At 39.0% G+C, this 70,692-nt stretch overlaps 4 protein-coding genes across 6 annotated transcripts; all 4 read left to right on the top strand.

The window, feature by feature from the left end:
- Nucleotides 1–17,281: 17,281 nt before the first annotated feature.
- LOC108678017 (E3 ubiquitin-protein ligase SH3RF3) lies at nucleotides 17,282–31,626 on the top strand. The gene is made up of 12 exons (XM_018166347.2): nucleotides 17,282–17,526; nucleotides 19,897–21,240; nucleotides 22,234–22,310; nucleotides 22,702–22,918; nucleotides 23,346–23,515; nucleotides 24,324–24,650; nucleotides 24,804–24,971; nucleotides 25,548–25,608; nucleotides 27,554–27,636; nucleotides 29,272–29,323; nucleotides 29,520–29,638; nucleotides 30,232–31,626. Exons 1-12 carry the CDS (start codon nucleotides 17,395–17,397, stop codon nucleotides 30,458–30,460), a joined length of 2,979 nt encoding a protein of 992 aa, XP_018021836.1. The 5' UTR covers nucleotides 17,282–17,394; the 3' UTR covers nucleotides 30,461–31,626.
- Nucleotides 31,627–41,311: 9,685 nt separating this feature from the next.
- Nucleotides 41,312–52,996, top strand: LOC108678023 (transmembrane protease serine 9). 3 transcript variants are annotated; one of them, XM_018166354.2, is made up of 9 exons: nucleotides 41,312–42,160; nucleotides 44,112–44,247; nucleotides 45,429–45,742; nucleotides 46,152–46,202; nucleotides 46,810–47,047; nucleotides 48,046–48,203; nucleotides 49,701–49,799; nucleotides 50,477–50,628; nucleotides 51,102–52,996. In XM_018166354.2, the coding sequence occupies exons 1-9, from the start codon at nucleotides 42,079–42,081 to the stop codon at nucleotides 51,270–51,272; spliced, it is 1,401 nt and encodes a 466-aa protein (XP_018021843.1). In that variant the 5' UTR covers nucleotides 41,312–42,078; the 3' UTR covers nucleotides 51,273–52,996. The 3 variants fall into 3 exon arrangements, with proteins under 3 accessions (XP_018021843.1, XP_018021841.1, XP_018021844.1); XM_018166352.2 differs by having other exon boundaries at nucleotides 41,313–42,160; nucleotides 44,100–44,247; XM_018166355.2 differs by having other exon boundaries at nucleotides 41,316–42,160; nucleotides 44,100–44,247; nucleotides 45,429–45,718.
- Nucleotides 52,997–53,238: 242 nt separating this feature from the next.
- LOC108678016 (2-oxoglutarate-dependent dioxygenase htyE-like) lies at nucleotides 53,239–59,630 on the top strand. Its single transcript, XM_047881568.1, has 6 exons — nucleotides 53,239–53,361; nucleotides 54,315–54,424; nucleotides 54,618–54,790; nucleotides 56,080–56,270; nucleotides 56,506–56,616; nucleotides 58,940–59,630. Exons 1-6 carry the CDS (start codon nucleotides 53,239–53,241, stop codon nucleotides 59,120–59,122), a joined length of 891 nt encoding a protein of 296 aa, XP_047737524.1. The 3' UTR covers nucleotides 59,123–59,630.
- Nucleotides 59,631–62,960: 3,330 nt separating this feature from the next.
- On the top strand, nucleotides 62,961–70,469 carry LOC125178250 (2-oxoglutarate-dependent dioxygenase htyE-like). The gene is made up of 7 exons (XM_047881567.1): nucleotides 62,961–63,193; nucleotides 64,038–64,159; nucleotides 65,704–65,813; nucleotides 66,005–66,192; nucleotides 66,390–66,580; nucleotides 66,887–66,997; nucleotides 69,754–70,469. Exons 1-7 carry the CDS (start codon nucleotides 63,142–63,144, stop codon nucleotides 69,934–69,936), a joined length of 957 nt encoding a protein of 318 aa, XP_047737523.1. The 5' UTR covers nucleotides 62,961–63,141; the 3' UTR covers nucleotides 69,937–70,469.
- Nucleotides 70,470–70,692: the final 223 nt, after the last annotated feature.

Here is a 70,692-nt window from a genome sequence, read left to right as displayed (position 1 = left end):
ACTCCCATGTGCCTGCACTGTGGGGTTGAAGAGTCAATTGAACACTTCCTCCTTTCATGTACACTATACGATCATGAGAGGCAGGTGATGATATCAAATATACATGCCCTGGGAGTCCCTCACATATCTGTGCGTGGGCTCCTTGGTGGAGGAAATTATCCCAGGAGAGTTCAGCACCACATAGTGAGAGCAACCACCACATATCTCATGCAAACTGGATGATTATCTACCATGTAGTTGGTGAGATGCACTGGATCAAACTGTGATTTGCCCTAAACAAGAGAATTGTTGATAACAAAGAGAGCTCATGCCAGCAAAGAGGGAAATGAAATTGAGAGAAACATGATGAAGACTTCAACTAGATAACTATTGCTGAGTCCAGGTGTTACAAGCGGTCAACGTGCAATTTCTTCTTCACCTACAACCCGCAACCACCACCTATTCCCTACAGGCTACAGCCGTCGTGTGCCTGTGCCAGTCGCGGATTATGTTCCGCCATGGATAGACATTGGCCAGTATGTCAATACAAACTTGGATATTGCATCAGGAGTAGCGTACTCGGCACAATTTTTGGCCATTATGGGGGAAAACTACAGAGGATCTCTAGTTATCTTCTGCGATGGTTCTTGTCACTTCTTGCCTTAGAGTAACACAGTAACTTAGTCCTTACTGCCCCAGAGTCTGCTGCCTGCAGTGCGTATATTCCCTCTCAGAATAGTGCTACATCTTGGCGCCTACATCCTGACTGCAGTGTGCTGATAAGTGAGTGCTGAGTGACAACAGAACTTACGGCAATCTATCACTCATCGGTTATTGTACAGCAATCTGACCACCCTCACAGTCTCACTGACTCACTGTCACTGGGTTGTATGTATGCTCTGACTCTCGTTCAACACTACTTCTCTTGAGTTCACCACAACTCCACAAGGCATGTCAATCAGATGGCAGATGCTTCCTGCTCCTGCTGGTCCTAAAAATTTGTAGGCTGCTCAGAAGGCTTAATCTTCAACGACTGAACGACATGTAATCTTGCAGAGTTTCAGTGGGTTAAACTTAAAGCCTATGCGTGCACGGTGCATACTTGGAATTTTGGAAATGAGCTAGCTGATCGTGCAGCCAAACTGGGTCATGGATTAGATCATAGCACCTACCATACCATAGAATATGAATATTCTGATGCCCTCTACTGACCACACTCAGGAAGATGTATATAAACGACTAAATTTCCCTCGCATTTTTAGTTTTTTATATTTTGTTCGCGCAAATCACGGTCATCGATTCCACAGTGCGCAGCACATGGCGCGGGCCGCGGAGCCGTCCGACACAGTCAGGATGGAATTCTAATATTGACGGTTCATATATTATTCCCGATACACCTACAACAGTTTTTCGATTCAACATTATTTGAGGCAAAAAAATGAACTTAATAGGCTTAAAACACGTATGGGTATGCTAAGTTTCTATAAGGTAATTCACTTGGAAATGTTGCGTGCCAGCAAGGCTGCAGGCGCAGCTTTCACTCAACAATTAAAATTATACAAAGTATTAGTTCGTTAAAGATTTGTCTCTTAATATGACTGCAAAGAAGTAAACTTAATAAAGTAATTACAGCTACCATGACTACTTTTCCATGATGCACACACGATGACATGAAACGCGCAATTCATGGGAGCGAGACTAAATAGAACAACAAAAGCAAGCGCCCGGCATGCAACTGCAAAAATGAATGACGATCGCGGCAGTGGCGGCATGGTTCACAACGTTAATATACTCAATGCAAGAGAATGATTAATTATGATATTTCTGATAGAGATTTGAAATATTTATGGAAGCCTAAAACTATAACAAATTATTTCGTTACTTTGACATGGTTGATTTCAAAATAAATATTTTAATGCGAATTCATGAAAAACGTTTAAAATGAATTGAATAATGTTCATTTATATCTATAGGTGGGAGTAATTCGAGTAAACAACTACGAATCGATTTATTATCCTTTAAATAAGAATCTTTGCATTGAAATTTCTGGAAGATGTGTCCACCGCAATATTTGTACAGTGGTATCACGAGTTAAAGCCGTCAACCGATCGTTGGATGGCCGCAAATATGTCGCATTGTTCTACCTATTACAGTCAATAGAACCTAAATAAACTCTGTTCATCAAAAGGACAAGAAGCTTATGTATCAAACATACATGGTAGTACAATAAATTTTGAGATCTCCAGTCATGAGACTTAAATTCATACTCATAGGTGATCTTGAATTTCTGCACTGCATTCAATTAAGCAATTTGTAAAATCATAAATTTCAAATAGGTACCAACTTTTTCAATTTAATTCTGAATGAGTTGCATCTGTTGAATTCTAATGGGGATCATTAATTTTTGCATCGTATTTCTGAAAATCAAGTATTGCATTTATTTTAAATTAAAAACATTCTTTTACATCAAAAACAATGATTTTTTTCTTACAGCTTCTTTGATAATTGATGATCTCACTCATATAACTTTTTCCATCATTTAAATGTCACTGTGAAATGTGGATCAAATCTATTTATTATGAAATTGAACTTTACAAGACCAAAACAAGGTGTCTGACACCGTCTTGTCTAATGTCAACAGTCAACACAATGTTGCCATACGCCGTGAAAGATTAACAGTTTATCCCATCATTCTGTGTGGATTCGAGAACTTTGTTGGTATTGGTGAAATCGTGAGAATTTTATGCGAAAGTTTACGTAATTTTTATTTTTATTTTGAAACATATTCTTCTACAAAATTTGTCGATACGGATACACGACTAGTGTATGTATTGGAGGGAAGAGTCGCCGATTTTTATTGGTTTTCAAACCACACGCAAGCGAGTTAAAGGAAGTGCAGCTGTCCGGGTGTCCGTAGTTTCTGACGAGCTCATTGTAAGAGTATCAATTGTCACTTCGGTGGAAGGTGTAAGGTGGTAAATTTTTCGATACATTTTCTTTTGTTAACATGATAATATATTACCTATACAGAATTCCATACTGTACACAGTTCTGATTTAGACACAGTTTTCATCTGAATGGAATGGCAACATTGTAGATTTCAAGTAACGCTGAACGATCTTCGACTTCGAGTGTGATGTGTCCCTCTGAAGCTATTCTCATTTTTATTAATGTTTGTCGTTTGCCTCTATAATTAACCTTCATCGTTGCAATAAAAATGAAAATTCATAATTAAGATAGACTTCTTCCGATGCCTGTTTTTTTATGCAATTAGCACTTATTAGTGAATGAATGATTTGCGGTGTGGTTCTTTAATCTTGACTTCTGCAGTTCGCGCAATCCCGGCCATCAATTCTACGCCGCACAAGAGCAGTTTGTGGAGGAACAGATGCAATACTCAGTACAGTATGCCTTTAATTATCCTTCAATAATATATGATTTTTCTTGATACGGAAATTTGGTGAATTAGAAATCTAGAACTTTATTTTGGAAGAAATTATCTCCAAAGTCATATGGCAACACTGAACACCGCATTTTTACATTTTGTATGTTTAATAGCCGCAGTTTACGATTACCGTATGTTCCGTATCCAACAAGCGGAAGAGTCAGAAGTATTCCGGAGTCCCGGACCAGGGTTGGCGATTTTTTTGATTTTTTTTAAAAAAATCAAAAAAATAAAAAATCAATGATTTATTTGATATTTTCATGATTTTTTTGATTTATTTGATTTTTTTGATTTTTTCAACTTTTTTGTTTATTTGAAGTGTTATTTTTTTATGTTGCAGTTAGCCTACTAACAATAACAGTATATGGATCATAATGGATGGCTAAAAAGGGCACTTATTGCCTTCAATAATGGCCAACAGGCCATGGTGGTGTTTACCACTTAGGGATTTTTGGGTAAACAATTATTGGTAAGTCTATTCATTAGCTTTGTAAAGTTTGTATGGAGCAAAGTAATGAGTTAAATATTGACCAATTAACTGGCTTCAATATACAAAAACCCTTCAGGAATGCAGATCTTCTAAACATTGAAGAGTCACATAACAGATAGGTAGCTGATAGCACAGTGCACAGCACTATCAATAGATCTACTAGTTTTATGTCCTATAAATCTACCAGACTCTGAACTTGAAATACACACCGACTTTGCAGTGGCCTGCAAGGTCACCTGATTTGAGCATTTGCAATTTCTTTCTTTGGGGACATCTAAAAGAAAGGGTGTTCAGAAGTCACCCTCACACCCTACCACAGCTAAGGGAACAGATTATTGCAGCATAGGTTATGGCCATACCTCGCCATATGTGTGAACGCGCTGTAGAAAACTCCCGAGAACGACTCCAACAATGTGATGCAGCTAACAAACGCCATTTTCCTTATATTGTTTTCAAAACATAAGTATTTTGAATGGTATGTTATGCTAATGTTGAGGAAAATAAACTTTTTTCTTTATGTATCTCCATTACTCTTTTATTTTGCACCCCAAAACTGTGTTCAATCAGTTCTGCCCCACCCTGTATAAGCTAGCTAACACATTTAAATTGTATATTGTAATCAATATATAACAAATAGTCAAATAGTTAAAGACTACTTATAGCCTTATAAGAATTAGCTAAGCTGCTAGCTACGTACAATGTACTGCACACTTGATGGCTCTGTACCAAAAACATTCAATTTATTGGAACCTAATACACACTAAAGGCAACAAGTTTATATACCAATTTGTCATTCATAGTACATTTATGCTAAACCATAAATAACAATACCTCAATATAAATTAAAGACTGCCACTCAATATATTTAAATATATGAAAAAATCAAATAAATCAAAAAAATCGAAAAAATAAAAAAAATCATGATTTTTTTATAAAAAAATCAAGTGATTTAATCACATGATTTAATCATTTTGATTTAATCATTGCCAACCCTGTCCCGGACATTTCTTACATTTTATTATTGTTTTTTCGACTCGCGTAGTTGATATAAACTTTGATTGATGACCAAAAAATTTTACTTTTTAATAGGGAAACTTCATGTTTATTATACTACAAGTAATGATCTTTATTTTATTATAGTCATGTTGAATTTTTTTTTTTTGTGAAGCCCGCTCCTAGATCATTAATGTTTTTATATACATCCTCATATTGTTAGGGATGCTCGCCACTTCCATCAGATCTTAAAATGTAAAAGTTTAATAGATACAGATTTGTATGAATAATGCTATTCAATATTGTTGGCTACATTAAATTGAGGGTGGAACATGGGAATGGCAATGATTAATTTGTCTGAAGCAACCTTTACAAAATTAGTGTCAAACAAGCAAACGGATGTCATGTCAACCGGAACTCGAACACCACAGCAGGGAGTATTTTATGCAGCTAATGAATTTCACAAACTTTGCTGGAAGAGAGATTATTGAATTTTAGAAAAAAGGTGGGATAATTAAATGAAGGGTGGTGGCAGAACTGCAATCTTGATACTCGATTGCGATTCATGCTATGATAACCTACATAACAATTTTCACACGATAGTTATAATTTTTGCACATTCAAAGTACGCATGACATAATATAACGCAACCAGATTTGGAAACCATAATTGCTCAAATGAATAAAAAATAAACGACAGACCATTGACTTATCTTGCAAATATATATATTCAGATTTTGTATCACATAGCATAATTGCGCTCTGTAATTATGCCATATTGACTCAATTTGTATAGTCTATTTACGCGTATTGTTATTAGGTATTGATCATGTTGATTTTGCCGGCCGGGCAGATGTCGGTAATGTAGTCCGGTAGTAGTCCCATTATTGGCATGCAGGATCGTACTGTTGACGTACAGGTTCATACCCTACTCGCCACAACCAGTCCAGTCATTCATTAGAAGGCACCGATGGCACATCTGAAGCCATGTTGCCTTCTTTAGTTCTGTAATTCATGTCCGATTTAATTGTGATCTATGAATGAATATTCATTACTGTGCTGACTCTTAGAACCTGAGTCCTGAGTTGACACGTTAGCAATCTAGGCAACTCATATCCAACCAAAACACAATGTGGATACACGTTTGTGTGTACAGTCAGTGTGATTACGTAATTTGCATTGCCGCACATCCATATTTAAACTATTTTAGCTTTCTAAAAGTACGGCGCACGGCGCATTTTTTTAACGGCATAGTACGGCGCACCGCGCAGGTCGTTAAAATGACAATATAAATTCCCGCGCACCTGGCACATCTTCCTGACCATGGCCTCTACAGTCTACAGTCTATGTCGTAAATTTCTGTTGTATTGGGAAGAAGATTCAAGATTGGTCCTGAACTGTTGCTGAGACTGGCAAAGGCAGACATCTTGCATCAATTAGAGGAAATCTGCTGCCAGTCCCCTGGGTGCATGCAAAGTCCTGTCAAGTAGCTGTTGTAGGTACTCCATGGTGCAGAGGGTGGATGCAGCGTAGCCAATATATGGGTTTAAGCCCTAAGCGTCACCGGGTAATTTTAAGATGCGTTGCCTGGTAATTTTTAATGAAAAGCCATTTACGCTGAGTAATGAAAAACTATTTACAAGCCATGAACTTATTTACAAGGTTGCATGCATGTGTTATTCCAAATAACTAATTTTACCCTAAAAACAGTCCGATTGTACAGCAAGTGTCAACTGAACATGTGATAATGCAGTCTGACCACTCTAATGTGACCGCAACTACATAATCGTAAACTTGATGTTTACATTTTTTTGGTGGGAACTCATCGCAACTGATTTTCGGACAAGCTTCACTGCATACTGATCAATCCAACATACCGGTGTAGCGGTTCCCGGTAAGCCCGCACAAATATGCGAGACTGTATCTCTTGAGTCCTTGGTTGTGGAACAAATACTGAATGTGGTCAGAAGGAGTCACATTCAGGAAGGCATGAAACATTTAAAACACTAAACAATTTACTACTAACAAAACACAAAATACAAAATGGCAGATACAACAATAACTGGATGGTACCTAGTCTAACTGAAACACTAGTAGTGGTGTCGGTTCAGCCCACTTGGTCTCGGTAAAGTGCTCTAATGAGTGGACCACTGAGGCCTCTCAGCGTTGTAGTTTCGAGTAACTATGAAATAATAGTAAAGTCAAAATAGAAAATAGTTATTAACAGCTTCTGCTGCCGGATAATAACAATGTCTTACTCAACATTAGCCAAGGCCAACTATGGTTTTAACAACCATAAATCAAGTATTACCCATCCCTAGTAGTAGTGGTAATCAAGTAGTAATCATAAATCAAGTAGTAACCATCCCAGGCTTCAGGTACAAGCCAAGGAGTGATAGTTAGCAAGGCAGAACTTGACCACCGGTGGAAGGATGGAGATCAAGGCTGAGTGGCTTGTGGACCAAGTCACACACTCTCACATACCACACCCAGGCACACCACACTCACTTCACACTGCACTCAGCACCATCACTCTTACCTTATGGCAGGAAGTATACCCACAGGGTTGTAGCCATATTACCATTTCCTGGGCTGTTGGGAGAGCTAATGATTATCTAGGGCCTAGAGCACACTTTGATAACAAATGGTATGCGGCTAGCAAATAGAAACAAAGAGGTGCCAAGCACAGGAATGCATAAGCGGACTAGGTCACACAATACTTAAATGTTGAACATCAATGAAAGTAAAGCAAGAAAAAAGCAACAGTTATGCAGTTCAAGAATTAAATCTGCAAATTCGCACTTCTGGTATATAGCTAGTCAGACTAAATCCTACTTTCGCACTTCTGGTTTATTAGCTAATCAGACTAACGTTTCAACTACTCTTGACACAACAACATAATTCCCTCACTGATGTATGGGGCATTCATGAGTGGATTATGAAAGACAGCTGGTCCTACTAAGTTGCATGAGTCATTAAGGGGACCGTCTAACCTAAATTGGAGATAGCCTATAACTCCTAAAGTTATTATCCGATCATCATGAAACTTCACATTCAAACGTAAAATGTAAAAATAAAAACATTTTACTTCTATGAATTTTTCGAAAAAATTGATAGAAAACGTGATATTTCAATCATGCATTAAGGCGTCTTAAACAGGCTTTTGAAGGTCAAAAAAGAATCAGGTGCAACCAGTGAATTTCCAATTCAGCAATCAGGGGTGCAGATTAATCAAAAGTGCATATCATATGGACTTGGAAGAATCTTGTCTCATTATCTTTTACTCTGCTTAAATATTACACCAAGGGGAACAATACACAATTAATAAGATGCACATGACACTCAAAAGATAATGAAATAAAACATGACATACATTAAGGTACAATTGTAAATGAATGATTCTACTATATATATAATATAGCTAATGTTCTGCGGCCCTCTTCACCGGAAACCTTACTTTTTTAAATAGTTGGCCAAAGACTGACAAATATATTGAATGAAAGAATTTCAATCTGAATATGTCAGCAAGATCTTCTGAAGGCATAAATTTTGCTACTGAAGCATCGTCAAAGATCTTGCAATATTCATCCACTATCTGCACAGTGGGTTGTACTGGCCCGCCTTTGTCTGGGACAAGTGGGAGTAAAAGCTTACCTGCATTGCTTCAAAATGTCAGACTCACCACTGTGCAGGAATTGCAGAGTGGAAGAAACCATTGATCATTTCTTGCCAAGTTGCTAGAATGTAGCAGCTACAGGGATGCTCGTCAACTAATGAGGCAGACCTTGGAAAACATTGGCATTGGGGTGCTAACAGTGTGCTGTGCGCGCACAGCTTGGAAGTTGGAGGTGAAGACATCGCAAAATGGGAGCAGCACCTCATCATTGGGGCATTATCTGCATTCCTTGCAAGCACCAGAAGATTGGAAACCCTGTGATTTCACAATAGTCAAAGCAAACAAAGTGGCTCTTAACTGATAATGCAACTACAAACCTGAAATAAATTGTCATGTCCAGGTGTGACAACCAACCTGTGTGAGGTCATTTACTACACCTCAAAGAAGTTAAGAAGACATCGTCCTCATCATCATCTATTCCCTACATGGGCTCTCTCGTCCAACGGCCAGCCCTGCGCGGTGCGCCTGCAGTTGTGCTGTGGCTTTAAGTCTAACCAGCATGGAACCGTGGACTCCAGAAAAGAAGAAGACGTGTATGTCTATCTCTTGCAAGCCTCTTTCAGTCTTTACAAATTGCTGTTCACCTTGAATTTATTTTTCGCCTCGCTCGTCAATTCTTCATTCCACGCTGGATGCTCTTGTTTGTCTGGAGTTGACCTGGAGACAGTCGAGTCATAAATAAGACTGGGACTTATCCAGGACAATTCAATCATTGCAGTATTTCAAGATTTATCTAAAGCATTTTAATCAGTTCTCCATATGACATGATTCATGAATCATGAAGGACTCTTAAGACTTGAGTCTTGGTCTCTTACTTGGGAGTTACAAGTTAGGACTGCTCCTGGTGCTGCAGGTGCTCCACAAACTAGCAGCTTTGGGACAAACAAAGTAAGCAAACTAACAGGTAGAATGATGATCAGAAGATGTTTATCCATGCATTCAATGGCTTCTTGCAGCACAGAGCGCCGACTCCAGTCTTCCAGAGGTAAACATTACTAAACAAGAGAGGTATAATTACAGAATCCTTATCTGCATCCCACAGAGTCTGAGTCACTGACACTGACACCAGTAAGTTGGTAGCCAGAGGGGTCCCACCGTCCCAGTCTGGCAGTCCCCAGTCTGTAGAGTGTAGAGTTTGGTGCCACAACATAGGTCAACCTTCAAGGATGCCCTTATTCTGCTCAAAAGACACCAAGGAACCATCTAAATGGACAGTGGAATGTGGATCATAATGGATGCCAGTCATCTGATGTTTTCAGAGAATGGATGCTGGATGCGAATGGCAATTGGAAAGGACACCAAAATTCATTGCCATGGTCTGTAAGAAGCAGCATGCTGCATGTGTGCTGGAGGTTTATTTTGGGATTTAATCCAGTGAGTATGCTAGGGAAACAAGTTGCCAGTACTGTCAACTGGGGTGACTTCAGCAGCCGGGGTGACTTCGGCCGCGTTTTTTATTTTGTTTTGCAAACAAAAACGGGGTCGTAAATGCCGGGGTCATAAATGCCAGGGTCGTAAAACAAAGTCATAAATGCCAGAGTGACTTCGGCCATCATTTATGACCCCACTTTTGTTTGCAAAACAAAATAAAAAAACGCGGCCAAAGTCACCCCGGCGGCCAAAGTCACCCCAGTTGACGGTAGTAAGCTTGTTAAAAAATAAAAGTGCAACTCTGAGTGCACTGCACTGAATACAGAATACAGTGCTCCAGCACCCAAATCACTGCCATTTCCTTTAGAATTAGCACACTTGTAGTGCCCTCATAATGCACCCCCCTTCAAGGCTCTTCAAGTGTGAAGCGCTCTGGCTGTACTGCTGGACGTGGACCTTAATGACCAACCGCCTTCTGGAATTCCACCATGCACAGACATACATGCTTTACAATCAATTTGGCTGATGACCATTGACCGATGATCAACACTGATGCACACACTCTCCAATTAATGTAGTTGTAAAGTTGTTGCCTGATAATCGACATGGCACTGGATCTGGAAGCACACATTTATGATTGATGTGGCCATTGCGCAATGATTAATTCTGTATTCTGATGCTCAGGTTTTGTGATCAATGCGGCTGATGCCTGATGATCAACACAAATGCATGCGCTTTACAATTGGTTTGGATGATGCCTAATGATCAACATTGATGCACATAATTTACATTTGATTTGGCCAATGCCTGATGATCAATACAGACTGCAACAATCTGCAATGGCATCATCCCCTTGGACAAAACCCCCAAAATCTTAGGGGTCACTTGGGACACCCATTTTACGTTGTCTCCTCATGTCAGAGCCATAGCCACTCAAGCAACAGGCTCTTTACGCATCTTAAAAGCCCTGGCCGGCACCAACTGGGGCTTCTCCAAGGAAGATATCATTGCCACATATCGAACAATTACCCGCCCAATCTTAAATTATGCTGCCTCCATTTGGTACCGCAATGGAGGTCTCACAAACCGCAATGGCAAGTCTCCAGATCATTCAAAACTCAGCCTTGAGACTAGCCACTGGCTGCCTCAAGATGGCCCCAATCGCCCATCTCCACCATGAGACCGGCGTCCTACCCCTGTCCGCCCACCTGGACCTGGCCTGTGCGCAATTTCTTGCCAGCGCCCTCCAGCCTGCTCATGCTTCTTTCAACATCGTCTCCGCTCCCCCCGGAGACCGCCCCATGAAAGCCTCAATCAAGACAAGATTCGGCCACCTTGTGGCACCTTTCCTGGCCGACGGCAGGATGCACGACGGTGCCTATGGAGAGGCAAAACACTCCCTCCGTAGGGAGATAGCCACCCGTGGTGCGGCGACGGCCGGTAACAACGCGGTCCTCTCAACCTTGCCACCACCGATTGCAGTAGAAGAGGCCTCGCTCCCTCGTCCTTACCGCTCAGCGCTATCCCAGCTACGCTCTGGATACTGCAGCTCCCTGGCGTCCTACACCCACAGGGTCGGTCGCTCCCTTAGCGCCGCTTGCCCGGAGTGCGGGGATCCCCTCCAATCCGTCCAGCACCTGTTTGCCTGCCCTGCCTTCCCCACATCCCTCAGCGTCTCATCATTGTGGGACAACCCCGTGGAGGCGTCGACGTTCTTGGCCACCCTCCCTGCTTCTGCCCATCTCCCTCCTCTTCCGGTGCCGCCCCTCCGACCACCACCAGAGCCTCCACCCACGCGAGCGTGACGTTTGGCGCAAGAAACAACAACAACATCAATACAGACACTTGAAAATCTATTTGGCCGATTCCTGTTGATCGTCAATCGACACTGACCGTGCAGCTTATGATAGATTTTGCCTATGCCCACTGATTGTTTACACTGACGTGCATGCTCTACAATTGATGTGACCAATGCCCAATGATGATGCATGCGCTTTCCTCAAGCCCACAACACGAACACCAACAATTGCAGGTTTCACAACAATAAGACAAGACAGAACACACAAGAATGGTGGCAGTCTACTAATTAACATCAAAAATGACATTAGGTACCTTTTCCACCATTCAAATCCCACCAAACATAAACCAAGCTGCTACAGTACTTCAAATCTCTCAAGTTCACTTATCCAATAATAAGTCAATTTACATAGCCAACCTATGCATCCATCCGAGAGACATCAATCATCCATTACACAACCAAATAGATCAACTCATCACCAAATGCTTGATCCACATCACCAATAAACCAAACACAGTCATCACAGGAGACATTAACGCCCACCACAACACTTAGCACTCACCTTAAATGACCACAGAGGCATACTAATAGAAGACATTATACAGAATTCAAACCATATTGTCCTCAACCAAAATTCACCTACTCTTCTACCCACCACAAGCAATCAACAACCTACCTCTCCTGACATTTGCACAGCCTCTAACACTACTGTCAACGGGAGCTACTTGGGTCAATTTCGAACGTTTTTCATTCATAACTTCTTACCATGAAACATTTCATAAATAAGTTTAGGCTCATTTCAAAGCTCTTTGCAAGGGCTATCACATGGCTTCTCCAAAAAAATTCCATATGCTATTCGTAAGGGGCCAGAAGCAGGGTTGGCAAAGATTAAATCATGTGATTAAATCACTTGATTTTTTTTTTATAAAAAAAATCATGATTTTTTTTATATATTTAAATATGTTGAGTGGCAGTCTTTAATTTATTTTGAAGTATTGTTATTCATGGTTTAGTATAAATGTGCTATGAATGATAAATTGGTACCTATATAAACTTGTTTCCTTTAGTGAGTATTAGGTTCCAATAAATTGAATGTTTTTGGTGCAGAGGCATCAAGTGTTGCAATACATTGTACATGGCTAGCAGCTTAGGTAATTCTCATAAGGCTATAAGTAGTCTTTAACTATTTGACTATTTGTTATGTATTGATTACAATATACAATTTAAATGTGTTGGCTAACTTATACAGGGTGAGGCAGAACTGATTGAGCAGTTTTGAGGCAAAATAAAATAATAATGGAGGTACATAAAGAAAGTTTAATTTCCTCAAGATTAGCATAATATACCATTAAAAATAATTATGTTTTAAAAACAATATTAGGAAGATAGTGTCTGTTAGCTGCATCACACTGTTGGAGTCGTTCTCAGAAGTTTCCTACAGCACCTTCACACATATGGCGAGGTATGGTCATAACCTCTGCTGCAATAATCCATCCCCGTAGCTGTGGTAGGGTGTGAGGGCAACTTCTGAACACCATTTCTTTTAGATGTCCCCAAAGAAAGAAATTGCAAATGCTCAAATCAGGTGATCTCACAGGCGTATCAAACAAAACATCAAGTGATATTTGGGCTGTGTGAGCTGTAGCCCCATCCTGCTGGAACCACACATCTCCCAATGCTTCATTTTCAACAGTGTCTTCCATCCTGGGCTGCAAGAAATTTTGCAACATTGCAGCATAGCAATCAGAATTCACTGTCACAGTTACTCCCTCCTCTGAGAATGACTTCAACAGTGTGTTGCAGCTAACGGCCACCATCTTCCAGATATTGTTTTCAGAACATAAGTACAGCAATCCCTTGATTAGCACGGTTTTGAATAATGCGGAAAAATTTTTTGCGACCTACCCTTAATCTACGCGGTGCCAGTTTTGATTAGCGCGACTTTTTTTTCACAACGCATCATTTTCCTGCCTCTAGCCAGAGGTGTTACGTTCGTAACAAAAGTGTTACTTTTTGCTTATTAGATCTTATGTTGTTACTTTTGTTACGACTTTTGGAAAAAATCGCCAAATGTTGTTACTTTATGAATTTCAGCCAATAATTCTTTAAATAAGGTCCCGTTCCATAGGCACTCGTGCTGACTACTGAGTTGGTTTAACCGCGCCTTGTCTCGTTCATAACTCGAATGATCGAGTTCGGCAACGTTCGCTGGTAAGTGCGCCATGCCGGTGCTCTAGCCCTTTAAGCCCTGGTGTGACGAATTCGTCACACAGAAAATAAAAGCTTCTACCGAGAGTAATTACATGTTTGGAGTCTAGCCGTGAGTGTGACGGTAGCGTCACATGTTGTGAACTCGTTCAAACGACGTTCGATGGAGTAGGCGCGCCGCTACTGCCAGTACAACACAAAGACTGCACGTGATCTGAAAAGTAATTCAGATTGTTTTTTTCACTTTTGAAACATAATTCAGTGCGTAAAGGGCTAGTTACTCGCTAGCCTTCAACTGGTCAAGATCACTGCCATATCTACTGCTCACTTTTATCAAACTACATAATTTTCCTTTCCTTTGCTATTTTTGAGGATTCATTATAATTATTCCCATATATTCTTAAGTTTGATTAGCGCGGTTTTGCTTAACACGGTAAAACTCGGGGATTTATTAACCGCGTTAATCAAGGGATTGCTGTATAGTCAAATGGGGTAAGACAGGATCGCACCCTTCATGGGGCAAGAAAGGACCAGCCCATGGCATGCATTCTAATTGCACTGAATTCAATTTGACAAAAGAATATGTTAGAACAATCATTGCCTGTCATTTCAGTGTTTGTGGCAACCCTCTTCTGCAAATAATGAATTTCTGGCTAATTTATAAAGAAAACCTATGTAAAGAAGGGTCAGAAAATAGTTAACCCTGTTTGGGAAATAAGCTCTGTCTAATGACAAAAAAATTGTTGGCCAGGTTTGTGGATGTAGGCAGGTAACCTCAAGTAAAAGGCAACTTTGTAGACATACTAGGCATTCCTACCTGCTACCATCACTGCCTGACATGTATTCTAAAATGGGGTAAAAAAGGACCAGACATGGGGTAAGACGGGACCACTAAATGATCCTGTTTTACCACACAAGTGGTCCTATCTTACCTCACAAAAGGTCCTGTCTTACCCCACAAATGGTCCTCTATTACCCTAGTTTATCAAAAATAGTTTTTAAATGAATATATTGTAATTGTTGTGTAGTACATGGAGTATTTTGGTCAAAATTTTTATCTTTTGCTCAAACTTCATTATAACTTGTTAGCTTTTAATTAGAGAAATTTAGTGCACCATTTTAAATTGCATCAAAGGGATATAGAAAATAGGGATGTCTATTCCCATTAGTGAGCTGCAAAACTATGTGCAAGATTAGCTGGGGGAAAAATCATTGTGTGAAACATGAAAAATAATTATGATCACACCTCTGTGAGAGGGCATGAGCTATATTTAAAGAAGTGCACCACAAATGCAGTTAGCAAGGAAACACATGACTTCTGACACTTAAGTTATTATCCATTGGTTTTATTACCAATTTGATAAATATTTCAGACAATGACACTAATGTAATATACATGAAGCATTTAGCAGTGCTCTATGATGAACCAAATCCAACCCACTATTACTATGCTTAACAAAGTTTTCTCGTGACAAAAACTTCAATGTGACTGATATTAGAGTTGAATTCCTGCAACACAAAACAGTAACAAGTGGTTGTTTAATCAAATAATGTGTTTCTAGATGGATAATATTGAATATCAGGTTTGTACTTTTATTAAAAACCTTGTAACATAAGAATTACCAGTTGGTCCTTTCTTACTCCAGCCTGGAGTAACTCACTTCTTACTCACTTTTTTTTCTTACTCACTTTTTTTAATCTGTACAGAAAACTACCTATGTTAGATGCAAAACGTCTGAGTTGTAGCTTAGAAGCCCATTGCATAACTACACTTTGTGATAGGTTTGTGGTTTTTTAGTTATTCATGGTATAGATGCTACAGGCTTGTTAGTGATTTTGGTCCTGTCTTACCCCATCTGACTATATTCTAAATGGTATGTTATGCTAACCTCAAGGAAAATAAACGTTCTTCTTTAGGTACCTCCATTACTCTTTTATTTTGCCTCGAAACTGCTCAATCAGTTCTGCCCCACCCTGTATATTGAGAAGTTGAGATTGTATTGACCTTTTAGGCAATTGGAAAGATTTTCCACCCTAATACAAGTATTTTTATTAAAATATTTAATTTCAATATTTAAATATATGAATTTAAAACTAGAAACAAAGCAATTACAGTTATAAAACTATATATAAAATAATTAAATGCAGGGAATGGAAATAAAATGTTTGAATTGTGCACATGTTTATTTCAAACAGTGTTAGCTTTTCTCATAACATTACGTAGTCTCATTTCAAGTCGTTTGAGGTTTGTTTGGTTATCGTTCAGTTTATGTTTAGTATTGGTTAATTGGTCTGAGTTCTAATGGGAACAGTCCAGTCAGTCACTCGGTCACTACTAGTCAGTTTATATAGAGGGTAGAGTCTGGTAGATTTGTAAGACATGAAACTAGTAGATCTATTGATAGTGTTGTGCACTGTGCTATCAGCTTCCTATGTTATGTGACTCTTTAATGTTTAGAAGATTCCAGAAGCGTTGCTGTATATTGAAGCCAGTTAAAATGGTCATTATTTAGCTTATTACCTTGCTCCATACAAACTTTACAAAGCTAATGAATAGACTTATCAATAATTGTTTACCCAAAAATCCCACAGTGGTAAACACCACCTTGGCCTGTTGGCCATTATTGAAGGCAATAAGTGCCTTTTTTAGCCATCCATTATGATCCATATACTGTTATTATTAGTAGGCTAATTGCAACATAAAAAAAATAACCTTTCAAAAAGACAAAAAGCTGAAAAAATCAAATGAATAAAAAATCATGAAAAAATAGAAAAATTGTTGATTTTTTATTTTTTTTCAAACTAAAAAAATCACCAACCCTGGGTGTTGGTCACATCTTTCGTTCACGCATGCATCATTGTCAATCAGTGGGCATTGTAAATTGATTATGAAGCACTTGTGTTCATGTCAATCATCAGGCATTGACGACATCAATTGTATAGCCCTGAGCACTATCCTGTCAAGTGACTACCTTGAAGGAGTCTCCAGAGCTCCTTCAATTTTGAACAGAGGAGAAGAAATGGCTGTATTTTTAATTATGTAATATCCTAAGCCAATTTCTTGTAGTTGTTTAATATAGAAAATTAGAAACCAAAATTTCTAATTTTTTAAATGCTGTGACCTCGAATGATCTAGAATTGCATTCCAAATTGTGATATATTGCTGCAGGTCATAAAATTACAAGAAAATATGGGTTATTTAGACATTTTGAGCTTCAGGTGCTCATTTTTTTTTATTTGATATGTCTAGTTTGTTTCCCTTACTGAACTTTTTTCTTAGAGATTTTCTAATTCAGTATGATTGCATTGTTTGTTCTTTTCAGGATACTAGGCAAAATTGATGTCCATTGCTCAGGATTTCAACTCAACTTATTTGAGGAACCAACAAGTTTTCATGTAAAACTAGAACTTAGAAGCTAAAATAAACTTTGAAGCATGGAGGACTTACTTGTTGATGTGCTTGAGTGCTCAGTCTGCTTGAATCAGCTGGACAGTACTGCTCGTGTATTGCCCTGCCAGCACACATTTTGTTATGGATGTCTCAATGATATAATGAAGTCTCATAAGGTATGTGTTATTTGTATTCTGATCATTATTGCATCATTAGTATATAGTAGCCTTAGTCATTCATGTCTAGTTGCAGGCAGGATTGGAGCTATCCTCCTTTCTTCTGAAATATAATTCCTTCAAAATCCTGTATTTTGGTAAATTTATAACTATTATGGCTTGCAAATGTCAATTTATGAAATTTTAGCTGCTGCAGTTCTGTCCATTGTGGCAAACCAGAAATTCTTTTAGAATGAGTTTATTTTTCATTTCCTCATTTACTCAAAATTTAAACCAATATCTTATGCATGATAATGCTAGTATCCATGGTCTAGGTACTTGTAGGACTCAAAATTGAACTTGAGGAAGAGTCTAAACACTCTTCGCTTTACCACTATGGAACTTCTGTCCCAGACTCAAGACAAAATACCATGCACAGTGACTTCATTAAAAGAATTTTGTTGATGATCTCATAATTGCAGTCATGTCAGGTTGTATTATAATAATATTGTTTCTTTGACTAAATTTGAAAGAAATGTGTAGTAGCATTCCTAATTGCTTGGTTAAGTGAAGAAAATTTTTCTTGGTATTCCTATGGTCTTAAAAGAGATTTTTTACATTGTGTGACAAATGAGTTAGTGGCTTAAAAAAAGGCTTTACATAGTTTGGGAAAAAGACTCGTGTCGATCCTTCATGTCGATCATGTGTGTGCTCAAAAAATGAATTCATATATTGAAAAGTAAAAAATTCATTATTTCAAAAACAACAAATTTGTTGCTCCAGAAATCCAGTTGTGGCTCATGGGGTACCTATATAAATGTTTTCCACATTAGGTTAGGGGTCTAGCCACAAATGACCTATAAAAAATCAATCTTATTTGGATTGGTACCGTCAACCGGGGTAACTCGGGACTGGCGGGGTAATTCGGGACAGTCCTCCGACACGGCGTAAAACTGTTATAGTAGCAAAACTAATTGGAATATTGCAAAACTAAAAATAGTGGCGTAAACGTCAACATTTTTCCTATCTATGTAGTATAAAGTTCGGGACACTCTTTTTTTGCTTCTGGCACCTTAGGAATAGCATATGGAATTTTTTTGACAATGCCATTCGATAGCCCTCGCAAAGAGCTATAAAATGAGCCTAAACTTGTTTATGAAATGTTTCATCGTAAGAAGTTATTAACAAAAAACGCTCAAAATCGTCCCGAATTACCCCGGTTGACGGTACATATCCATTACATGCATGTTATAATGTTATATTAAGGTGGGCTGATATCAAGTTCATATCATTAATTTGTACTGAGCCATATTAATGATAAATCAAGATTTGTGAAGAAGCTTGATGGAATTATATTTTACCACACATCTACCCTACTACTATGGAATCTTTGGCTCAATTGGTGCTTATCCACTGGGCTAATATTAGTTCAGAGTATTCACCGCAAGTTTTTGCACTCCAAATATTGTGATGATTTATTCTTCAGATGTAAGTAGGTGATGCTATTGCGTCTCAAGCACTTCAGGTTGTTAATGTGCGGTCAAGTACCAGCAGTAGAGCTGCGGCTGCCATAGTGTGAACCTCTGTGTTGCTCTGTATCCTGCTTTGGGCAAGTGTTTCCAATGTTATGAACACTGCCTCGTCTCAACAAAAACGATTCTCAGAATGTTAAAAAGTGTTCAGATGACATTGAACAGTTCCCATAGATATTCCAAAAATACAATCTAATGTGAAATGTATGTCATAATGAATATTACAACAAAAACTAATTAAGAAAGTAGTGTTTTGAAACTTGAATTAGAACTTATTGGGTCACTCACCCACACTCTATGATCTACCAATTTTTTCACCTCCTCAGTATGAGTGGCAGATATGCCACAAGCTCCTTCATCAAACACCTCCTCAAACTTGTTATCACCATTAGGCTTCATATTCCACCATGTACAGACCTTGCTTGACTGCTTCCAACTCCACACTGGCACTTGCAGAAGCAAAAATACTGTTTACCAAATGTAAAACTGAGAGTAAAAACTTGCAGCACATACTCACAGCCAATACTAGCCCCATTTATAAGCATATAATGCATTTGTTGTTCTCAAGCCTGCATTGTGCAGTTGTTCCTTGCTTTACAGTCAAGAAAATGCAGGTTACTGTACCTTCTATTGGAGCTTCGACTATAACTTTCCTTCTATTTTTAGGGCTTTCAGATAATGTCCTTAAAACATTGTCATGGTATTGTGATAGATTTGATCACTGACCTGAATGTGTATCATTCTATTAATATTCCAAGATTAGAATTCCCTGCTTTAAATGCATCTTTGTAAATTAAGACATAAAAAGTTTGTATAACTTGTACCTATATGTAAATCAAATTCATGTCAATGTGTGCAGGAATTGCTGTGTCCTGAGTGTCGTGTGCTGGTGAATATTCCCATCGACCGTCTGCCCACAAATCTTCTCCTCATAAGGATACTTGAGGGCTTGAAAAACAGACCAAACACTACTCAACATTCAAGTAATGTTAATTTGGCATCAAATACCGGTACCTTGCCACCTGCCACCACTGATTACTCATATATACTCAAGCTTTATGATAAGCCCAATGTTAGTGCTTGTGGGACATTGCCATCAAATTTTCAATCATCACCAGGCAGATCCACTTTCCAGAGCTTAGACTCGAGCTCAAGTTCATTAAGTGCCATTTGTGCATTGCCTGGTCCTGCTTCCATCAACTCTTCCTTGAATTCTGTTGCTTCTTCCTCATCTACAAATACAGACTTGACTTCCACCACATTGTGTCTAAGAAATTCTTTGAATCCATTTTTCAATAGTCCATCTGAGCCTGGTTATCAGTCATCTATCATGTCTTCTCCCATATCATTTAATTCCAGTTCCAGCTCTGTGTCTCCTCTAGTGCATCCAATATCTACTCCAAGTTTATCTGGAATTGCAAACAGCAATGCCTCTCAGACTTGCTTGTCAAATCAGATGCTACAACAAAATTTACATCATATTCAGTCCTTGACTGCTAGGGTTTCCGATTCTCTTATTTTAAATGAACAAGCCCAATCAATTCCATTTAGTACTAATCATAGAGAGAGTAATTTGGAGGATTCCTTAGCCTCTGACACTTCTAGTGGTCTTTTACCAAGTAGTGCTTTGCCATCTGACTCATCTTCCTCTTCTTTGCCAAGTGTAAATGTTTTTGGGAGCAGTTCAGCTTTGACTGGGGTAGGAGTCTGGTCTTCCAACAGTGCAAATGCTGCCCAACAGTCCAACATATCTGTGCTCTCTCAAACTTCATTCTCTTCAAGAACAGCTTCTCCAGCCACAACATCTGTACACAACTCTGTTCTTCCTGTTGCTACCACTCAAAGCACACCTATCTTCCCAAGTCAAACATCAGTCAGAAGTGTCTCAAATTTTACATCTAGTTTAAACACATCTACATCTTTTAGCCCACTTCCTCCCTTCTTTGCTTCTGGTGTGGCTCTTCCTTCTGCTTCTTCAACAGATAATTTGATGCTCACATCATCTTCACTTATCTCTGGTGGCACTTCATCCATTAGTGATCAGATGACAAATTTAGGCACTGTAGCACCACTCTCTCAGACTGCTCCAAACAGTCGGAGCATCACACCAGTTTTTGGTACCAACTCAGGCCTCTCTGCTTCTCATCTTGGATCTTTTGTCTCTTCCACATCACCTCTGGCTCTGTCATCAGCTAAACCCCAGGTTAGTACTTCTAATTAAAGGACTTGTAGTACCTATATGACCAATATTAACTTGAATTTATATAGAATATTTTAGTATCCAAGTGTCTTGTTTGATATTCATCTTCATGACAGGCTCTATGGTCAGACAGTTTTCTTCCTAGAACAAATTGCAGGACTATAATTTCAATTATTTGAAGAAGATTTTTACATTGTATACTTTTTTATAAAATTAAAATAAATGGTTGGCTTTCACAACCACATTCCTATAGCTAGTAGAATGAGAATTATTTTGAAATATTATAATCATCTCCACTGCAATGCTTTGGTATATTATTGAGTAGAATGGCAGGAAATCCAGAATCAGCTAAAATTTACAAAGAAAACACAAAGTTTCTGTACTCCCTGAAGGCTCTTACAGCTTAACCTGCTTGAGCAATATTGTATTGGTTGACCTGATTTTTTCCATAAAAATTGGTTCCATGCTGAGTGGCACTGCTTGGATGCCTCAGTCTCTAGATCCATGCGCTCCTGACTTCCATTAGTGATTCAAAATAAAACTTTTACATTAATGTCATTGACAGGCAGCAGTCAATAGATGCAAAGTGTCACTCCAGAATTCAAGATTCCACTGCAATGCTAATGAAAGTGAATGATGCCAATGCAGGACCATGTAATTGTTACCAAAGTCCAATAGTTTAGGTCGCTATTCTTCTAAAAATATTTCTATTGTACCATAATTCAATCTATTTTATTACCTAACATAAAAATCCCATCCTATTGCTAAAGTTTTTAAAATTTTCTATTTATTCATGAATTTATGATATAAATTATTTCAATAAGATGCATTTCTAATCTGTACCCAACATATTAAGCTTTCTAGCCTTATGCTGATCAAATGGTGAAATTCTAATGTGAAACAATGTTACCATTTGAACACATTTTCACGTTGTTACCATCATCATGATAAGTAAATTGGGCATTATTCATGAGGGGCATGAATATTTCTTCCCAGCTGATGGTTGATCATTTCCAGCTCGCTGCTCCTGTGTTTGCCCGCGCTCTCTTCAACTACTCAGGCAACAATGAAAGGTAGGTGCTAAAAACTATTTCTTTTTATGAAATGAAAAAAATAAATGCAAAATTATCATGTAAATACTTTAGTAGGCTTGAATTGACCGTCTAGTATTTTATTATCTGTGAACATTTTTCATGAAACTTTAAAGCACAGAAATTTTTTCTAAAGCTTGGCAAAGATGTTTGTGTATATTTGCAATTGGCTATGAGAAAATTGAACTGGTAAGGCAAGAAGACACCTCAGCAAAATTCAGAACAAACATATCACGTACGTATGTGAAACAATCATGCGGTGTTACAGTATCATCATGGAATACTATATATGTTATGTTTGCTGACAAATTAGGACTTGAAGTGTCTCATTTATGATCAATGATGACATTTTGAATGGGCTCTGTTATGGCAGAGACCTGAGTGTGCAGAAGGGCGCCATAGTAACGGTGGTGCGCGTGGTGGACAACAATTGGGTGGTGGGGGAGTGTGGTGGAAGACAAGGCTTCCTCCCCTCCTCCTACGTCCAGCCTCTGCCCTCAGACGCGCTCCCTCAGGCCGTTGCTCTCTATGACTTCAAAATGCCTGATGCTTCCCAGGGCCCCGCGGCCAGCTGCCTTAGCTTCAACAAGGTTAGTATTTCAGATTTGCAGGATTTCTTAAAATAGTTCAGTGATTCATTTTTTTATTGGTTTTCTTAAGGATTTATTTCCTTGTCTAAATACTATCTATGTTTACTAAAAAAAAGATATATTTTCTTGTCTTAATTACTGGAAAGGTATGTTATTTCAAATCATTTATTAGTATTTTATCTGCGCCCTTGATAATTTGGCCACTTATTTTACTTAATTTGGCCACTTATTTTACTTCTGATAAGATAATTGATTCTCCATCAATTGCTTTGATATTTCACCGCGTCTTACGGTACATCCAAGTTATCAGTCATCAGAAGTAATAATATTTTATAATATAAAATATTATAAAATATGATATCATAATTTTGATTATGAGCATTTTAAGTAATTATTATATATTCTCCCTAATAATAAATTTGGGCAGGGTGAGGTGTTGGCCGTTAGTCGTCGTGTGGACCACAACTGGGCGGAAGGTTCCCTGGCAGGACAGACGGGGATCTTCCCTGTATCCTTCGTGCAGCTCAACGCTGCCGCTGCCGCCCTCCTGCAAGTCCTTCCCAGTCTCGAGCCTGCAGGGACAACGGCTGAGACCAGGTAATTGATGTGATTCATTTGCTGCACTACTGATGAATTTATGGTGTTGAACTTCATACTGAAGATTATGGTATTTCCTTTTGTTCTTAGTAGACCATTGAGTATTTTAACACGTTGACTCCGAAGCACAAAATATATTTCTCCAGGACGTAGTGGTACATAATTTGGGTTGCCTAAAATCGGCCAAATCCGAGAACAAAACAGGCCAAAAAGGGCCGATAACTCAATATATACTAGTTTATTTGTAGGTTCCGCTATAAAAATTCCATCTATTTGCTTTTTGCAGTATTAATTTAATTAATTAGGAAGTACCTCTATCATAAAATTTAATTAGGAAGTACCTACCTCTATCATAAATTTTTGCCAGCCAACGCAATTGAGAAAAACTAATTCACAGAATTTGTCCGGAAAAAAATGACCGTCTGGCAACTCTGTTTAAAAACAGTACAAAAAATGAAATAATAGTACAAGATGAAGCAATCGTAGTCAAAGTGTTAAGGAAATGTGCTCTTAGATATCAGAATTAATTTCCGTTCATGTTATTAAAATTGAGTACTTCTTTTTTATATCTTAACATTGTGACAGACAATTTACCATACATGGTAGCTCATGGTCTTCTGCCGCTACCAATCACCAATTTTCATCCCATTGTTGTATAAAAAATATGTTACATTGAAAGTAAATATATCTTAGAACTTTTCATACTCTCCTGTACCAGCCTCATAAATTTGAATTATTGCCTACTTTTTAATCGTCCTCCCAAACATTTATGCATGGTTCAAGATATAATTTATTCTCTGTTTATCAGCCAACCTGCCGTGACCCAACCTCGCGCCAGCAGCACCCTGCCTCGCCGTGGCAGTCACGGCTCTTCTCTGCAGTCCATCTCACCTGCGGCGCCCCCCAGTGAGCAGTGCTCAGACGTCCCCGTTTCTGTAGGCAACATCGCCCCTCTCTCAGCCAGCACCATTGCCCCCCTCTCAGCCGGCAACATCGCCCCTCTCTCAGCCGGCAACATGGCCCCTCTCTCAGCCGGCAACATCCACGACGACTTGTTGCCACCTCTCACTATTCCTGCCAACGCAGGCTTGCCGGCCTCTGCTGCCAAGATCGCCTCCAATAACATGGCAATGCTGTGAGATTTTTTTAGCTTTTCCTTTGTAAAAATAGTAAAGTAAATTCAATTAATTTTCGAATGTTTGTGTTGAAACGACGGTGCTGCAGATATTCCTTTCTTTTCAGTGATGTCTCTATTTATTTAAAGAATAACTATAATAATGCCGTGCAGATACGTGGCACGGTTCCCATACGTGCCGCAGAAGGCAGACGAGGTGGCGCTGACGAAGGGCGGCCTGTACGCCGTGACGCAGCGCTGCCATGACGGCTGGTACAAAGGGCGCTGCCTCACCACCCACAAGACGGGCGTCTTCCCCGGCAATTACCTCCAGCCTGCTCGGTATTAGCTCCTCGTTCGTGTTAAATTATTGGCTTTACATCATGTGAAGTGTTTGTGATCTATCGTTGTTGAGGAGGTAATAATTGTCTAGCCACGCACAAGATCTGAAACTACATCCAGGCTGCTCCCGCTCTTAACCTGTCATTTTAATAGTTAACGTATTAATTTCAAGGTTTCTCGATAGACAGCCAAAGTTTGTCGTTATTGCTATCATTGATTTTATTCGTAATTTCATCATTGGTGCTTGAAAAGTCATTCTCGAGTGAAATTTATACCTTATCGATGGCGTGCCTGATTGCGAGGTAAGAAATGATATCTAAGCAATGATGATAATTTGCCGGAAATGATATCACAGTCCCTGCGTCTGATGATTGATGTTGCTGTTGTGTTGCAGGAGCCAGTGTTGCTCTTGTGTTGCAGGAGCCAGTGTTGCTGTTGTGTTGCAGGAGCCAGTGTTGCTGTTGTGTTGCAGGAGCCAGTGTTGCTGTTGTGTTGCAGGAGCCAGTGTTGCTGTTGTGTTGCAGGGGCCAGTGTTGCTCTTGTGTTGCAGGAGCCAGTGTTACTCTTGTGTTGCAGGGGCCAGTGTTACTCTTGTGTNGGTCAGATGACTGTCTGCTGGTCAGATGACTGTCTGCAGGTCAGATGACTGTCTGCTGGTCAGATGACAGTCTGCAGGTCAGATGACTGTCTGCTGGTCAGATGACTGTCTGCAGGTCAACATCAAAAACTTTTGGTAATTTGTTTTTTAATATTGTTACTGAAATATTTTAATTCATTTAATTGTGCGTTCACAATTTCAATTACCACGGAATAAAATACTCATCGACTTTTTCTCCTAGAGAAAAAAAGTAATATTATTAGGACCCAAAACTTGATGCGAGTTCAACAAACCTTTAAATAATTCATACGCCTTGGCTGTCACTCCGACCGTAACTGCTTGAAGCCGACGCTCGTTCCTTTTCAGGGTTTATTTAGAAATAATGGAAACTGTTGTAGATATAATATAATATACGGAAATATGCGCGCATAATTTTAAACTGCGTCGTGGTAGAAGCACAGGTTCCGATAAATATCATACAAGAGTCTAACGTGACTATCTTTTTATATGCATGAGCTTGCGGTTCTAGACAGTTAAATAATATATTCAACTCGTATATACATATATAATTACGGGGTTAGTCGGTTACACTGTTACGGTATTCACACGACTTAAAACTCGTTTTGATTTTTGGTATCATCGATGATCTTCACATATGCGAGCAGGTGATGCTAGTGTTACTGTTGCATAATACCGGTAAAGATCTCTAATGTCGGTTTACGCTATAACTTGGTGTTAACGAGCTATATTATGTGCATGTGAATAATCAGTCTGCTCCTCCAGGTTTGTACGGTCATGTTTTTCTATCGCGACAACACTCAAAATGAATTAATTCTTTTGTTATATAAAACATTTCTGTTCTTTGCATTAAGCTTTATCAACAAGCACCGTGCGGTGCCATTTTCCTGCCATTTTTTAAATTGAGCTTCCAGTTTCATTGAGGGGATTGTTTCTATACAATCTCTTCATGAACTATTAACCACGTGAGGTTTATCCAATATTAATTTTTGCATCTCCATGTGAAATGTGAATGGGTGGCAAGTGGAATGGGTGGAATCATGAAAAATTGCTCTAGCAAATTCACGAGCATTGCACGTTTGAACACCATATTCTTAAGACGGCTACTTTGGTACCTATTTCTCAATAGTTGGCAGTGCCCGCTGGTACCCTCACTCTAAAAATGAGTACCCTTACTCTAATGGGCTTGATGAATAAGTGCTGCCTCAATAAACTGGTTTCAATATTGGGCCTTGTTGATGGTTTCCATTATCCATGTCTTGTTAAAAACGCTTCTTCCTATATCGCCGTACTGCACAAGTTTATATACTGGTTTTCGTCAGAACGATATCCAGCGAGGCAGTTTTTAAAATTCTTTACCCCTCGTGTGTCAAGCTATAATTTCCGACATGGCGTCATTTACGTATTGACAGCTTCATTATTCTTCTCACTTATTTTTCATCTCTTTCTGATTGTTTCTGATCCAAAATCTCTAACTTTTTATAAGTTAATATCTAGGATATTTGTTTCTGACCCAAAATCTCTAGTTTTTTATAAGTTAATGTCTAGGATATTTGGGACTTGAGATCTGTTACTCTCATCGACGAGTCTGCCATCCTGTTGCAATCACGTTGATGTGGTTTGATAAACTGCCACGATCACCATTCAATCCTACCACCTACCGGAGAATTGATCCATTATATTTCCATTTCAATCTGCTTTAGTCGTGTTATCAAGTAACTTTATATTATGTTTTGGAATGCTACAGCGCCGAATTCAGTTTTCTTGAATTTCCCCCCTACATTAAAAGAGTGAAATAATTTTCAATACGAAGTTCAGCTCACTTCTTCTGACTGGTTCATTTCAAGTTAGTTTTTTCGAGTATATCTCAGTGCCTGATTCTTATTTAATTATTTGAAATCTATATTTCTGTATGTAATATATATTAAATTTAGCTTGTAATGTGTACGCGTGTGGTGCGCATGAGGTGACGACTTTCTGTGCAGGCGCGACGACCCCGGCCCCTGGGGCGCCTGGTGGAGAATGTCGCGTCAGCGCGCGCCTTGACAGGTGACTCACTCCTGCCTCACTCCACTACTTCCTTCTGCCTCACTCCACTACTTCCTTCTGCCTCACTCCACTACTTCACTTCCTCCTGTTTCACTTCACTCATTGAGCTGCTGCTCCCCTGAGCCTGACTTGACTCCCCTCAGCTTATGCTCTGCACCCTGCCGCACGCCCTCACACCCTATGGGTACGCACACAGTGAAAGCAGGTTGCCAGCGTGCTGGCTACCTGCTCAGGCTGGCGCCTGAAACCATAGTATACAGAAGCCTGTTCGTACAGGTTTTCACTGTGAACACTTACATTATTATCCTATGTTCATTCTTGTGGCCGGTTGGAGCAGGTTGCCCGCGCGTGCAAACCTGCTTCCACTGTGTGCGTAACCTTAGTGATGTTCCTGAGCTCCACTTACATCAGAGGACATCCTACATCATCTGATGCTCTATTGCTCCTATTTTACTCACATTACGCCTCAGGTTTCCAATCCTTTAGTGTTAGCTGGTCCGTAGTGTCAATTTTCCAGCCTTTCTGTACCTCGTTCATCTCCTTGTTGTTCGTCCGTCTCTCACGGGCCTTCATTCGTCCTGCAAAATTTGCTTATTTGTAGTTCTTCCGAGGAGTTGTGCTGCTCCTTTGCTTATATCTTGCATAATTATCTATTTCTCTTATGGTTTCATTAACATAGATTATGGCTTAGAAAATTACTTGAATCGCTTGGCTTAAAATTTAAAATAGAAAATACAACGGCGTGTGGTTTTCTTCATAAAGAAAAATTCTGGATTGTTCGAAATCCTGTACGTACCATTTTTGCAATATTTCTCTTCATCATAAATTGTGACGTGTTTACTCTGAGGAACGCGTCATATTTGCCAAGCGTCGCCCGTGTTCTGATGAATAATTTCTTTCGTTACGAATTATGAACAACTTAAATTGAATTTCCTTTTTGTTATAATAATGGATAGTTTTATTATCGTCAGCATGCTGATGTCTATATATTTTTATTTATTTTATTCTCTCGTTTCCTCATTACTTTTTTTAGGTTTGGTATTTTGCTCAATATATCTTGGTTTCTACTTTTATTATATAATGAGAAACAATGCAAATCACATTCTGTGAAATGCATTGCCCAGAGCTCTCAAAAAAACGGAACTAAATTTTTATAATGGCTTCAAAACATCTATTATGAGAATCATTGGTCATTGGTTGAGTGGAGGGGAACAACAATTTTTTTATAAATGAATTGGTTATTTTGAAAGGTAATGGGAGTGGTAGGGTAATTTTACTAATGGTAATATTAGTAGAAGTAATGCTGTGCATAATGGTAATATCACTGGTGGTAATAACATACGTAGTAGGTAGTGGTAATGTCACTAGTGGTAATAAAATAATGGTAATAATAGTAGAGGTAATACCATACGTAGTGGTAATCTGGTAAATCACGAAAAACGGTTGTGCACTCAATAATCGTAACTCGATTTCCAGTTTCACGTTTCCAATCTCCATTTATCACAGCTGACTTCTGATACATTAACATTACGGAGCTTCAGGTCGCGGAAAATGTTCGAAATAATTGAGCGCTGGTCCAAGAACTGTATTATATATACACCATTTAACTTAACAGACTTTATTTCATGCCGACAGAGTGCAATCTGCCTCCACGCTTGGCTCCTCCCCCTCCTTCCACCAGAAAACGGTAGCGTAATGTCGTAGTTAAGTCTTATTGTCAACTGATCATGCAGGATCGTGTAGCTTTGCATTATTGATAAATGCATTGGACGCGGTTATAGTAAATCGCAAATTCCCTCAGCCTGAAATAATTTAGATAGACTTGATTTAGTATTATAATCGTGCATGTGTTAAACGTGAATGATTATTTTTTCACTGTGTAGGACGTCGGCCTCGAGGATCTCAAGGACTTCGTCCAGCCTCCGGTGAACGTCGCTAGTCATCCGTCCCCGCAACCTCCTGGCAACACCACGCCACTGCCAGCCCCTCTCATCAGGGAGAGGTTAGGGTCTATCCTGTCAGTTAGGCAGGTAATTTTTCTCACTGCCAAGGTTAGGTAGGTTAGGGTCTATCCTGTCAAAGTTAGGTGGGTTAGGGTTCTTCCTGCCAAGTTAGGTAGGTCAAGGTCTATCCTGTCAGAATTAGGCAGGTTAATTTTCTTACTGCCAAGGTTAGGCATGTTATGGTCTATCCTGTCAGGGTTAGGCAGGTTAAAGTCTTTCCTGCAAGGTTAGGTAGGTTAGGGTCTACCCTGTCGGTGTTAGGTAGGTCAGGCTCCATCTTGCGGTGGTTAGATAGGCTACTGTTCAGTCAGTGTCTAGCCGCAGTCATTGTCACGAACTTTTAACTATTTCTGACTGTACGGCCCAGGGGCCATACTTTCATAAAAAGTTGAGAGATCGTAAGTTCATCAGCCTATCATTGACGGCCTTTCGAGCAAAATCCACCAATCATAGACAAGAAAATAGAGCGTAAGTACTTACGTTCAGTTAGCCAGTTTTGAAAGTAAGGCCCCAGGTCTTTAGATACGATCAGGTTTGACGACGGTTCATGTGTTCGCAGACAAAAAAAGTTGAATGTTTTCTTGTGGTGCAGATGTCGGTGCATCGTGGCGTTCCCAGCGAGCAGTCCCCGCGAGCTCGGACTGAGTGTGGGTGACATCGTCTACGTCCTGCGGCGACCAACCGCACCAGGAACCAATGTTGACGGCGGCAGTGGGGATGGTGAGGCGCCTGGGGGAGTGTCAGAGGGCTGGCTTTACGGCCTGCTGCACTCGACTGGACAGCGAGGACTTTTCCCGTCCACTTTCGTGGAGCCTGTTTGATAATGAGGCTCCAGAGACCCGTCCAATTTGAATTCTTTTCGAACTTGATGAACAAGTTTGGCCGTGACGTAAAGGTTCCGATTGTTTAATTTTAATTAGGATAGACTGATCCAGAACAGCTTTGTTTCTTAGCATCGACTTCTTGAGCTCTAGGCCGTCTGAATATTATGCTTATTTTATTACACTTGCGAAGCTCATTAAAGTATTTTGAACAGAATTTCCTGATATTGAGTAGTTACTTGGTGGCTTACGAGAGTCGGCCATCGACTCTCGACCGACGGCAGGATAGCTTTAGTTTTCTCTCTAGGAGTTTATCGTTAGTTTTCTGGAGTATATAAACTCCACTACTCTGGACTACTCCATATACTCCACTACTTGTCGTATTTCACTGAAGTTTTCACTCAAGAAAGTCACTAAATTAGCTTTAGTTCCTGGTCGTTCAGCTGAGACGGAAGCTGTGCTTTGTGCAATTGAATATTACGTGAGGACTGAATCTCGTTATGACTAGAAAGTTTTAATTGCATCGATGAGTAATAATTTTGTTAGTTATATTTGGTTTTGACTTTAAGGATTAGCAGTGTTACGACTTTGAGGTTTGATATTATTGCGAAGTTAAGGATTGAAGTGAAGAAACAGTTACGTACCAACATTACCAATGATTATAATTGTCGGTGTTCCAAACGGTGTTTATAATTAGTGTTGGGGTTGGTGTTCTGCTGCAGCGATGAGTGTAGCGACACAATGGATTAGATTCGTATTACGTATCACTTTAACTGCTTTTGTTCTCCATCAGTATTTGGTGTCGGATTATTCAAGGATGATAACATACATACGGTACTTTTTAACAAGCTACTTAAATTTTTGTCTCATCAATGTAAGCTTTATTAATGGTAAACAAGTGTTGTTGTCGTGTAGTTATAATAATGATAATTTATTGGTATTGTATCGAAAGACGTGTTTGCTATTCTTGTACTGAGTGAAGGCAATGTGATGTATTGCAACATAGGCAAATATTCCTGTTAAACCTCCATGTTGTGGAAGACTATTGAAGTGACTAACTGCAGATATTGATACAATATTGAATATTATGGTCGTATTAGACCCTTGTAGAGTAACTCTTATTACCAACGGGTAACATATTAACGTTTAAAGATCTTGATTGCATTCAAAAAGTTATTGCCTCAATTAGCGTTCAAATTAGAGTAATATACTGGCTTTTTCCTGTTTGATGACGTCATTCATAGGGCTATGCGGGTGCCAACGATATTCAAACTTCTTTCTTTGAATTCATTTTTCCCGTCCTTAGACTAGATGCACATGCTGAGGTGACCTACCGTGCGTTCTTCCCCAATAACAGGAGTAAGTTTGATGATGTGCACTCAAGTCTCAAAGTTGTTATATAAACGAGAAACAGAAACCTTCAGCAAGAATGTCTTGAAGAAATTTTCGCGGAACCAAATCTTGAATCCTTGTTCGTTGTCTGAGATGTTTAAAAGTATTTTGAATAATAGGCATATTATAACGTATTGTAAGGTTTCCCGTTGAAGTTACTGGCTGATTAGATGATAATTAATTTTATCAGTCTATTGCGTCCTATTGATTAAAGTTTGTTAGGGAAAATAATTCATTTCATTGCGCGCGTCACAATTTATTAAGGAATTTCTAAAATTACTATCACAAACTTAGAATTTTCAAATGAAGTCAATAGTTTCGTCGAGATATTTTTGTTTTCTTGCGGTGCTTTCTTGGCGTACTGCAGATACTTGTACAGTGACTGCCGCATGGCGTCTTTACTCGTCTGGAGGTCTTTGCTCGTCTGGAGGTCTTTGCTCGTCTGGAGGTCTTTGCTCGTCTGGAGGTCTTTGCTCGTCTGGAGGTCTTTGCTCGTCTGGAGGGCTTTACTCTTTGGAAGGTCTTTGCTCGTTGCCTGTGTCTTTGCTCGTCCCTTATTAGTTCCTGATATACGATTTTCTTCGCTTATGTTTGCTGTTTACCCATTCTCTGCGGTCTTCTCACTCCGAAATGCTCACGCTGCTTCTTTCTTGCCAACTCTAGCAGACGTGCATCTGAGACTTCCTGCCCCTTTTAAGTTATAAATATTTTTCCTTGTCTGTACGAAACATCTTGTTGTACAGCGATGTAAAACACTTCCCATAATACCATAACGCTGCTATATCCTCGTTACGGTAAAACTGGTGCAAGATTCCAATACTATGTCTGCCTCGTTTCTTTGATGAGGCAATGAGTCATTAATTGCATCATATTTTGACTGTATGCTGCTTTATTCTTTTCTAATGGAAAGTGAAAAATCCTATGAAGTTCAGGACATTTTCTCTCTTCTATTGCCATCTCTTTTTCGTGTTGCCAATAATCTTTTCTAACCATTCAGATATGATTGTCCTTCGAATCTCAGGTCGATCTGTGAGGTCTTTTTTGTTTTTAACGATCTGTTTCGTTGCTCATTGGCTGTTTACTGTTCAAAGAGTCGAGTCATGTTTTTTGTGCCAATTTACCAATCAATCTAAAATGCTCACTGGTGGCCAATCAAAATCTTCCCTTCGACGGTCTCAAATTTATCACTAATTTCAGGCGTGACAAATTGAAATTGTCATCGTTTATGAATGTTAATTATTGAAGGCCTTTGTGTAGTATTCATCAACGCCATTCGGGTTTATTCTGATTATACCTCAAGTTTTTATTGAATTAAACCGGTTGTTTTTTAACGTAAATATTTTAAGAAATGAATCTCTTACTAGATTTATGTGTTTCAAAGTTCCGTGACGTAACAAGTATTATATGTTGAGTATTTTACGTTTATTGAACATTTTTAATTAGTATTATGTATATTGAATCATGTGCCGAGCTTCAGGCTCATCAAGTAATGCTTGTAATTCGTACATTAAGTGTTAAGGTTGTACATCGCATGTATTTACTCATACCTGTGTTGAGTAATATATTATGACTGTGCTGTACATTTAATATCTTACATATTGACATCGTATTTAGGAGGATGAACATCAATTATTTTAATTATGAATATTTCTTGTTCGTTTCACAAATGATCGATTCTCGCTGGTGAAACGCTGTTCTTCGCGTCAGTTGCGTCGCATCGAATATAGGATAGTGCACCAAGTTTACTACACCTAAAATTATTTTATATGGAGAATCGTAACGCGAACAAATATTATTTGAAGTATTATTTAAAATAATTTTTAGTCGTAAGCTGAAGTTTACTGTACAAGGTGAACGACGAGGATGTCGCCTGTCTTAGTGTTCTTATTATCGTCCCGTGATCTGAAATATTCTCAAGATCTGAAATATTCATTTCCAGAAAAATTTTTTTTCCTGCCTCAGAGTGGGAGAATGCAGGCTGCATTCTCCCACTTGAGAGATTCCCTCTAACACTGGACACTAAATATATTTCGGTTTTATTCTGAGTGCTTTGGTATTAATTAACTGCCAACTGTGGTGTACATATAGTCGCATAATTAGGTGGGTATTCTGTTGCTATGATACGTAACGAAAATTGCTAGGGAAATTATCCAATACGTTCATCCGTGATGAACGTTTTATTGATTTCTACAATAAGTGTTGCCGTGTGTTGTTAGAGGTAAAAAGCTACAATTTATTTCAAGCTTACATAATTTGAATTGAATTGCTTTGTCGTTCTTCTGTTTTAGTTTTTACGTAACATTTGCTGTAACTTCCTTAGTGTTTTCTGATCGAGGATAAAAAAATTTTCGTCCTGTAAAATATCATGTCTTCCTCATAGTCGTATTCAAGTCAATGTCAGGAGGTATGACTCTCATGGTCGTGTTCAAATTATTGTCATGGAGACATGAATCTCACACTCGTGTTCAAATTTAAGGAGATAGAACTTTCGTGGTCGCTTTTGAATGTGCGGTGACTTGAGCATCTCGTGGTCGTGTTCTAGTACCTGTCAATTGGCAGATTAATTCAATCGCTCTTTTCAAAGCATGTCTACAACATCAACTAACTTTTAATCTTTTCTAAAATGAATAAAAAATATTATTTACGTTCTTACGCCGATAATTGCGACCTCGAAGATCTGCTTTAAGACCATCACCCGAGCTGTAAGTGCGGTGACTATGCTGGGAATACTGCCGCGCTACCAGAGCCTCGTTACTCATTACCGATGATACATTGAGGTTTCCTTTCTCTACACTAATATTAAGAATCTGCAATACTCAATCAAATATAATTGATTTGCAATATTAATAAGATTCGGAACCTAGGAATTGATACTTATGGCGTTTCCTTTTGTTTTATAAATGTTCTTGTTGATTTTTGTAAGCGTGATGAAGTGAGGTGTATGTAACTTTAATCTTGAAATTTCAATGATGAATTTCAATATTGTAAATCTGGTTGACAACGGTGAATTATTTGTAGTTGAAGTATTAGGTGGTAAACTGTTAGCTTTTTTCTAAAATAAGATTGTTTATGTATTAGATTATGTTAATATAAGTTTGATTGATTGTTACTGACATTAATTCGATGAGCATGCAATATTTGTGGGATGAAGTTCCTTCCCTCTGTACTATTGTACTCGGAAGAATATTATGTAGTGATTTTACGTTGCCATTGCCATAATAATTTATCGCTGAACTCAGACGGTGCTGTTGATAAATTCTCATCAAATGTACGCGGATACACTGTACCAAAAGAAGCTAAAAATGCCAGGAATTTAAAAGTAAAGAAAATAGCCAAAAAGTTCACCATTTCTTATATAAGACCAGCTCCATCGTCAGTTCAAAACCTAGAAGTAGGTTTTGAACTGACGATGGAGCTGGACTCCGAAACGTTTTCGCTTATAAGAAATGGTGAACTTTTCGGCTATTTTCTTTACTTTTAAATTCCTGGTAAATTTGCGACTTGAGCAGCCAAGTGATTTTAATACTTCTAAGCTAAAAATATGTGTGTGGCTCAGATCGAGACCAACAACTGACGGGACGATTTTATTCCGATTTTTTCTAACTCTCTGTTGAGAAATTTTTGCCTAACAAGGCTTGTTCTTTTCATCTCTGTAAATAAAACTTTCCCAGCATACCACTCCTATATACTGAGTTAATATCATCGAATTTTATCATTTGTAAATTATTCTCATAGCTTGAATATCTGACTTCATATTCAAGTTATTGTTTTGTAAGTACAAAAATAATTTCGAAACATTACTAGCTCAAGCATCAGTAAATAATTTTATGTTTTAAATGTTGCTACATAGCGTCAATTATCATTCTACTGATTCAATACGATACCCTCTACAAATGGCTGCCTTAACTTAGCCATTACTTAGCATTATTTGTTACTGAATGTATTTCAGTTTCCTGAAGGACTCCGGAGCCTCGATAGCCACTTATTTAAAAAGCTACTAACTCAACTTTAGTCGCCGTACCGAAATAAAAACAGTTCGGGAAGAAGCTTTTTATTTACATTTAACTGCGTATAACGTTCATTATGCATTGCGAATTCAACTGTCGGGTCATATTGACTAAATTGTGACACACTTGCTGTGAATAACACTGATGACTTTTTTTCTGGCAAAACTGGGTCTAGATAACCCGTTTACGGGAAAAAGTGCATCGCCATTTGGACAAAGTTTCACAAATTTCTCTGTGTGCGAAGTGAAGTCTCCAGCATCAGACAAAAGTTTGTTTACCGGTGTCTTCCTCCCGACCTTTCGTTTTTAGGTGGGAGTTAGGCGCGGTAATGCAGGCTGCATCCCATCCCATAATCTTCCCATCCCATTGTACTAGTCTCTTCAGTTTGAGCTTGGCACGCGTGAGGTGAGGTTGGTGCGCTTCGCTGCTGACTCCAGTAATTTTCTATTTTCCCACTGCGTTGGTTTCGAGTATACTGTAAATAATGAAAAATTATTCAAGTAGGTCGGATGTATCACCAAACAGTCGAGCGCCTTTCCATTGGTGCAAATTTTTATGAACATCTTTAACATGATCATTCATATGATTCTGTCAAAATACGAAACTTAACGGAAGGCATGAGATCAATTTTTCCATTAGCTTTTCGTTCATATAACTTTTCCTGTAATTAAAAACAAGGCAAAAAATCTGACGTCGACGACCAAGAAGCAGTTAGGATGACATCTCTAATGAAATGATAAAACTATGGCTGCTACCGATACCCAACACCAAACTGGCTAAAACGATTGTCGGATGATCGTGTTCCTCAGGGCGACATTTTTATTTGTTCTTTATCAGTTTATGATGAAAAATTTATTGGGTAGCCTACCACTCACTAGTCACTACCATTCTCATTTTATTAGAATGGTAACAACATAATGCAGTCACTACATAAGGCTGAAAAAATATGAATGTGTTTTAACGCTTTCGATCATGAAAATTGGATGTTCGAGAACTGTCACTACCTTGCATAGATCAGCAATCCACCACGCCTGTGTAAATCTTTAACAGATTACTAGTTAACTTTTATCCCAATTTTGAAAAATCTATTACTGAATTGTTTAGTAGTTAGGGCGGTGTTCGTTGAAACTTGAACATTCAGCGTACTGTTTAACCTTGAATCTTCGCGAACGCCGATGAACAGTAACCTAGGTAATCCTGGTACCTAGTGTGAGCGTTTCCTGGTGTTGACATCATTACTATGCATCTAATATTGACGCTACTTCAATTGTGTTGATTTTGAACTCTAGCTTGTATTGCAACAATGCATCGAATGAGCGAGTTGATCACGGACAGTAATCAGGCAGACTATTAGCTGTGGCGATGTCTTCGTTTGGGATGTTTATCAATTTTACCTTGGCGAACATGTGCTGCAAAAAGATACCTCCATCCTGTACTATTTACACAGAAATAATGAAGCGAGAGTAGGTATCGCTGCGTTGTCCCGTGCGCTTGCGAACGTTTCTTGCCAGAATGCCTGGGGCAGTGGACGAGTCGGATAAATGAAGCTAGTATGACTTGCCGCGAAACCACACTGGGTGCTCCGACTCCAGCTGGACTAATGGCATGCGCTGAAGAAATTAATATTTGAAGCACGTCGAGGCAATGCAATTATCCTGAAACGTGACTCAATTCAAAGCAGAATTCAGCCATCAGTGTTCCAATAGATGTACGTGTTCCAATGTGAATGACTGGATGGACTTCCGTTCTCTGCACAATCAGGCGAGGCTATTCATTGTACTGAAAACAACCTGATAAATAAAGCTTCCGTTATTCATTTGAATGTTTCTCAAATTCTGAAAAGTTTACAGATCGTAGGCATCACACGATTCATGGAGCAAAATTCTGAGAGACATAACAGGCTGATTAAGGATTTTGCACTCATTGTCTCTTCAATGAGAGTAAAATTAAAAATAACTATTATTTTTGTTCCATTGGCTACAAGCCCCGTTTTTATGAATAATTCATTGCTACAAATTTATGTCAATTCAATTGATTGCTACGGATAAAAATTATATTGGATATGTAAAATTTTTTATTCAGGCACGAACTAAAACTCACGCACATAATGGTTCCTACGGCACACAGTATAGTGAGGTTAATTAAATAATTTACCTATGTAAATATACATTAGTCGTACTGTATTTACTGCATTCTTAAAATGGTTAAATTTACTGATATGCTTTAACCTTTCTGCGTTTAGTTTACAACATTAACTCCTCTGAAATTGAAAGACCGGAAAGCTTGACAGAACCTCACCGGAACCGACAACGTTGTTCAGATAACAATTTGTACGTGCAGATGTTATGAAACATCGCTGAAAATTACAAGAGTTTTGTCCTACTGTCGTAAGCGGGCGACAGACTTCAGCCTTGCATCATAAACCTGAACTACAACTGTTATATGAGGGTTGATTTTCCCTAATTGTGTTTTGTTTGTGATGGCGCCAAACAGCAGCTCCAATATACGTATAATCATCGCGTATAATCATCATTATAAATAATTTAATAACCTAACCTCCATGAGCACTCTACAGAAAACTGCACAAATGTTTAAAAATCATGTTTTTTTCACAATGAATTTTTTGTATGAATTTAACTATTTAATTGCAATTCACGTGCTTGAAAATGATAGGTAAATCAAATTACGTAAAATTCGAAAAAAATGAACTCCAGATTCGTCAGTTGATAACGGTTTGTTTAAACGTTTCCCATAATAATAATAATAATAATAATAATAGCGGTTTCAGCGTTATTAGGCCATAGGCCTGTCGCCGATTCTTAACATCGCAGAACATCCACAGCTTGTTGCGGTCTCGAACTCACAACTCACTGATTCAAATTCTGCTGTGCTTAACCGCCCGGCCTCCTTGCCGATTCTGACCAGAAACTGGCGCACAGAGCTGGGATCGAATAGCGTTTATTAGGCCGTAGGCTTAATAAACGCTTAGGCCGTAGGCTTAATATTCAGCTTGTTGAGGTCTCGAACTCAAAACTCACTGATTAAATTCTACCGTGCTTGACCGCCCGGCCTCCTTGCCGATTCTGACCAGAAACTGGCGCACAGAGCTGGGATCGAACCCGCGCCTCTCTGCTCCAATCTTGGTACTCTGAACTGTAACCACTGGGCCACCATCATAAATCATTAAAATTATTATTGCTTTGCATCGTATAGTTAAGCAGCACATTTGTCAATGATCGGCATGTACGCAAATCCGTTACGTATCACGCTTCTCCCGAGTTTAATTATTGCTTGTGTTTGATCGTAATTACCCACGATCTGAACTCTTCTAATTCGATATTCATCATCAAGGTTGAACGTGAACGAATGTGCTTGCCTTGGTCAGATGCTATGGGGGCTTGCCGCGGAAGAAGCTTTGGGTAATGAATCCTGCTCACCGTATTCGGTCAAGGTCATGCAGACTGCCCACATCCTTACTTCCGATGCCTGAACTTAAATATTCAATTAAAAGTAAATAATTGGTAAAATTTGTTCCACTTTTATTCTGGGATCCCAACGTTTATCGTGCATGCAATGCTTTTTCTACGTTCAGTTGTTCTGACGTTGACTCAATTGAGATGAGATGCTATTAAAATTGTAACTGAATGAATAATAAATTATTATTATATTAATAATGCTTCACTGCATAATCAAATTTTATTTTGAATGCCTGAGGCTTATAACAGCTTGCACGATACTTAATATGGTTTTCTTCCGTAAACGAGCAATCCCTGAAGGCATAATCAAATGACATTCAGAACAAAAATTGAACGGGAGTACCGTATACCGTTTCAGCAGAAATCCTCCTTAAGAATAGATTGTGTCCGTAGTGTATTAATGTTATAATATCGTCTTAAACTCGTTTCCCATTTCCATCAATATAGTCATTTTACCAAAGCTTTGGTGTGATACCGAGTGAACAAAAAGTCGTTAACATACCAATACTAAGTAAAGGATCTTGCCACCCCACCCACAAATTACCGGAGGAATCCTGACTGGCAAATTGTAGCCTTGACTGACAATAATGGAATCATACAAGCCAGACATTTCACTCCAGTAATTTTATTGAAGGTTTGGGCAAATCTCTTGATAAGTTGATTGAAAAATTTGGGAATGGGCTGGAGAGAATGATTGCGCAATATTTGAATCAATAAAGCTTGGATTACTAACAGAACAAGCTATGAATCCTTCATTTAAAACATGTGACGGTGTATAACAAAATATGATCAATCTAACATTACCGCATCACCTGTGAACCCGCATTACAACTCGTCGACACAGCTCGCAACTAACATTCGCCCAAAATGTTACCCTACGCGGGGTAGGCAAGCTTAATCTTCTTCGGCATCGTATAGAAGAATTAAAATTACTTTTAAATAAAAACAATTAGCACGACAATGTTCTTGGGTGACAATAAGATCACAGAAGCACATGCACTCGTCTTAAGAAATACCGCTTTCTGTTAAAAGGATCTGCATTGAAAATAGCCCCCGGACTCCTCATATGGGAGCCGACTGCGAATAGATGCAAATAAGTGAAATAACACTAATTAAATTAATGGTTATTTTTCGAAGTTCTCATTAACTTGAAATTGTTTTGAATAATGAAGGAGTTTGAAGTGAATGATATGATGAATATGAAATGGATATCTTCATGCTCAGAACCTCTTGTATACGTTTAAAATAATCATCTGAAAATTTGCTAATGTTTGTACACTAATTCAGCGAATTAGCGTACATCCATCACAGAACGCATGTGTAGACAAAGTAAAAATCGAGGAATCGTTAAAAGCCAAGAAAATCTTTAGGAAGTTTGAAAATCTGAATTTTTAAATTAAAATGTTTATTAATTATTTACATATTCTTAAGATCGCAGACAGATCTGTGTTCCATTTAGTTAGCTGATGTTTCGCGACATATCCTGCTACCAAGATACATTAATCGTGTTATTAAGGTGGATTAATATTACTATCAGTGTAGAAATATCTGACTATTACAGAATATTAATCATGATCTAAATGCAGGAATCATATTTCTGTCAGTTATATATGAAATTATCTATCAAGTTAAAAATGAACTTACGAACCTTGTAGATAAATCTTGTTCTTACGGCTGAAATAATCTTACTGCCTACATAAGGGAGATTAATTTCACTCTCAAGGTAGAAATGATGTTAATCTCAAGGTAGATTATTTTTACTCCTAAGCTAATTTAATTGACAAGGGTGTAAGTAATTATCTCAAATAGAGGTGTATAATTTTTACAATCACTAAAGAAGTCCGTTGCTTAGATAACAACACCAGCAGTACTCAAACTCGGAATGTTGAGTCAAATCTTCCATATTTTTAACAAACCGAAATTGTTTCCAAAGCTACGGAGCTTTTTTATATAATGTACCGCGAATTAGCATTTCTTACGTATATTTGACTCATAAAAAAGTGTAATTCACTGTAAAATTCACTGTAGAGTGAAGTGTACTTAAGAAATCAGGAGCTTTTATAATGATGACAATGACGTGTACAAAACAATACATACAAATGCAAATCACCTTGTGCCTGTATCTGTTTGTGTCCGTACAATGGGATTTGTCCAATTCCATTGTATATATAGTGATGAATCACAACGTAAAATAGGCATTACGAAATTACCAAGTCGTGCACTACGCTATTGCCTGTTAGTAATTATTGCCATCATAGTCGGTCATGTATAGGTATTTAATATAAGCTAGCCGCTTTTAAACCGCCGATAATATTCATCAGTGTTAGGAACGCTGCAATGGAGAGTTCAGCGGGGAAAACCGATGATATCCTCAAGTAAAATTTATCCTCGGACTTGCGTCAAAACATTCCTTGCCTAGTCACGCTGTGTTGAGATTTTTTAGTATTTGTTTTTTGATAGGTCTGTGATTTCCTTGAATTTCGCGATTTATACCTGCACGCTCCGGTATCAAGCAGTGTCTCCTGTCTAGTCAAGTAAAATAATATAATTGTCTGCTAAAAATAAATTTACTTGTTGATTGTTCTTCTATACGTTACAACTCTTACAAGATAGTCTGTTTAAAAAAATTTACTTGCAGTTTATTTTCCTACGTTACAAGATAGTCAACTAATAATAACATTCCTAGCATTTTATGCTTCTCACACAATAGAATTACCTAAATAATAAAGACCCTGAGGCCGCGATGCTGCTGCCGACGACAGCCCTGCTGCTCGTGCTGGTCTCACTCCACCAGCCGGCGGATGCTGGACGACAGCGCAGACAAGGTGATTGTTTTTGCAAAGTTAGGAATCGCTAAGATATGCAGCTGCTAATTGCCAATCACATCTAAAACTAATCACCTGCTATACTAAAATTCTAAATACTGAAATATGGAAGACTATGTAATGAAATATGTATACTTTTATATACTAAAAAAAAGCTACTAATATACTAAAATTTAGATCGACGTTGTAAAGGCTACGGCCACAGATTACAGCCACATTGTCATGATTGCACTGTACGGCCACATTGTCACGATTGCAGCCACTGCAGGGCATGCAATGTTTATTGCCTGAAAATCTTGCCTCGAGTTCCAAGTATTAAAATGAGCTGCCACTCTTCGTAGTTATTACCATTCTTAACTAGTAATATCAAATAATTAACCTTGTAGAATGAATCGCACGAGTGCACAAATCTAAGAAACTAGTTAATCGTACGATGAACAAAACGAAAAAGTGACGCATGCTTTTCCCTATTGAAAAATGTAAAATTGCCAAGCAGTTATTCAGTTATTGCAATGATGTAAATTGGTGCCTGAATATTGAAATAAAATGTTTTAAAAACAGGATGCGATTCTAAATGAATTTTTGTCTGCCTGCTTTGCATGTGGATTATCTACGGAATTAGTGGCTGCAAGTTATATCTATACGGTTTCCATTTATTGTAGAACTATTGAACAGTTTTTTTTGTCTTTAATTAATTGGGGATGCTGCTTAATATTATATAAATAACAAATAACCAACAGCATCTACACTGAAATGTGTCACTATAATGTGTCACTGTCAAGAGCTCAATAAATGTAGGTGTGAAGTATTCTATCTACAATTCCCACTTCCTATAATAACATCGACACAATTTGCAATGGAATGCATAAAATGATTCCCACGAAACGGTCTTTAATGTAACCGCCATTTGAATATTAACACGTTGACTACGATTGCTTCACCTTGTACTATCACGGTATTTCATTTTTTGTACTTTTTTAAGCAGGTCATTTTTTCCGGACAAATTCCGTGATTTAGTTTTTCTCAATTGCGTTTGCCGGCTAAAATTTATGATAGGGGTACTTCCTAATTAAATTTTAAATACTGCAAAAAGAAAATAAATGGAATTTTTATAGCGGAACCTACAAATAACTAGTATACCATACATTGAATTAACGGCCTTTTTTGGCCTTTTTTGTTCTCGGATTTGGCCGACTTTAGGCAACCTGAATTATGTAGCACTACCTCCTGGAGAGATACATTTCGTGGCTCGCATATGTACCAATACGTAGTTAACGTGTTAATCTAATCCGTTTAGATAAAATTTATTTTATCTAAACGACTCATGATAGCTGAGGCCCTCATCATTAAGGATAGGACCCCAGCCATCAACCAGTAAACTACTGGATTTGTCAGAACCTTGAGACTGTTTTCGGAGTAATTTTCGGTGCTTTGATTCTAAATTATTTCGTGATTTTGTAATTATTCCTAACAATTTTGATTTTTGAGTAGTATCCTATTTACTTGATTTTGTACCTATGTCGACGCTAATTTCATCACTCAATGCGCCTTTTAACTTGATAATGAATGATAGAAACATTCGAAACGTCGTTAACTAAATAAAAATGTCCATCGGTAACCTGATTTTCGATTTGCCAGTTCAAACTAAAAATATTGTTCGATATATTGAAAAGAAAATTGCGAATAAAACAAATTCTCTGGTCTTCAATGAAACCTGCTTGATAAAATTTATTCTACACATTTTTTGTGTGTTGGATAATTATAACACAGCTTGAAACAAATATTTTTCGTAAGAAACTAGTTTCTTAAATATTTATTCTCATCAGGATTGTGCCTATTATTATACTCATCTGAATTATATGAATTCAAGTCATTAGCATAATAAATGCACATTTATTTGCCTCAAATTCTGTTGTATTCAGCACCGCTACATTTGCAGCCTTCGTGTTAGGTGTCCAAAGCGCCGACTCGTGCGTCCCGCCAGAGGGCGGTCAGGGCCTCTGTGTGGAGGTGGTGCAATGTCCGAGGATCTTCTCAATCCTGACTAGCCGACCTATTCCCACAAATCTCTTCGATTACCTGAGGAGGTGAGGTAACTCTACCTCAACTCTACGGTTACCTCAGAAGGTGAGGTAAACTCTACCTTAACTCTACGGTTACCTCAGGAGGTGAGGTAACATCTACCTTAACTCTACGGTTACCTCAGGAGGTGAGGTAACTCTACCTTAACTCTACGGTTACCTCAGGAGGTGAGGTAACTTTACCTTAACTCTACGGTTACCTCAGGAGGTGAGGTAACATCTACCTTAACTCTACGGTTACCTCAGGAGGTGAGGTAACATCTACCTTAACTCTTCGGTTACCTCAGGAGGTGAGGTAAACTCTACCTCATCGTTGCATTTTATACGCTTACGTTAGACTTTTTATTTATTTTAGACGGAAGTTTTTGAAGAGAGGTAAGATCCATCTCACTGTTTGCACCCTCCGCTTCATTAATGTCATTCGTGAGTCTTTGCTTTTATCCAAGGCTTTATTATTTACTTTAATATTTTGGAAGCTAATATGCAATTTTCGCGTTCGTTGCTGACGCCGTTCTGTATTGTGCGATCGAAATAATATGCTTGCATGTTATTCCTCCGTCGAAGCGTAAGTAGACTACTTCCTAGTTTTAAGCTTGTATCTACAAGGTTATAAATATTTGTCGGTGCAATAATTTCAAATTGACTATGATGTTTTATAATAATTGCAGACACACTTTTAAAAATATAAATTCAACAATAGCTATAATTTTGCGCGAACGAAAGCCACCGTTTAATGCAAGTAAATCAAACAAAGAAAATAGCAGGGACTTGAATGCCTCGGCACGCGATTCATGACACCTTTAGGTCAATTTACAAGTGCCCTTCATTGATTGTAATGAAGTACATGTTGAGTAAATACTATTCGTACAAATTCTTTATGGTACACTTTATTTACCACAATGATTTAGTAGTTGATCAAACCCTATTTCAATTCCGCAAATACTGTTATTTGAATTTTTAATGCTAAATATCGACCATCTTGTAATTATGAGTTATATTCTTTGCGGAATCAAAGCTTCGAGTTCACGCCAATGTTGAGCTTTGCAATTTGTTGTTCATTTTATGTTGTATGTGCAAACATGCATTGCTGCCTGTCATTTGCTTTTGTGTTGCTTGAGGCCGTCACGCATAACGGGACAGCTCACTCGAATGCTGAGCTTATCGTGCATGGGGATTTCCATGTACAGGAGCATCTGCCGTAGAGATGCTTCCGGTCGGCCGATGTTTTGTTGTGGCATCGCCGGTTCCGGCGGGACAGCGCCTCTGGTAGCTGGTGTAACACCGCGGCCTTCTACGGCTCCCGCAACTACTACTCCTCCTACTCAACCACCTACTCAACCTCCTACTCAGCCCCCTACTCAACCTCCTACTCAGCCCCCGACCCAACTTCCTACTCAGCTCCCAACCCAACCCCCTACTCAACCACCAACCCAACTTCCTACTGAGCCTCCCGCAACAGAGCCTACCACAATTTTAGGTTCGAATCCGTTTGTACTGTCAAGTGAGTCTCACTATATGCAGCAGGGCTCCCAAGCATGTCTGCGTTTAGAAGAGAAGAAATGCACCTTTTTAGCATACTGATAAGCACATGAGCATTTGAATCTCATTTAGCAATCAACGATTACTGTTATTTTTACCAAAAAAATGAGCATTATTAACGGAATTGAATTTTATATATAGTACTAAGCCACGTTTATAGTTGCAAGGAATGTAAACTTGTAATGATATTTCTAATATCAATGAAATATTATCTAGTTGCTCTTTATTCAAGTGTACTATTGAGGTTTTGAGTTACTTTTATCGTTAGATTCCTAATTTGATGTATTATTTGTGGTTCAAAAGTTCCATAGTTTAAGTGATCAGTATTTGATGCAACAGACATTTGACGACTATCCAATTATTCATTACAGCCACGGGAGAGCCTGTCGCCACCACCACCATCGCCGCCACTGACACAACAGGCAAGGCTTTACTCGCATTTCGCTTTTTCTATCTTGATTTATTGCTTCTTATATAAACATTTTTGTGATTATTTGTGTCTACATTTTAATCTGCAACATTAGATTGATTCATGCCTTCAGAAAAAATTTATTTCTGATGACGATTGTAAACTCATGTTTCATATATCAGCCATTAACATCAGTTGCAAATCAGTGATGTAAAAATTTGCAGTGTGGCAATTCTCATGAATTAATCTGCCAATTTCCGATCGATTTACGAAATATTCTACCGAGCTACAGAGATGAATCCTTGAAATGTAACCATCATGAGAAAGGTCCGAGGATCCATGTATATGGCGTTCATAAACTCGATGCAGACTCGTACAGTTCCTATGATCCTATCGCGATTGTCCGAATGTACGAGTACCTGACATTTTTGACTAAAAATAGATAGCTGTTAACTGGTAGCTAGGTTCCAATAACGACTCTCAGAATGTCAGTGACATTGCAGACTTTGGCAGTTCTTATCTGGCTGGGTTTCTATCACGACTCACACCATGCTCGTGTCGTTTCTGACTCAGGCAGCTTGGCTGCTATCTCATCTCTCATAACGTCCATATCATTCCAGCTCCAGGAAGTTCTGCGGCGGATAATATCCTGCCAGGACTGGCGGAATGCGGTAACTCGAACGTGACTCTGCCGCGCATCGTTGGCGGGCGCAACGTCAACCAGGGCGACTGGCCCTGGGTTGCCGCGCTTGGGTACGACAACGGCCGCGGCAACGTCTCCTTCTCCTGCGGCGCCGCGCTCATCTCGCGCCGCTACGTGCTTACCGCCGCGCACTGCGTCGATGGACAGGCTGGACTGTGAGTTCATAGGCTGTGTGGGGGTTAATTCTGCAACTTTTTGCTTGATTTGTCTTTTTGTTGAGAATTTCTCTGTATCTTCAGCGCATCAAAGGATTTAGTAGTAAGTTGTCTGTATATTGTCGGAGAAATTATTTGAAGAGGCAGACACTATTATTTGTACTGGTCAGGTATTCGAGATGACGATGATTGAAAGTTTCGTCCATCGTTCGTCCAAATTATAACCTTGTCGGTTGGTTGGATTGGTTGAATATCTTTGTACGTATCTTGTTTATGGACCCAGTGGGACTGTGGGTTAATTGTGAGGCAGGACTGTAATGTAAGGTTATGGTGAGGCAGCACTGTAAGGCTATGGTGAGGCATGAGTGTATGGCTATGGTGAGGCAGGACTATGGCTATGGTGAGGCAGGACTAAGGCTATGGTGAGGCAGGACTAAGGCTATGGTGAGGCAGGACTGTAAGGTGATGGTGAGGCACGAACTTGATTTTTGTGGTCAGGTAGAACTTTATTGTAGTTTGATGCTCATTTTTTAACATGAACATTGTGCTGGTCGCCGCTCATGTAGCATTCTGATTCAATCCAAAAATATGTATGCCAAGGCTAAAGGATCACAGATTTTCCGTAGGAGGTTATGGAATAGGCCTATTTGCTTTATCGCTTCTAAATCATGACAGAATCAATGTTAGACGATATGGACCGTGATGGATATTGATAATAGTGACATTCGACTGATCTTTATATTGTCTGTCATATTTCGTATAATTAATGTTCATAATTTTGATTAATTAAAATTTTCCTAATACTGAATAAAAATGTTCGTAATTTTGGATAATTTCCACTATAATTTTAGTTCATTTTATTCATAATGGATTCTTGTTGCCGCTTGATGATGCGAAATCATAAAATTAATCATCATTGTAAAATCTCCTGGGAACAACACCAAATAAAAAAGTAATCGTTACTGCAATGAAAAACTACAATTTCTGCTCATGCGCAGGCGTGTGGTGCGTTTGGGAGAACACGACCTGTCCCGGACGACGGACGCTGTACACGAAGACTTCGGCATCGAGAGCCGCACGATGCATGAGAATTACGACACCAACTTCTCCAACGACATCGCCTTGCTCAGGCTCGACAGGGACGTTGTCTTCAAGAGTGAGTGATAAATCATACGTCTGAAATGTTAGATAGCGTGTTATGTTACGTTCAAATTTTTAATGTTTTCCCTCTCAATATGTATGATTTTTTTGAGGAATGAAGGATTAGGTATACAAAGCCTTTCATGTTCAAGTATTACTAGTTAAATACCGGCTTATTCGGGAATTATTACAGGCTGACTCGAGAACATTTTTATTTTTATAGGCCAGCTACCCCGCAATATCAAATCTATTCAAGTTATCCTAAATCCGACTTTAGGTTTTCATAGAGCATCTATAACTAATTTCCAGTACTCAGGCTTTAACTTGTGCTCCTATATGTCATTTTAAACTCACTCTATAAATATATTTTCCAACTTCTAATCAATTTCGCTCCAACAAATCTATAATCACTGCAAACCACTTATCGCTGACCTCTCATTCACGGGATGACTTATTTAGCAGTCTTTTTCAGAATTACATCCTTAATCTCCTGCCTTTCTCTCTTAAATGGAGCAGTCTTTAACATTGAATGTTCCACAGATTCATACACATTCACCCTCATATGCGCAACACTCAACTTCTTTCCGCTCATTCCACTGACATTTACTTTAACTCACACAGAGAGCTGTTGTACTTACACAAAATAGTAAGCACCTGGAGCCTTCAAGACCGATTTAATTGATTCATTTTTACAAAATTCGGTCTAGTGCTCAACATCAATCCGAACAATCAAATTCATTCTAAACGTAAAAATGGCAACCGTCTCTTCATAATTATCTAAGTACTTCATCCGTCTTAGTGTCCAAATCGTGACACACTTTCTTACCCACCGCACAAACAGTGACGACACTGTGCGTACTGATAAGCTCTTTGGAAGCCCAAACTGGGTCAGAATGTCCAAGGGCAAAAAGTGCATCGCTATTTAGGTTAATTCTCACTCGTTTCTGCAGTGCAGGATAAATGCTCAGCACTGAAACGTGCGATGAAATCCTTAGCATATTCTGTCGTACAGCCTAGCATCATATGGATCTCTTAACCATTTGTATTCATACACCTAGTCGTCATACAGTAGCACTTTTAGCTTTTTTAATTTTTCTTACCCAGTTAATCTTTCGCGTCCATTCTTCCTACCTAATAACCACATTTGTACTCAGGCAACAAAATAGCATAGCGGTTTCAGCGTTTGGTCGCAGTCAATTCTTAACATCGCAGAACATTCACAGCTCGTTCCGTTTCGAACACGCAACTCACCGCTCTAATTTTTCTGTGCTTAACCGCCCGGCCTCATCGCCGATTCTGACCAGAAACTGGCGCACAGAGCTGGGATCAAACCCGCACCTCTGCTCCGATCCTGGTACTTTGAACTGTAACCACTGTGCCTAGTGAAACCTCGAGAATAAAAGCGCATGGACTCGAATGTGATCAGAAAGGCAGGCACGATAGAAAACTATATTATAATAATTATTTCTCTTCTTAATTCGTTTAATGGCGTAAATCTACGCGTTGATTGCAGAGCACATCTCGCCGATCTGCCTCCCGCGCTTCCCGAGCTTCATTGAGCCTGCTGTGGGGGCGCAGCCTTACGTCGCTGGCTGGGGGTCCATTCAGTACAGTGAGTGTACAATTACTGTTTAATGTCCTGGGGCCGGATTATCAAAGCTTCGTAACTTTTTGTACTTACGACAAAAAAGTTCTGTGGTACGTAAATACACCCTAATTTTGGCATTATCAAAACTTTCGTACGCAAGTCTTAGCTAAAAGCCTAAATTTTTTTCCCGCGCCAATTTTTCCCGCGCAAATGTTTATATAATACCACCTCTGGTATTACGTTGTCATAGCAACGCCACTCGTAAGTCGATTTTGCGTACTTACGAAGTTTTGATAATACGGCCCCTGTACACTATAGGGTCTGTACATTCGGCGTTCTTTAATATTAAGATTTCTTTGCACTATAAGTTTTATACATTCAGTGTTCTTCAATGTTAAGATTTCTTTCAGCGTTCCTTGTAGTTAAGATGCCTGTACGCTCTGTGGTCTGTACATTCAGTTTCCTCAACAATTAGGAGTCCTGTAAAGAGTATGATATTCTGTACAATGAGTGTCCGATTCTAAGTAACTGAACCTAAGTAATGCATGTCAGCAACATCGTTGTAGTGATAATTTTTTGTTTCGATTCCTGATGAGCCTGCAGGTCGTGCGCTGACCGACATGAATATTGACTGTGTCTATGTATCATCGTAATGATATTTTTCATCATTAACCACTGATGAGTGTACACGTCTTACACAGACCAGCGGTCTTCAAACATCCTACGTGACGTGGCCGTGCCCGTCGTGGAGCCCGCGTCGTGCGTGCAAAGCTACGCGCGATTCCAGACCGTGCGTGTCGACGAGCGCATCCTGTGCGCTGGCTTTGCCCAGGGCGGACGCGACGCTTGTCAGGTGAAGACAGTGACACATTTGACGGAATATAGGCCTTCGTTGACGGACTGTTTAATGACTGATAAGCTGAAAGATTAATAGATAAAGCGACTTTCTTTTGCGGCATTTGGATATTTTACTGTTACTAAACACTTCCACAATCCTGACTTTGCCTGACATGAATCTCGTTAGTAAGTTGTAGAGTAAAAACTGTAAAATAATGCTGATTACAGCGATATCCCCTCAAGCCTTCCTTTAACATGAAACTTCCATTATATTTCTATTTCAAAGTTCAAATGAATGCCTGAATTTTGTTGGTAAAAATTACTATTCCAATTAGTTTACGCAATTGAGAATTTCCGCTGATATTCAACATTAAAACCTACATTGACACGGGATTATTTTATTTATGAAAACTGCAATAATGTTTTATAAAAAACTGTTTAAAAATTGTTTAGAAAAGCACCACTAATGCGTACCTCATCCCGTCGCAGGGCGACTCCGGAGGTCCTCTGATGTCCCCGGTATTCAACCCAGGCGAGCAGACGAAGTACTACCTGGTCGGGGTGGTGTCTCTTGGGTTCCGCTGTGCGGAGCCTGGATACCCCGGCATCTACTCGAAGGTTTCCCACTTCATGCCCTGGATCTTGCGCAACATTAACTAGACTCTGACATTCCAAGTACTGAAGTACATTCTTCAGTACATTCTGACATTCTAGGTACACTACTAGTATGCCTCACTTCATGCCCTGTATCTTGCGCAACATCAACTAGACCCTGACATTTTAGGTACTGAAGTGAAGGCATAACTAGTATGCCTCACTTCATACCCTTGGTTTCGCACATCACATCAAGATTCTGAAATCATCTTCATTGAACTAAATACATGACAATAATGTGCACTTCTTCATAGCCTGGATCTTGCGATAAGCAACTAGGATCTAACATTCAACGTACTGAAGTGAAGACATTTCACTCGTATGCACCACTTCATGCCGTGGATTTCGAGCAACATCCACTCGTTTGTGAAATTATCTGTTTTGAATTGAAGGCTTAACCCATGTATGCAACATTTCAAACCGTGGATTTTGCGCAAAATCCATCTGTTTCTGAAATTATGTGCTCTGAACTATAGGCATATCTCTGGTATGAACCACTTTATGCTGTAGATTTAGCGCAAAATCAACTATATTATGAAGTTTTCTGCATTGAACTGAAGGCATGAATCTTGCAACCAATCCTTCGTGCCGTGGATCATTAGCAATCTCGAGTAAATTTCAACACTTTTGTTGAAGAGTTGTAAGCGATTTCTATTCTGCCTCTTATCATGTACTGGATTATAGCAATCTCAACTAGGAAAGCTTCACCTCGTGCGGCCGCAAGCTCCGGTGTATTTCCGGCAATATGTGAATAAAATGTATTCAAAATTATGTTGGAACAAAGGAATTTTTTATCATTGAACTGTAAACGGTCTGGTAATATTACCACTTGAATTTCCATAAGAGTTTTTTCTATTTTCTTGATGCAACAATAGAACCCCTTATCTCAGTAATTTGAAATGAACGGTCGCAGGTTAGCGCATCTGCCAAAAGTTTGAAACACTATTGGTCTGTATATTTAGTATAAGAGGAATCAATAATTGATGTTTGAGATGTGTGATGAAGGGGATGTTCCTGTCTCTTTAGTGCTGGTATAATTTTCACTGCTTGGCATAAAAGTAGACGTACGTTACGTTAAACTATGCGGTTTGGCATTAAAATTGCATGATAAACTGAACACCTAAATGTTTTTTTTAATTAAATAGTTATTGCATTTTATTTGAGGACATTTATAAGGACGCTTCTAGTGACTTCAAATTGTCTTTCACTAAAAAATGTGTTTTTTTTTTGCTTCGGTGACGGCCAATTTTGAATGTATTGTTTATCCTCGGGCATTATGGAATGATATTTTATAACGGAACAAGATTGTCATTTCTAAGAAAGTAACATTGCAATAGCTTTCTTGAAATGCGGTTACAGTGTTTTTGTTGCTACTACGATATAATCGATGTATGTATTTAGAGTAAACTTTTAAATGTCATTCACGATGTCGTTTTAAGATGACGTGAGCCACGACGTTTTGCGCAATATTGCCATATTAATCTGCTGACGTATGTATTCCACTGTACTCCGTAATCGAAATTTTCATAGCATTTTTATCTTCAGTTATTGCAAATTAGAAATATTCCTTGCATTTAGTGCATGGTTGTTATTGTTATAAATTACTCATGACCTTATTTTGTCGCTTGTTTTCATTACCTATTTCATTAGTTATGTGACGTTACTTCGCATTGTTCAACGAATCAGTGCTAAATATTTGTGAACTCTATAAATAAACTATATATCTAAAATTGTATTTATTTCATCCATATTTTTGGTTAAGTTGTTGGGCAAATGAATTTCAACATGTAAGACAAATTTCTTACGTTTGAACCATCATTTACACCAAAACGTTGATAATTGCATTGTTATTTAACGGTGAACATATCATGTTTTTTTCACAAACATTTTTTCGTCCAAGTCTCCGCATGTTGTCATCCGCTAGAAGTCGCAGACGGTCATCCTCCACTAATCATNCGGCAACCGTACCCTCATGAGGATCCTTTACTACCCGCCCGTTCCCTCACATCGTCCTGAGGGCACCATGCGATGCGGCGCCCACACAGACTACGGCACCATCACCCTCCTCCTGCAGGACAGCCTCGGCGGCCTCGAGGTGCTTTGCTCTGTCTCTTATACACATCTAGATGTGTATAAGAGACAGCGTTCATACTGCTACTTCTTTCCTACCCTCAATCTCTGACCTCGATTCCTGTACTTCTTAAAAGTTCCTACAATTCTAACACTGATTAATTATAAATCAACCATACATATTCAGCACGAGCCTAATGCATAAATTATAAAATTTAATCCAATTCCTCTGCAGCATGACCTATACAATATCATGGTATATAAATTATTCAGATAGGATGCAATAATGATGCGTCGTAATCCATACCGATCGATATAACGGTTATTCGATAACGTAGGTGAACTAATAATGGAGTGATTTTTATCACTCTTACTTTCATATCCTCCTCGTTAGTAGAAATCACTAAACTGTAGAAATTATTATTGAAGTACGTTGCCTCTCACTATTTGATTTATTATTATTTATCATCACCGTGTATGTATCATAAAATCGTAGTAAAATCTTTGCTAACATAAAATTATGCAAGAGTTGACAGTAATTAGGAAGTAATGCAATGTAAAAGACTATAAATGCTACAAGTTAATTTATTAGCAGCTTAGAAATATTTCAGCTTGGTTTGCTCGATAAAATACGAGTTTTATTTCAAAATAAATTATTTGTCCGATACAAGGTAATTTTGGATAAGGTTTAGTAATGATACAACCTCTCATCTAAACCTGAATTTACTTGGTAAAAATAAATAAACAAGAAGCGTTATTGTATAACTATCGTTAAATCAGTACATTTTATTGTGTAGAGTGTGGTTTTTGATTAAACATAAAACCATGATTTGAACTCCACTTAATTCGTAATTGAGGCCCTGGCAACAAAAATTACCTAGCGTTTATTAAGAAGGATTGATTGGAGAAAAATAGATTATTGCAAGCCCCATTTTCAACTGAACCGTTCTATTAATTAATTGAATTATTTTATTCTAGATCGAGAAAGCGTTCAGCAGCACTGGCAAGTTCTTTGAACTGCCCCTGGCAGTGAAGGAAAAGTACGACCGACTGGACGGTCAAGGTTACCTTGCCGTAGACCGGCAAAAGTGAGAATCGTAAACGTTCATGTAAAATATACAATATGTTACGCTTATGTAATCTGACAATCTACGACACTATAAGTTCCTTATCAGCAGCGCAAATTTTACGAGAATTTGCGCATCGTAGATTCATTAGGATTTTTTTTATGCCTCGTAGAGTAGTGCCTCGGCGTAATGAATTTTCGCTCCCTTCACTCAGGTTGGGTGGCGACTCCAAGAAACACGAGTTGCGCGAGAGTTTCGATGTAGAATTTTGCTTTAATCGCTACCCTGACGAAGAGATCCCTGACTTCGGCGCCTCCGTCGTGCACGTCATGACGGCGCTGGACGAACTCAGCGACAAACTCATCCTGGCTCTCCAGTCTGCCCTTGGTGAGTCATCTCATTAATTTTGAGAACGGCGAGAAGTTCAAGAATTTATTGCTAACAAATGAAACGACCCGATTAAGGAGGAGGATGGATCACTTTTGTTTACGGATGGATCCATCCGTAAACAACTTGTTTGTTTACAACTTTTTTGTTTTTGATCACTTTGAAACTTGGTACACATATATAAAACAGAATTCAAAGACATTTTTGTTCGTGTGATTTTTTCGAAAAATTGATAGAAAACGTGAAATTCATAGAAAACTGACAAAAAAGGGGGTACTAGTTGTAGAAATCTATCTCCTCCTAGGGTTTTGAAGCTACAGCGATGAGACATATACCATTCTATTCGTAAAGACCATACCAATCGAGTAACAAAGCCCGATTTTTGATTTTTGCCTTAGTTTTTTTTACGCATTAAAATTTTTTTCTGCATTTTTCTCATTCCCCCCCCTTCCCCCCATTTTGAATCCAAACTATGCACAAATCTAAAAAGGGGCTTCGTTACTCGATAGGTATGGTCTTTACAAATAGAATGGAATATGTCTCATTGCTGTTGCTTCAAAACTCTAGGAGGAGATAGGTTTTCCGTGACAAAAAGTTGAACTTCTCAGGACGGCGCGATAAAGTTCCGCGCGCCTTGAAATAGTCACTCAATGTAGCATAGGGACCAAACTACAGGCTTCTGTGGCCTAATTCCACTCAGGGATGCTAGCAGCGACTTGCTAGCATCACTTATAGCAATCGCAGTGCTATCGTTGAAAAGCTCAGAATGTCAGCTTTAAGATGAGACAAAGCATGTAACTGCAGCACAACTCAAGTAGAAACTATATTTAAAATGCTCAGCTGCTAATTACCTTGTATCCAATTACTGAAAAACTCCCCTACCCGCCCCCCTTTAAAGAGCCGTCATGTAAGTAAAAATTCACGTACAGCGACCGCAGTGGTATCATTGGATAGGGAAGAATGTCAGCTTTAAGATGAGACTAAAAACCGAAAATGCCAAATCCGAAAATTTTAGGGTAGTCTCCCCCCCTTAAAAGTCTTTGAATGAGATTTAGAAGCGTGTTAGTCTGAATTGTGTAATAATTGGACAATTGGCATAACTTCTCAGGAAAAAAACTCTCACACTAGACAAACAAACTCATTTTCTGCCCTGGATTTGCTTTGGCTCTTGTTAGGTACTTGTTTACTTTAGGATCTCATTTGAATTGATGAACCTCGAGTTCGACGAGTTTCGATCATATTCAAAACTTAATAAACTTCCCTACCGTGCTTACTGTCGTTCGGTGCAGGCGTGGAAAACAACTTCCTGGTTAAAGCGCACTCGAGAAAGAGGGAGCCTACCGGCAACCATACCCTCATGAGGATCCTTTACTACCCGCCCGTGCCCTCACATCGTCCTGAGGGCACCATGCGATGCGGCGCCCACACAGACTACGGCACCATCACCCTCCTCCTGCAGGACAGCCTCGGCGGCCTCGAGGTGCTTTGCTCCAGCGAGACACTGAGAGTTTGACTTGCAAATAAAGTCAAATAAGAATGAAAATTATTTATTTTCGTTAAAGATATAGTCAGAATTTTGCTTAAAGGTAACCTTTGTGAGGTCATGTTTGTCTGCCACCCTCCATGGAAGAGCGATTGAATAAAAATATGCTGTGCGCACATATTTTACCTTATTAACTTACGCTGTATTGAAATTCATATTCATCATTTAATAGGTAAAAACCCGGAGTGGGGCTTGGGTGCCAGTGCCCCCACTCGAGGGCGCCGTGCTGGTGAACGTAGCCGACCTACTCCAACGGTGGACCAACAATCAACTCATCGCCACGGTAATGAATAGTTTAGTTGCATCCTTTCCACCAACTCATCACTACGGTAATGAATAGTTTGGTTGCATTCTTGCATAGCTCAAGCAACCACCAACTCATCACTACGGTAATGAATAGTTTTGTTGCATCCTTGCATAGCTCAAGCAACCACCAACTCATCACTACGGTAATGCATAGTTTGGTTGCATTCTTGCATAGCTCAAGCAACCACCAACTCATCACTACGGTACTGAATAGTTTGGTTGCATAACTCAAGCTGACGTCAACTCAACGCCACTGTATTGAGTAGTTTGGTTGCATCCTTGCATAGATCATGCAACAACCAACTTATCACCACGGTAATGTGGAGTTTGGTTGCATTCTAGTGTAACCGGAAACATCGCCGCGAAGTCGAAATAATTATGGGTAGCGAGCCGACTTTGTGGTGACTTTTTTATTGGTTTGAACAAAAGGACAAAAAAGTCGCTCTTTTGCCCCGCTCTAAATTCCTTTGCGTTTGAGAGAGGAGGAATTAACACGAGGAACGTTTCGTAGTATATAAGTGACCTTCACGCGATACACAAATTCTACTGTACAGGGGCACACAATTTATTATTCACTAAAAGTCCATAAGCTCCGGGAGAAAGGATCTCAACTTCAGGGATACAACGTCGATGAGTCCTAATACATTGTCGAGAACCACAGAAGCGGATAGCAAGGGTACAGGTTCAAGCTTCACCACAATGCTAACAACAAGCTGCAATGATCAGGCGTACGAAACCTAATACACTGCCAAGAATGCAGAAACGGACGTCACGGGTACAGGTACGAGCTGCACCACAATATGCAGAAAACCAATTTCATTGATCAGGGGTACGAGCCCTAATACACTGCCAAATTCCGATTACTCCCGCGCGTGGAATACATTAATTCCCACGAAATGGGAGGCGCAAACGGTACGGCAGATGCTGCAATAGAACGCTGACATATATACTCGAGTGTGGAGGTTATTAGCCCCCCACAACGCGAGAGGTGCTCGGCACGGGAGCAATTCGTGCTAGAGCGCTACCAGCAACTGTAACTAGCAAAGAACTCCGCCATCGCCGTAATTAGTCCGCTAGTGGATATCTTCCCGAGATATCTCCAGAACTAAGGGTGGGTCTCGGAAGCTCAAATCTGGCGTTCGAGACGATCGAACCCCCACCCAGTTCCACTGAGCACACACAATTCGCCCGCAATGGATAACTCAACTAAAGTGACCTCACAATAATACCTAGTTTACAGCGCAACAAAATGGACTAGCTTCATAATATATGAACAAAAAAGACAATATAATACAATTTAATATAGTAATTATAGTTTTAATCCTTTTGGGAACTAATCACCAGTTAATAGTCGAATCAATTCTGAGGAGACCGAGCTCCCCATCGTCCAACACCACCGAGGGGAATAAACGTGCACCCGCGCGAGGCTACCAGCTGAAACGACCAATCACGTTGGAGCTACAAGTCATTAAGTCTCGTCCCAAGACTGATAACCAAATCTTATGAATAAACAAAATAATATCACAGTTAAACGAGATTACAAATCCTAGTCATAAAATGAATATTTTCACGCATTATTAAGTGGTATTCAAACGCAATTTATAATGTCAAAACTCGAATTCTTTAGTGAAGTTGAATCTTCCAAGTCCAGAAAATACTACGTTTAAAAAAATATTTCACAAAATTCGCGTTCCATCACACTTGCATTGCTTTAGAAGAAGGCAAGAATCACCTGAGAATGATGCCGTATGTGCACATCAAGGAAGCCAGATACTTACATTTTAAATTGAATCATAATGGCTTACTTGCAGGAAATTATTCATCCTAATGAATAGAATTTGATCCCACTGCTAAGTTTAGTTAATTAGCTTAAGCGATGTATGGAATGAGCCTAGTATTATCGTCTCCACTTAGTGATCACCTTGGTATATCTGGGATATCTACTATAAAATACTGTCAATCATTGCAGAGATATAAGCATTCCTAAGAATGAAGTTCATTGTCAATGACGTAACTGGAAAAAATGACAACACCCGAGGAAATTGTCAGGCGTCAGTTTTTAATTAAATTCTGTTTGATTACATTCTAGTTTAGTTAGCGTTGAAGTCATTTATAACAAGAATTGCGTTTCACTGTTGCTAAGAACAACTTTTCCCGTATATTCCCTATATCACTATTCATATATTCCTTAATTGGACGTTTACTTCCTGAGTATAACGAATGACCTTTGTAATGAAGAAAAACATATTTACCTATTCTTCCTACGATATGTTTTTTCGATAACCATATAATTGAGACAGGAGCACCGCGTGATGGTGCCGGCGACTGAGCACCTGCAGAAGCTGCCGCGTCGCTCCATCGCCTACTTCGTCCACCCCGACGATGACGTCATGGTCGAGCCTCTGGACGGCAAAGGAAGCCTGCCACCCGTCAATGCGGAAGACTGGCTGAATAAAAGATACAAGGAAACATACCAGTACTGAAAATTCGATCCGACAAGGATGGAAGCGAATAACTAACTATCTCGAATAAATGAAGAATCAATTGAGAAGTTTTCTATGAAAATGAAGGAAAAACAAATTAGACGACATTTCTTTACACTTGACGAATGCGAGTCAACAATGCGAAAAACAATAGAAATAGTATTGTTTATCCTAGGACATTATCGAATGATATTTTATATTGGAACAAGATTGTCATTTTTAACAAAGTAAAATTGCAATAACTTTCTTGAAATGCGGTTACAGGGTTTTTGTTGCTAGTACGATGAATATTTAGAGAAAACTTTTGAATGCCATTCACGATGTCGTGTCAAGATGACGTGAGCCACGACATTTTGCGCAATATTGCCATGTTTATCTGCTGACGTATATATTCCACTTTACTCCGTAATCGAAATTTTCATAGCATTTTTATCTTCAATTATTGCAAATTAGAAATATTCCTTGCATTTAGTGCATGGATGTTATTTTTATATGTAACTCATGTCCATATTTTGTCACTTTGCATTAGCTATTTCGTTAGTTTTGTGAAGTTATTTTCGCATTATTCAAGAAATCAGTGCTAAATATTTGTGAACTCTATAAATAAACTATATATCTAATCTTGTTATTAATCCATCTATATTTTTATTAGGTTGTTGTGTAAATGAATTTCATTATATAAGACAAATTTCTTAAGTTTGAGGCATCATTTACACCAAAACGTTGATAATTGCATCGATATTTAACGGTGAACATTTCATGTTTTTTCACAAACATTGTTTCGTCCAAGTCTCCGCGTGTTGTCATCCGCTAGAAGTCTCAGACGGTCATCCTCCATTAATCACAATCTTCCGACACTAGTCGCAGTCATCCGCCAAGTCATCCTCTACTAGTTGCAGTCATCCTTAACTAGTTGCAGTCATCCTTCACAATATTAGTTGTCCCCACCCTATCGAAATTTGGAGGGTGGTTAGCTTCTGAATTAGAGACGCGCTTAGCTTGCTCAGCGACTAAATTAGTGGCTCTATGTTCGCTTTACGCTCTGGTTGTACGAGCGAAATGAGCGCCCGATTAGAATCTGGTTTATACCTTGGTGGGCGAGTGCGGGGCGTGCGTATTTGGCACCTGATAGTTTTGGGACAGACTCGGCCGAATCTGAGAAGTGAGTTAAAAATGTACCCTCCCATCCCCCTAATATTGGGAGAAGTTAGGGGACATTTGAATATCTGTACGTTATAGATATAAATATTATTGATAAGTATGGTTATTGTGCGACACGTTTCTTGAAAACCGTGTCGCGGAATTGTTCGATCAAACGTTACTCATACTTTCGACAATAGCGCAACATTTTTGGCATATTGTGCGACAAAATGTCGCACAATTACGGTCTCGGAATGTACAAATGTCACAGAATCTACCTATGATTAGTATTTGCCAATAGTGCGACACAAAAAAGATGAACGCTATTTTGCGAAATGCTAATTAACAAAAATTTTGTTAGGTTAGGGTTAGAATTAGAGGTTATAGAGGTGTGAAAAATAGTTTTTTGACACTATTTTTTACAATTTTACTAGGGTTAGGTCCAGCCAGGAAGGGTTCTTTTACCTTAAATATCTAATTGAAAAACGTCAACTAATAATTGTCGCGGTATTACCAATTTCTGTATTTATATATACAGAAATATATTCCGATCAACTGTTATGCACTGGTCTATAAAATTCTGTCTACAGCGGTTGTTAACATTACTACCGCCGAATAGAATAGAAACATTATTACCGTCGAAATTACAATTGGAATTTGTGAACATTCGAACGTTACCATGCTGGATTGCAACTTCAGAAATCTATCCTTTTGTAAGTTGTAGTTCATCTAAAATAACGAAATTCATAGATATACTTGTATTTCTCTCCGGTAAAAAACCCGATGATGCAAAGGAATAAAGCACATAATGAAAAACAACCAACGCAATTACTTGCGATTAGGCTAGGCATCCTCGTTGAAACCTGTGCCGCTTGCAAGCGGCCTGGCGCCGGGTTGTGAAGACTACCCAGTGTCAATTCAAAATGTAACCAAGCAGTCCACTGAAGACAATTCTAGACTTACGGTTCCAAAAGTCGATCCTGCTATCTTGGCGAATTAGAAATAAATCCTCGAGTATTTGAGCACGAGCGAGCTGAAATAACAAGCTCGTGCCAACATATATTCACCCTAAGTTAAAAATTTCTTTCAGCCAAAATCTTGAAACTCAAGGCTGTGTTCCTAAACGTCGTCTGGTCGGGTAAGCACTGGACACTAAAAACTTGAGAAGTTGTGTATCTAAACATTGACAAATTAATATGTTCAGCCTTTGATACGGAATTATATTAAATTTGCCTACTCCATTATTCACACTAACATTACACGACTGAAATGAGATACATGTCTCAATCGTCATCCATACGAGACGAAATGCATCATGCTACTAACGCCGCAAACAGCGTTTCCACTCACCGGCTCTCCGCTTCCTGCATTACCTCAAACTGGGGGTAGTGGGTATCCCAGCTTTGGACAGAGAGTAGTATTATGGGGGTTATTTTTGGCTGCCTTGCTTCCGAAGCGTGGATGTTGAAGTCATCTGTAAACATGTAATTTGAGTGTGTTACCTAAATAACAATGCAAGCTTGTTGCCAGAACGCGACACACACGTGTAGACATAGAAGTAACGTAAGCCTGTTTACAGGAAAACAATGTTCGCTTTAATTTTCGTATTGTAGATCACGCAGTTCCCGCAAGCTCTGCTGATGACGCGTGTTGGCGGACAATAGTCGAAAGCCTATTGACACAAAAGTAACGCAAGCGTGTTGAATTAAGATGCCCCGCGAATTTTGATATTCACATGCAAAGCACGCGCGTTGACTGACACGCCCCGCACGCGTTTTGAATCTCACTCAACGCACGCGTGAGCAACACACATTCAATGCAAGCATATTGTAAATAACGCAACGCAAGCATCTTGACGTATACGCAATGCAGAAGCGTTGAAACACGCGCGTGTTGATAAGTTCGTATCCATACAGAGTGCACATGCAGTGTCAGGTCTAAAGCAGGGGCTTGTCACGCGCGCGCTAAGAACTTATGCTAGCTACTGAGCAGGGCAAGCATGGGGCGGGCTGACCAGCCGTTGATTTCGTGTGTCATTTGACCCGTACATTTTTTCCCACGGAACTATCAAAAGTAGCTCCTATTTAGCGGCTGAACAAAAGAGGCAGCCGTTTCACATCTGATTTACCTCTAAGGCGAGAGTGGCGATCGAAAGGCGACCCAGAGCTAAATCTAAATGACTGGCAGTACTTGTACCCTATCAACTGATAACGTATCCTTGTACGGCGTTGTGCTTGGTTTGATAAGCTTTATAAGCGGCACTCAGCGGCAGAGAGAGGCCACGACCTCAGTGACCATCCTGGGTTCAGTTGACACTCTCAATGATTGGATTTTGACTGCGCTGCTCATATTCTTTCCACGCTGCTTAAAAAAATATTCACTTCTAATTGTTAATTTTCTCACACTATTTTCGAAGTCATTTGCACTTGCCAGAATAATTTTAGTTTTATTAGTACAAGATTCAATATATTTGATTGCGGTAATCGCGTAGTGCCTTGTATCTTCAGGATATGCTGTGTTGATACTTATGATCAATGGTGGCTGCTGCATTTGATAAATTGCGAGATATGCAAATCATATTATTTAATTCGAATTCGAAGCTACAAGTTGTGAATGTGAAGATGAATTTTTTGTTTATTATTGTTTTCGCTGGAGTAATTCCATAAGTAATCCCTTGCAGTGTTTTAGAGTAGTTGATTCTTCTTTTATATAAACCTAAAAGTGAGCATTGTGGGTTGGTTTCACGATCGGTTGGCACAAAAGGTCCACAATTTACGATAAGCAATTATGGTTGAAGGTGATTAAAATTATATGTTTTTCGCCCCATCTTTAACAATAATTATTCGTAGGCGCTTGAACAATTTGCAGGCGGGTTAATAATGGCAGAAGAAGACTGCAGAATCATCCCTGTCGTGGATATCGCAACAATTGGTGAGTTTCCTAATAAATATCTGCGAATAGATTTTGTTACTAGTGATTTCTAGGTTCACACTTTAATATATTATTATAATATTAAATACTATTTCCTGAAAACCGAGTTCAGTGGCGAAATTCTCATTTCATTAAAAAATTGAATTTAATGTCTCTCACTGACATACGCAAAAATAGGCATGGATTTGTAGGATTGTGAACGATGGAAAATTGTTCACGATATTCTTTCAAGTTTTTACTGTGCTCATGTCAATTTCTTCGAGGTGACATTGTACATTGTACATATTAGTGTTAATGAATTTCCAGTGAGGCCGCTCGCGTCACATTGACTCTCGACCTTCTGTGTTGTAGAGAGAAGTGACGAGGGCGATGGAGTTGTCGCCAAAGCAGTTGTGTCCTGCTGGCCGATCGGTTAAGTTGCTGCTCTGACCTTCCTAGTGGTAGCTAGTAACTGCCGATCTGGCATAAAGCTAATTGTCTTGCAGTGAGTGTCAGTGTTTGTACGGCTCCTACCTGTAACCGTAACTGTTGAGTGCCAAATTTAAAAGTGCTATATTTCTACTGGAATAAACGTGTTTGAAACTTTAGTGGTGAACTGGAATGTGGTTTTCATTATCATATATTCAAAACTAGCTTTTTAATAAGTTCGTGGCCAGCGTGCAGCCTTGGGCAGCCATCCGTTGAAGCTAAGGTAGCGAACGTCCGGTTACAGGATAGTTTCCCTCAATTCAAATTTATTTGTATTTCATAACGACGAATAGTATTGAATAACGACGAGCTAAAATAATGAATAAACTGTTCGATAAATGTTCGGTAAAGAAAAATTTTGTTCATTTGTTATAAGGGAAAACCGCTGACGCTGGAATTCCAGCGGTTGATTTGCAGCGCATTGGTCGGCAGCTGACACATGCTTGCGCCAACATCGGCTTCGTGTACATCACCGGCCACGGGATACCAGAAAGTCTGGTAAATTCCTCTTATTTTTGCAAAATAATTACAATGAATCATGGTAAACATTAATTGACATAAAGTGTTGAAAGTTTGGGACAAGATAAATGGTTTCAGCGTCTTTATGGAAATTTTGGAAACTGAAATTCGGTAGAGTACCTTGAACACCGCTTTCGCGGATACTCTCATATACGTACATATGTATAATTCACCTGGAGTAGATATTGTCATAAAGTATTTAGAGGGCTAGTATCATCATGGTAACCGTGCTACTGCAGCATGAGTTAAGCATGCAATACAGTTTCCACGTGTACAGCTTTGGAAATTCAAACAAAATTAAACAATTAACCACCACATTATCTGTTACAAACTTTAACCGTGGCAACCATTAATCACTGTAAACCATTAACCACCTCATTAACGGTAGGAACCATTAACAACACTCAACTATTAACCACCATATTATCCGTGTAAACCATTAATTGAAGTGGTTGAACCTGGCGAGTCAACCACTAGACCTGCGCTAATCTGCTGAACCGTGCTGACCTGCCGAGTTATTCTTCAATTTGGATTCAGATGCTACTTATAATATAGAACCTATCAAATAGCGCCGTGTTACAGTGAAAATATATGGCACAATCGTGGGTATAGTGGTAGCCCACATGATCTGTGCTGAAGGAACAACGGTCACATTAAAATATTTTATTGTTCATAATTTAAATGAAATAAAATCATAATTTTATCTCTCATACATGAGAGATATTGTTCATATTCTATTTCCTGGACTTAGTAAACGGGCATTTAGCCATCACCCGTTCACTGAGCTGCTTTTCACCAGACATGTGATGCTGCCCCAAGTCTACGTTCATACTACTACATCCTTCCTACCCGCAATCTCTGACCTCGATTACTGTACTTCTAAAACGTTCCTACAATTCTAATACTGATTAATTATAAATCGACCACACAAATTTAGCACAAGCCTAATACATAAATTATAAAATTTAATCCAATTCCTCTACAGCACGACCTATACTATATCATGGTATATAAATTATTCTGATGGTACGAAATAATAATACGTCAATCCATATGTACATAACGGGTATTCGATAACGTAGGTGAACTAATAATTAAAAGATTTTTATAATTTTTGATTTCATATCCTCCTCGTGTGTAAAAATCATCAAACTAGAGTTGACAGTAAATGAAATGCACTGCAATGATGAAACACTAATTTTATTTTAATATGAATAATCAACGGGCACAAGATAATTTTGGATTAGGTTTAATGATGATGCATTTTCATCTCCAAACGCGAATTTACTAGGTGAAAATAAACAAAACCTGTCATTGTATAACTGGCGTTATATGCACATATTTCCTTGTTTAAAGTCTGGTTTCCGATTAGACAGCAAAACATAACTTGAACTCCATTTGGGGCCCAGGGTAACAAAGATTTAGTGTTTATTGAGAGTGATTTATTGGAGAAAAATAGATAGTTGAAAGCCCTATTTTTTCCATAATTAGTTCTATTAATTAATTAAATTATTTTATTCTAGACCGAGAAAGCGTTCAGCAGCACTGGCAAGTTCTTCGAACTGCCCCTGGCAGTGAAGGAAAAGTACAATAGACTGGACGGTCAAGGATACGTTGCCATAGACCAGGAAAGGTGAGAATTTTAAATAATCATGCAACATAGACTATATATTACGTTTATGTAAACTGACGATGTACGACAATTTAAGTTTCGTATCGACGACGGGAATTTTACAATAATTTGCGTATAGTAGATTCATTAAGATTTTTTATGCCTCTTACAGCAGTGCCTCGCCGTAACGAATTTTCGTTCCCTTTACTCAGGCTGGGAGGCGACTTCAAGAAACACGAGTTGCGCGAGAGTTTCGATGTGGAATTTTGCTTTAATCGCTACCCTGACGAAGAGATCCCCGACTTCGGCGCCTCCGTCGTCCACGTCATGACGGCGCTGGACGAACTCAGCGACAAACTCATCCNAAATAATACCACAGCAAAAAAGATACCTTGTTACAGTCACGAAAGAAAATTAGGTCCACGCATTACTTAGTCATACATAAATTATATCCTTGAATTAACAAATAATATCTCACTTGAATGAGATTCTACATTTAAGTCATAAAGTAAATGAAGCCAACCATAAACTAGTCACTAATCTAAACATAAGATCATCAATAATCCCGTCATACGTGCTCACTGTCGTTCGGTGCAGGAGTGGAAAACAACTTCCTGGTTAAAGCTCACTCGAGAAAGAGGGAGCCTACCGGCAACCGTACCCTCATGAGGATCCTTTACTACCCGCCCGTGCCCTCACATCGTCCTGAGGGCACCATGCGATGCGGCGCCCACACAGACTACGGCACCATCACCCTCCTCCTGCAGGACGGCCTCGGCGGCCTCGAGGTGCTTTGCTCCTGCGAGACACTGAGAGTTTGACGTGCAAATAAAGTCAAATAAGAATGAAAATTTTATATTTCAATTTTTCATCATTTTTTATAATTTTTTTTCCATTTTTTACAAATTTTATATTTCATCATTTGCATTCTTATTCTAAGATATAGGCAGAATTTTGCTTAAAGGTAACCTTAGTGAAGTCATGTTATGTCTGCCACCCTCCATGGAAGAGCGATTGAAGAAAAATATGCTGTGCGCACATATCTTACCTTATTAACTTACGCTGTATTGAAATTCATATTCATCATTTAATAGGTAAAAACCCGGAGCGGGGCTTGGGTGCCAGCGCCCCCACTCGAGGGCGCCGTGCTGGTGAACGTAGCCGACCTACTCCAACGGTGGACCAACAATCAACTCATCGCCACGGTAATGAATAGTTTGGTTGCATCCTTGCATAGCTCAAGCAACAACCAACTCATCACCACGGTGATGTGGAGTTTGGTTGCATTCTTGCATAGCTCAAGCAACAACCAACTCATCACCACGGTAATGTGGAGTTTGGTTACATCCATACTTAGCTCAAGCAACAACCAACTCGTCAGCACGATAATATGGTGTTTGTTACATCTTCGCGTAACTCAAGCAGCAACCTCATCGAAATTTTGGGAGTGGTTAGCTTATGAATTAAAGAAGCCTTTAGCTCGCCCAGCGCGTAAATTAGCGGCTCTATGTCTGCTTTCGCTCTAGTTGTATGAGCGAAATAGGCGTTTGATTGGAATCCGTTCATAGACGGGCAAGCTTGGTGCGATAAATGGTCTTGCGTATTTGGAACCGGAAAGCTTCGGCACGGACACGGCCGAATCTGTAAAGTGAGTTAAAAAATCTCCCCTCCATTCTCCCCTTGTACTGGAGGGAAGAAAGGGGTCATTTGAATCGTTATAGGCTATGTACATACATGCTGGCTAGACGGAAACACTGAAAAAATGTGTCGCCGAGGCACAATAAAGTAAATTGCCAAGTAACACGATTTTTTACCTTGAATAATAATATTTTATGCAACTTTCAACCCCAACTTTCCACATCACCCACAACCAAACTTTTTCTAAAATTTTCTAATATTATTTTTTTCTATATTCTAATTTTCTAATATTCTAATTTTGTCTAATATTATTGGTAACTTACGACAACGTTTTGTATCTTTTTAGCGCATTTTCTCATTTACGGAAAAAATGCACTATTGTGCTCGCCATGTCCGTCCGTCTGTATGTCCGTCTGTCCGTCTGTCTGTCCGTCTCTCCGTCTGTCTTGAATTCCGTCCGTTACTTCACGTTTTCGTCGACGAGAAAATGCGCTCTCTGTCACTCACTGCAGTGAGTACTGAGTTATATATATTTTTTGTACATGTTTCTCTCACACCGGCTCGCGGCTCGGTGAGCCGATCTAGCCACCCACTCGACTATTGACTGAAGTTTCCACAAATCGGTCCAGCTTTCTCGATGAATTAGAAATGAAAAAACATGAACATATGGACACGAGCAGCTGAAATAACACGCTAATGCCAACGTACACTCCATGTTAAAAATTTCCATTACTGCCAGTGCCAAATCTTGGATGCTCAATTCTGTGTACTAGAATAACGTAATGTCCATTATTCCCTTAGTGCCCACGCGGGTCTCGGGTTTCTCAACAAGCTCCACTTTGAGAAGATTTGGACAGTAAACCTAAGAAACTTGGTTTTCTTAAAGTGATCAATTTTAGAAATTTATTATTTTGCAGTAACATTTTTCACTTTTAACACGACGATTCATCACTTTTAACACAACAACATATTTTGTCCTGCGAACATGATAAAGTAACTATATATGAGAAACAAGAACCGTAAAGCATTGCATACTAGGTTTTGTCATCGATGTTTTAGAACCAATGACCAATTTTTTTAATTTATTTGAAAAGTACTAGTAGTGAGGTGCCTTGGTAAAGTTGCATAAACATATATGACACTCACGCCGCAATGAGTAATACACAGTTCGTACAACCGCCAATGAATAAAGCAATCTTAATTCACTGAAGTAATTTATGAACAGCATTATAATATGACGCAATTGTGCGGTTCACAATTGTGAACTTCACCATAATATATTCTTATTTTGTAAAGCTTTTTTGCATAACCGTATGTACATTGTTCAATGCCTGTTATCAGACAATGCACTGTCATTATAATACCAAGCAGTTCCATCCCAAGATCATAAAGACCTGAATATTTATTGTAAAACTCGTAGGCCCTTAATGTAAAAGTAAACATTCATCTGTCGCTGGTTCTTCAAATTAAAAGTTTGAATATTAGTTATGTATATTAAGATGAGGAACTGAAATTAATCTCTTGGAGTTACAGCATTGATTTTTTACCGCCACGTACTAATCAAGTATTTTTCTCCTCTTGCTCCCCTTAATAATGTTTCCACGCCTTCAAGCCACCTGTGGTCTATAAATACAGCAAAATAAATTGAGATATTCGTGCTGTATAATTATTAAAATTATTATCTAACAACCAAGTAAGCTCAAACAATTGGCAAAGTCAATTCTCATTTCGTTCCATTGTATGAGTTAACAAACTTACGCGTGTACAAACATCGACGCCATTCCATATGAGCGGGAGATGGCCATGTTCCGCTCAAATACCAGCGTCTGATATGAGACAGCCTGAGCAGCTGTTTTTTTATTATATTATGCAGATTCGGCCCGTAGTGCAATCGACTCTGGCAATAAGTTCCTAATTAGCACCCGAATTGTCGAGGCGGCCGATTTGCCCCTGATTCACCTCTAAGATGAGATCTATCTCCTCTAGGATATTTACGGATAGTTTAGTACTGAAGTTTATTGCTCGTGACATAACTGGATAAAAAATAACTACATCCGAGGAAATTGGCAGGTGTCAGTTTTTAATTAAATTCTGCTTGATTGCATTCTAGTTTAGTTGGCGTTGAATAAGTTACTTTAAAGCAAGGAGTGCGTTTTCCTGTTGCTGTGGTCAACCCTTTCCAGAGATTATATCACTATTTTTAGTATATACTTGGACGTTTGCTTCGTTAGCATAATGAATGTAATGAGATAACCACAATAACCAAAAGTTTTCCCTGTTGTTTCTATGCTGCATTTCATCGGTAACAGTTTAATTGCGACAGGAGCACCGCGTGATGGTGCCGGCGACTGAGCACCTGCAGAAGCTGCCGCGTCGCTCCATCGCCTACTTCGTCTATCCCGACGATGACGTCATGGTCGAGCCTCTTGACGGCAAAGGCGGCCTGCCGCCCGTCAATGCGGTGGACTGGCTCAAGAAGAGACACAAGGAAACATACCAGTACTAAAAATTCTTTCCGAATAGGCGGGAAAACGAAAAACTAATTCGAATAATCTAAGACTCATTTGAGAAATTTTCTATGAAAATAAAAGAAAAGCAATTTAGACGACATTTCTTTACACTTGTCGACAGTGAGACGATGTACTAGACGACAATGCGAGTCCCTAAAAATATATCATTATATGGATTGTTTACCTCAATTCGGGGAAATACCGAGGATTGCATGCAATTTATGTCTACGCGGAAATTTATACGGTATTTAACGGAGAAATTACCGATAAAAAAGGGATTCTTGGATATGTTGTCATCAAAATATTTAATTGAATGTGGGCCTAGATATATTGGACACATGACCAAAATGATAACTACGTCACCTTGTAAGATCCATACAGAAATTAAAGCCCAAAAAAATGTGTTCTTTAATGTTTGATTTTGCAAGTTGATAATTATTCAAATATGTTCTCTGCACTAACTGGATTAGCTAGTACGAAGATATTCACAACCGCTGCATCAATAATGTCTCTTTTTAATAAACATTTTGAAAAATCATTTCAATCTTGAAGAGATTGCAGCGACTCCTCTATTTCCTCCAGTTACCCCCCGCAACTCATTTTCTAGGAACGTTGCTAACCTAGTGAATTCTATCAGAGTTCTATCAATCTAACTCAGAGTTCTATCAATCAATTCTAACTCCACGTTATTATCCATGTTATTGCCTTACGCATCATTGTCAATTAGCAACTGCAGTTGATATCCCGTTAAA

The sequence above is a fragment of the Hyalella azteca genome, unplaced genomic scaffold (genome assembly GCF_000764305.2).
Source record: "Hyalella azteca isolate HAZT.00-mixed unplaced genomic scaffold, Hazt_2.0.2 contig8314, whole genome shotgun sequence".
Lineage (NCBI taxonomy): Eukaryota > Metazoa > Arthropoda > Malacostraca > Amphipoda > Hyalellidae > Hyalella > Hyalella azteca.
This window is presented reverse-complemented; position numbering and strand designations above follow the sequence as displayed.

Excerpts from the sequence above, each read along its gene's own strand:
- LOC108678016 (XM_047881568.1), top strand. The coding sequence starts at position 53,239 with ATGAGGATCCTTTACTACCCGCCCGTTCCCTCACATCGTCCTGAGGGC. Across the intron at positions 54,791-56,079 it reads GGCTCTCCAGTCTGCCCTTG|GCGTGGAAAACAACTTCCTG; the intron begins GTGAGTCATCTC and ends CGTTCGGTGCAG. Across the intron at positions 56,617-58,939 it reads ACAATCAACTCATCGCCACG|GAGCACCGCGTGATGGTGCC; the intron begins GTAATGAATAGT and ends TAATTGAGACAG.
- LOC108678023 (XM_018166352.2), top strand. The coding sequence starts at position 42,079 with ATGCTGCTGCCGACGACAGCCCTGCTGCTCGTGCTGGTCTCACTCCAC. Across the intron at positions 49,800-50,476 it reads CTGGGGGTCCATTCAGTACA|ACCAGCGGTCTTCAAACATC; the intron begins GTGAGTGTACAA and ends CGTCTTACACAG. Across the intron at positions 50,629-51,101 it reads GCGGACGCGACGCTTGTCAG|GGCGACTCCGGAGGTCCTCT; the intron begins GTGAAGACAGTG and ends ATCCCGTCGCAG.